Genomic DNA, 71,673 nt, shown 5'->3' on the forward strand with positions numbered 1-71,673 from the left:
AGTATTAGTACAGGGCAACCTGTGCATGCTATGTCTCACAAATTGCGTCAATTTTTCTCCGATATGCCTGCTTTGATAAGATATTTTACATTAGTACATTTGTGACCGAGCATCTGCAGACCATGTTTTCTGAAATTACACATATACGCCTATTTGTTCTCTTGGTTATGACTTGTGTACAATACTTTTCCTCCAAATACAATAATTTTAAGCCTCTGCTACGATACTTTAACATTTCCCATCTGGTAAAGCTGGACCAAATGGACCAAAATTAAAATGAATGGGCTAATGTGACCTACACCATGTTAAATCCAGAACATGTTCTATTATATTAAATTTACTTTTTTTACACAATTGGCAGAGCAAGAATCCACATTTCAGGACAGTAAATTAGAAGCAACAGCCAGCAGCGCCGTTTAGCTTAGCTTAGCACAGAACAAACACAGAACAGCTAACCTGGCTCTGCATGATCAATGGTAACAAAATCTGCCGATCAGAATCTTTAAGGTCTACGAATAAACAAATGATATCTCATTACAAAAACCAAAGCTCAAAAACTACATGTTGTGGTTTTATTGAGTGTTATTACTATTTCTCGACCAGACAAATACACTTTTTGTGAATGAATTTTAAAAAAAGAGACATGAAATGTTAGTGAAATTAGTGAGCTTCAGAGTTGCTGGGAAGGAGATTTTGTTACCTTTGGAGAGAGCCAGACCAGCTGTTCCCCTAGCTTAGTAGTAGTAGTAGTATTGATATTCTTATCTAACTCTCACTTACATGTGAAAAGGGCTAAATCTACCTACTACTTGCACAATCTTTGACTATGGTAACAACTCAGCAAATTCTGGAAAGTGGTAAAATATCTTTAAGGCATTACTTCATCCACCCTCCCTCAGCAGATTATATTGGACTCTAAAGTTGTGAATGACGAAAAGGATATTTATAATGCTTTTAATGATCATTTTATCAAATCAAGCTTTCTGTTTAATAAACTCAGTGGCATGGATGAGTCACTAGAGGCCCAAGATAATGTCTCTATCACTATTTCAGAGGAAGAGATGGCCTTATCTCCAAGAAAAGTCTCTTTTCTTTTAGACCAATTAACTGCTTTGAAGTTCTCCTTGCTTTGTGTAATCCTAAGTACATGAAAAGCTCTCTGGGCGCAGACAAGTTAGATCCCTATCTTTTAACTCTTGCTGCCCTCATCATTGCTGAGCCTTTGACACAAATTTTTAATTTAACACTCTTCTCTGGTTCAATTCCAAAAGTCTGGAAATCCTCTACATAAAGGGGGAGATTCAAATGATCTGAATAACTACATACTAATAACTACTACCTATCTCCAAACTCCCATGTCTAGCAAAGTTGTTGGAATCTTTTATAAATGAACAGGTTTTTGTCTGCAAATGCTATTTTAAGTACCTATCAATCTGATTTTAGAGCTGGCCATAGCACCATTACAGCAGCCACTGTTGTTTTAAATGACATAGTCTCTGCTCTCGATAGTAGGAAACATTGTACAGCTTTGTTTATTTATCTATCAAAGGTTTTTAACACTGTTAATAACAGACTACTTCTGCATAAAATGGTCTTGATGGGTTTTGAGGATGCATCCTTTAAATGGTTTCAGGACTACCTCTCTGATAGAGCACAGTGCTACAGGATTGAAGTCAGAGGTTTTCGGATTAAAAAATGGGGTTCCACAAGGCTCAATTTTAGGCCCATCGTTGTTTACCTTATATATTGATGATTTCTGGGCCTCAGTAGACAACTGTAAAGCACACTTTTATGGAGATTATAGTATTCTTTATTCTTATACACCATCTGTGGAACAAGCTGTGTCAAATCTTCAGTTTGTATTTGACTGTGCGTGGACATCCTTGAAAAATCTTAGATTGTTTTTAAATGAGTCCAAGACTAAATTTATGATATTTACAAGGTTAAGAAAGTATGATCACACCTACAGTATTCCTTATCTGAGTAGGGCCCAAAGTGAACATGTCACAGATTACAAATACCTGGGCATTTGGCTAGATGATAAGCTTTCATTTAAAACGCACGTACTTGAACTCACAAAGAAGGTGAGAATTAAACTGTGTGCACTGTACAGGATCCGGCCATGCTTCTCTTTAGAAAACAGAGTGGCAATTGTTCAATCAACTCTAATGTCAGTCTTAGATTATGGTGATATTGTGTATATACATGCAGCCCCATCCACACTGAAATCACTTGACGCAGTTTCCCACAGTTCACTACGTTTTATTACTGTGGATGGTTTTAGAACTCATCACCATGAATTATACCTGAATGATGGTCTTTTCTCAATGATAGAAGGGAAAGATACTGCCTCCTTTTTGTTTATAAGGATATGCTAGACAAGTTACCCTCCTACCTCACTTCTCTTTTAAAAGATCGGTCATCAAACAAGCTCACAGAAATGTATATCCTTTGAAACTCCCCAGATCAATACTGAGCTTGGCAAAATAGCTTTTAGCTTTTTTGCACCAAATAAATGGAACAAATTACAAGAGGTATTGAAATTGGACAGGTATGTGTCAGTGGATCATTTTAAGTGTTTGCTGGATGATATGGTTGTTGTACAGTGCTCCTGCTTTGGTTGATTCATAGACATGATTGCTATTTATTGTTTATTTGTCTGTTAGTTATTTGCTTCATTTGACATTTATTGACATTACTGTGGTTGTTATCATATACTGTATATCCTTCTAGCCCGTATGAATGTGAACTCAGGGCATTGCTGTAAAAGAGCTTAATGCTCAGTCAATTTTCCCTGAATAAACAATGGTTATGTTTCCCAAAATGTGAAACTATTCCTCTAACAAACTCTCCTTCTGTGTATTTTCAGAAATATTAACCCCTGTCCATTTAATCAAAGCATATTACATTAAGATTCAACATTTTCATTAGAAACAAACCAGTTTAGACATCAAATGTCTTCAGTAGGATATTTTTAAATGGCAAAGAGTCAAGGATGTTGAACAAAAATCAAGAATATTACTTCTGATGTAATTTCACATCTATAAATAACAAAAAAAGCTGAAAGATTTTTTTCTCCCACTGACTATATGATGCAAAATGTTCTACAGTATATATAAATCTTAAATTGTTGCAGGTGCTTCCAGCCAAGCAATTTGTAAATAATTTCTCATAGTGAAGCTATGGCATTAAGATGAATTGCAATCAAAGTGCATTGTATGAAAATAATTATATATTTTTGAGAAAGAACAAAAGAAATGTTATTACTTAATTCTCAACAATTGGATTTGCTTTTTATGAATGTGTTTTATTTGTGTGTGGTGTTGGTGTTTGGTTTTGTAATAATAATAAAAGAAGAGATTATATGACAAAAACAACTTGTGCAGTGTGGTGTGTACAATCTTCTTGGATCAAGTGTGAAACAGCTTCATAAAATACACTGAAAGAGAGAGACAGAGAGAGACAGAGAGAGAGAGAGAGAGAGAGAGAGAGAGAGAGAGAGAGAGAGAGAGAGAGAGAGAGAGAGAGAGAGAGAGAGAGAGTGTTAAATACCCAGGTGATACACTCAAAGGAAAGTGCCAAGAGGGCTTGTAAGTTAGCTGAAATACGAACGTCAAAATAAAGCAGAAGGATGTAGATGGAGGTGTTTTTGACAGAAGCTGTAGTGAAAAGATGCCAGCAGGTGACGAGAGGCAATGAAAGAGATGATGAGGAGGTGGTTTAAAGACCTTGAGCAAAGTATTCATCACAAGGGGATATATTCTGTAAACAGAGCCCTGAGCAAAAGAAAAAAAAAAAGCTGCTGCAATTGATGAAGAAAATCCAGCAGAACAGTTTGGATAATGAAAGACTGGTTTTGAGAGGCGAAGAAGTTTGATATGAAGGACTGATAAAGAGTGAAATTACAGTGTAGATATGGAGAATGTGGAGATCTCACAGTGATGAAGCAATGCGTTGCAGTAATTTATAATCTGTTTCAGTAGACACATTGGAAGCCTGTGAGCATATGTGCAGCAACAGATGAGAAAAACTTGGTGATATGAGGATTTGCTGTAAAAATTACTATTTGAGTTGGTGTTTGTGTGATAGAGAATGTGGTGGTGGTGTGTGTGTTAAGGTCAAACAAAGATTTCCATAATATGTGCCTGCCACGGAGAGAGGTAATTAAGGTGTATCTATAATTCAACAGCAGAGGAAACAGATTGTCGGCGAAGGGAGAGGAAGACCCCATGTGACTCTGTTAACAAGCTGTGACAGACAGAGTTGAGATCAACACAGAGATGGAGGAGAAAATCTGAAAATAACAGTGATGAAAAAAATATTCACTGACTGGATGAGTCATTGTACGGCTGACTGGTTGCCTAATTGACTGGTTGATGACTAACTGACTGACTCACGCCCTCATTCACTCACTGATGGATTGATTCTCTAATGGATCAATAGGCAGCCGACTCATAAACAAGCAGCAAAATCAGGTTAGGATTGTGCAAGGTACATTTATCACCTTCATGGCATTTTTGATGCATTTGCCAATTTCGTCGCGTCTTAATTTATTTATTCTAGTTAACCTTTAATGACTTCTTGAATGAGGTTGTTGTACAACACACACACACACACACGCACTCACACACACACACACACATACAGGCACACACACACACACACACACACACATCTGGGTTCATATGTTTGTTGAGAGGTCCAGAGGAGCTGCATCAGTGATAAAAACAGTTAATCTCTGATTACAAGACGGCAGCTGCTTCTCTTCTCGCCAAATAGAAAAAAAACAGTTGTTGCCGCTGTCAAAGCCGCTGTCAAAGCCTCATGAGAACTGCAGCTGGCAAATTCTGTAGTCGTCTAACAAAAAAGACAGATAAAACCAAACCCTGTATGAGAAAATCATTTGAATCATAGAAGCTAGTGGAAGTTTTGCTCTCTATTAAAATATGTATTTTCTCATTGCCCCTTCCGCTGTCAGAACATACAGTATATGTATGCAGGACAGGGCATGTGTGTTTGCTTTGTGGTGATTTATTGATTAATTGCAATTTCTTTCATGAATGAAATTACATAATCAACTGAAATGGAAAAGGTTCTGCATTGTTGTTTAGTTTTGAGGAATTGTACTGTAAAAAAAATCTTTGTTAATATCTTATTATATCTTATTACTTAAGTTTACAGTGTGCTCACATGGTGCATGTTACTAAATAATTTGCTTGATACAACATACATATAAGGGAGAGGTGGAGGTGGTGGGGCGTCCATAGGGCCCCTTAACTGGGTTAATCAGACCATGATATATAGGAGAAAAATATAGCTGAAGCATAAAACTAAATTAAATTGAATATTGCAAAGAGAAGAGATCCTTTGATAAGCACAAATTCTGCCAGTGTTTTGAATCAGTAAATATGTCAGATCAGACTCTTATTATAGATAATAACCAGAATCCTTTAACCTCTTCTAAATGGTTGTTTTCTTCTGGGTGTGAAGCAAGTAACACAGGGAGAAATGAGGAAACTTAAGACAGGCTGAACAAGATAACAATGACTTGATTGGTATGACTTTTAGAAAGTGATCTGAAATGATAAAAAAACTGCTTCCTTTTGATAAAAATATAATTAAAGTAATGAGTAATGTGATTACTTTATGCTTTTTTGGCAGCATGGTGGCTCAATGGTTAGCGCAGTTACCTCACAGCAAGAAGGTCCTGAGTTCAAACCCCAGCCGTCACAGGTCCTTTGTGTGTTTGCATGTTCTCCCTGTGTTTGTATGAGTATCCGCCGGGTGCTCCTGTTTCCTCCCACCATCAAAAACATGTAAGTTAGGGTAAATAATCCTCCCAGTGCCCCTGACCACGGCACTGGCAAAAGAACTGAAGTTGGTCCCCAGGTGGTGCACTGCAGCTGCCCACTGCTACTAGTGTGTGTGTATAGGATGGGTCAAATGCAGGGGATCAATTTCCCCATGGAGATCAATAAAGTACCTCAAAAAATATATGCTAATGAGTAAAGTAACTATGGTATTGCTCAGCAGCAGTGGTAGTAATGGTGATGTAATAGTGGGAGAAAAAAAAAGACTTAAATTACACTTCCAAGAAGAATGACAAAGTAGTATAATTGGTCACACAACTGAAATGATGTACCCAAAGGAAAAGAAAGGAAACCAAGCTCAAATGAGACAAACAATATTATGAAATGTTAAGCGGCATCATATCACAGTTCAGCTGAGTCAAATGCCAAGAAATGTTGTGAGTGGGCAGATCAGTAGTCACGAATCGAACTGTCTCAGTTAAAACTATGAGTAATCTATTATGTCTACATCAAAGATCAGACTTGCTGTGGTGTCTGTTGAATACTTTCCTCACCAGCTCCATATAAACACAAACACGTGTCAATTCACCTGACAGCAAAGATGCAGCTTATCTTGCATGACTACGACTAAATTAGACTAAATACCTGTCTGTGTGTGTGTCTGCATGTGTGTTAGGGTCAGCTAAGGTACTTAGTTGAGGTGTAGTCCACATGAGCTGACAGGTGTAATGAGATCTGTGAAAATTAGCCGAGCTCACACACAAACACACACACACACACACACACACACACACACACACACACACACACACACACACACATTTCATACCTAACACATGTACACAAATTGCACACCTATCTTTGATATCATTTTTGAGGTACAACTCCAGAAATGTTGTCATAACCATTTTATTATTTTTCATCCACCTATTTCACGATATCATAGAGAATCCATGAAGATGCAAATAAGGACAAGCGAAACACTGTCACAGCCTTCAACAACCAAAAGCAAGAGAGATGGAGAGAGAAATAGTGACAGAGAGAAGTAGAAGAAAGAGACATAGAAGAAGAAAACAGAAACATTTGACTCTTTTTTGGGGGGGCATTAGAGCCCAGGCAGGCACTTTACAACTGAGCATCAAATTGTAAGTGGGGCGGATGTCTTGAGGTAATAAACAAACAGGAGTACTGATGTGTACGGTATTTGAACCACAGTACACAGTACACATCACTGCACAGTCTTGAATGGGTATATTTTTAGTGTGGTTGGCCAAAGTGGGAATCAAATCCTCACCCAGCACAGTGTAGGTGCTTTCCTCTACCCCCTCTGAACATTATTCCTATGATGTCCATTTTGAACTTGCAAAATCCCAGCTGTCTTGTTGGGTACAAATATGCAAATCATGTAGCAGTTACCATCTGGGAAACACTATTATTTCACATATTACCAATTAAAAATGAAATAAGCAAACTGATCTCAGGAATCTGGATTTTGGACCTCCTCATGCAGGGAGACAACTTTTGAAATTACTTCTATTGTGGTTTTGTACTCTAGCTATCTTGCATTTATCTATTTGAGATGCCACATTCATGTCATTGTGTTAATACTGCTCAGTTTGTAGGTCCGATGCAATTGATTTACCTGCAAACTGTCTCAAATTGTCTCAAAAGCAAACAAACATACAGTAGATTGTCTGTCATTTGTTTAAGGTGACCATAATCCTAATTCAATGCTATATTGATCATGCACACTATGTTTACTCTTCTCTAGCTCAATGTCAGATTCATTCAATGTGCAACAAATTACACTCAGTTAGGAATTGGAAGTCCTAACTGTTGAAACCTTTCCTATAAAAAGAATGTGGCATTCGATCCTCTGTAACCAGAAAGGGTAAATTACTAGCAGCTGTTTTGGCCAGAGTCATTTTTATAATATAAGACTAACAAGACCGAAAATGCTTAGAGAGCGTGTTTGAGTTGGTCCTTGGGTGTTAAAGTACTAGTGTTTAAAGAACTAGTTTTTTGTTCTGATCTATGCAGAGTCAGATTCAAGTACAAAACGGTCACCATGGAATCAGTCCACTTCATACACTTCCCTCCCTATTCTGTGAGGATCTGATTTACCAAAAAGACATCTGTGTGTTTCAGAGTGTGGGGCAGTCTGGTGACACCAACACTGTAATTTACACATTTTGAGTTTCTTTTGTCAGTGACAGGAAATGTGACCTTGCTGAAAACACTTTTCTCATGCAAATACACTTACATTTCATATAGCTTACAATTGAGGGTACAACACAGTTTTACTAAACTCACTCAGGTTTGTCACAGTTTCAGCGCCTGATTGATTGGTGCTTAGTTAGACATCAAGTGTTTATTTCAGAGGTCAATTTAAGAGCGCTGTTTTGTCCAAGTTGCAAATGAAAAAACACTGCATCTTAGCTTTGCAGATCTGTAAGGTGTGTGTGAGGCTACAGCAAGGGGAGCAGACTGGCACAGAGCAACATTAGCAGAGATACATTACACAATAATACACATTTATAAGACCACTGTTTTACCAAATCATGGTTTGCAGTATACTGTATAAAACTTAAACGTACACAGACATTACTCAACAGGATCATGTACAGTTCAAAATGAACAAAACTCATTCAGTTTCTCCCATTGAGTGTTAAAATAAATATAACAGCATCTCAAAAATCAGTTTAAGCATTAAACACAACCACCTGGACACAAGATGAGGAGAGACAGAACTTTGTGTCACTTAGCTGTAAAATTAAGAAACCCTTAGATCAGTGGCATCATTAAATGTTCATTCAATAGCTACTGTATACAAATGTGTCAAAGCCCTCTGCCTGAATAACCATGTACAGTATGGTTAACTGCCCCAAAAGATTATGACCTAGAACAGAGGCATCTTATCAGAGCCAATCATCGATCTATTATGGAATGTATCCATTAGAGTCCCCTTCTTGCCAGAAGTTGATCCACCCATGCAGCCTTCACTAAGGTGATTCTGTGACCAAACTTACTGTATCTCACTGCTGAAGTTAACACATGAGCATGGACACCAACACAAAAAAACAAAACAGATACACCGCTCTTAACGATTTAGTAGCTCCATCACATTTAGCTCCATCACATCACAGCATTTCAGTCCACCAGTAAGCTTCCCTTCCCCAAACAAACAAATGCACTGTAAACCCCAATGTGATATGCCTTTAAATTTCTCCTTAATCGGCTACCAAATTGACCCTTAAAACAATTGGACCACCCCTGGCTGACTTCTCAAAGTCTCCTTTCATTGTTTGGGGCTGGATGGGTTGGATCTCTGACCAGCGTGGCACGGGTCCAAGGACTCCTTGGTGGCACCGCCGTAGACATCTACATCGAGATCGGTCCAGGGGGCGATGTTGCCAAGCACTGAGGAGCTGCAGTCAGCCAGAGCAGCCACTTCGGCAGGCTTCAACACGCGGTCCCACAGGTTGAATTGGGAGAGCTCACCGACCAGCGCCTGGGAGGCATCGAAACGCCCACCCAGTGTATCCTTGGGTAGTAAGAGATGGAAAAAACGAAGGGTTTGGTTTCAAAATACTAGCAGTAATAGAAGTGATCAACCCTTGCTGGGCTTATGTTGAACAGTCATCAATTAGCCCTTTTACACCACAAAAACCTTTCCAGGAACCTTTTTAGAATGTCAAGAACTTAACCTGCACTGACTGAAGGAAACAGGGTTTTAGTTTCAGGCCCCAAAATAGTCGCTGCTCCAGAGGTTGTACTTTCCAATGACATAAGAAACTATTAGGGCAAAGTTTTTAGTCGCTGACTGGTCAAACACAAACCTTTGTTTGCTACAACTTGTGAATAGCATTCATTCACACAGCAAGCAAGCATAGGTGCAAGTCACTAGTAGCGATATTAGGATTTCAGATTATTCCATCACCGCAGAACTCTTTAATATTCAAACATTACCATCTCAAATGAGTAAATTGCAAGGAACATGTGATCTGTTTCTGGATACATTATCTGGATAATGATAACTGATCAATCGGTCTTTGCATTAACACCTGGTATTAAAATGCATTCTCGTTTTCTCAGTTGTACCCAGATTGTGATTGGATCTCAATATGCAAATTAGCTAGGTGGAGCTGGCAGACTTGTCAATAAACATGTCACATCCCAGGTCAAGGAAACTACTGCCATGAATGGATGTAACTCATTTCTAAATCAATTTACGTGAGAGAAGACTTCTAGCTACTGCTACTACTTGTAGCTTTGCAGAGCTCGCTATAGCTGGCAGGAAGACGTGAAGCTAGGTGACCTTTCAATTTACAGGGCTGATTTTTTTCCCTATGAATGTGGTGACGGTGTACAAATTGCATCTACACCTGGCAGAGATCCAATCACTGCAAGCTTGACCACCTCCAAATGTGGTCTGGCCGATCTGATCGGATTCCAATAACAATGTGTTCTGAGTGCATTTACACCTTGCGTTAACATGAATTTTTCCATGAATTTTATCCAAATAACGTATCCAGATACAGATCACATTTTAATGCCAGGTACAGATGTAGTCTTCCAGATAATATATCCAGATACAGGTAATATGTTCATACTAGGTGTAAATGGGGCCTTTGGTCTAGACAGAAGTCCTGATAGATCTTATTGCGACAACAGAAACTCTTCCTGCTACTCCCCACTAAAATGTAGTGCAGGCGAAAGTATCTCAAGAACTTCCCAGGTATAGAAGGGAAAATAAATGGCTCACAGTTTGCTTTATTCATGTGTATTTTATGTCCCACCATGAGCATTACAAAAACTCTAAATGATCAACAAGTGAGATCAGTATATCTTCCAGGTTATTATGGATTTCTCACTTCAAAATGTGCTTCAATACTACACTTTTTTGGACTAATACCAACAGTATACTGAAATTATTATATACTTCTGATCCCCAAAACTACAACCTTCCCTAGGCGATTGGTGTACAGTAAGTCCCACTGAATGAAAATGCAGGCTGAAGCTTTATCCATACAAAGCAATATTGTGTTTTGATGAGTCCCCCTGAATAAGATTAAAAAATGTTTATCCCTCTTCAAAACACCCTCGTAAGGGGGATGTCCCTGGATTTTCCCCATAAAATCTGATCACCACATCAACATGACAGCAATTCATCATTCATGCTCAACAGAGATGATTAAAGTACTCGCTCGCTTTCTCTTAAAACTGTCTATTAAATTGAGTCTTGTTGCATCATTGAAGCATCTTGCGGAATTGAACTCACAGCTCTCACAGCTTTTTATCCATTATGCAAAGATGATGGGCTGCTGAATGAGCTTTGGGTTGGTATTTTGACACCATGGAGGGGGGATAATGTCAGCTTTCATAATGGTTATGTAATGTGTGTGTCTCGCTGATGAAGGAGTGAGGCAGCCCAGTGTGAGGATAAACACCATTAGGTTTCTGTCAGTTCATGTGTGAAAAGATGACAGTGGTCCTTGGAAACAGCAACTTGTCCATCCATTAATCTGTTCATCCATCCATCATCTATTCATGGCTCATCCATCAATATATCCAATCACCCATCCATTCATCTATCGATTCATTCATCAGTCCATCTATCCATCTATCCTTCTACCCATTAATTTATCAATCTGTCCACCATACATCCATTAATCTGTACATCGATCCACTCACGTAGACCTCCAATCCTACACCCATCCATCTGTATATCTCACCTGCTCCTGGCCCAGTATGAGGACTCCCCCGGGCTTGATGGGATGCCAGGCAGCCAGTCCTTCTCCCCTCCCCTTCATCTTTCCTCCCTGGTAGGCCTTCCACACTCCGTCCCTCAGGGTCCAGCTAACACAGATGTGTTGCCACTCATCCTGTGGGAGCGACAAAGGCAGCTGCGCCACCTACAGGTTGGAGGATAAAGTGGCTGCGGTTAGTTGACAGGTCTGATCGCGCTCCAAGATCAGATTTCCAGTCCACTGAGATTGGATTTTGGACAAGTGTTGGCAGTAATCAAGGCAGAATCTGGAACCCTGTCTCAACCTCCCTGTCATCGTAGTTGTACACCTCGCTCCTCTCTGCGATGTGAAGTATTAAAGCACTATAAAATTAAGTATTAAAGATCGAGTTAGTCATTCTGGAGAAAGATTGTTGATATTTGAACACCCAAACAAATACACCCCTCCCTTTCTTATCCTTCAGAAGCTCCTCCCCCCAAATTCATAAAGGTGCATTGCCAAGGCAATGACCAAAAGACAAATATAGCGGAATCTAGAGCAATGCATCAGCTGGAGAATCACTTCTGTTCCTCTCACACTTTTTCATGAGCAGATAAAAAATTTGTTTCATGTGAGCACAACAGTCCATCCACACTCTCCGCCTCTCTGCGGCCTCCCCACTTCTTACTTGATCTGCATTCAGTGTCTCTGTCCACAGAAATAACCGTCTGGACAGCAGCCAGACAAACTGCTTTCACCAGGCTGACTGACAGGCAGCAGAAATTTACTGAACCAAAATAGTTTGCATGTCGGCTCCACGGGAAGAAATCGACAGTATTTGTATTTATTGATTCATTGAAATGGTTAATAAGTTCAAAACATATATAAAGTGGTATATTTGTTTGATTTAAACAGCTGCTTGCTCAGATTAAACTTCACTGAACGCAAGAAAAACAGACTTGGAGCGTAAAAAACACAGGGGGTCTCTGTGAGACCGTCTCTGATTAAGTGTGGACTAATACATTTAATAAAATGGAAGCATATTTGTTCCATGAGAAAACACTTTCTATGTGAATTGGCTATGGCTTCTCTTTCCCACCATTCAACAGGTGCTAGAGACTGTCATGTTCTCACACAGACAGCTGCTCTGATGACTTCCCCCTGTCCTGTGCACGAGCACGAACACCCCCTGCTGCTGATTGGTCTGAGTAGTGTTGCAGTTTGGTTTGCTCTCAGACACTGTGTTTACATGCCCGTTCACAGAGCCAGGGCTGTGTATGGACACTAGGGGTGTGCCCGAATCCAAATACGTCATCCGGCAAAACACAAATATTTATTTCTTCCAAATATTTTTAAAATTATTTATTTTCAGGAAAAAAAAAACAAAACGTGAAATACCAGCACGCAGGTCGGTTACATCGCTATCTCAGTCTCTCTCCTCTGCTCCGCTGTTACTTCTATCAACAGGTCTCAACGAGGGGAGTCACATCCCCCTGCTGTATGACGCACATTTCCTTATATGGACATCACTATCGGAGTTGAGGGCGTTCACCAGAGATAAAACTGAGCTACTGACACAAGCGAAGTGCTTACAAGGGACTCTCCATAACCTGTTGTTCCACTTCTCTTTTCCACAAAGTTAGGTTGTAAAAAATAGGCAATAAATGAAAAGTGAAGAATCGTCTTTGAAGTTCTTCTCTACACATTACACGCTGTGCTGTCTCTGTATTATAGGTGTATAAATAAGTAGAGGTCCATCCGCACATTGGCAGTGCACTTGGTTTAGCTCAGTAGTCAGCGCAGTCATCTATGATCTGGGAGACTTGAGTTTGAGACTCAGTGTGGGGACCCTCTTCATAAGACAGTTTATAAAGTTCATAAACACTTATTTTAACACTTAAATATCCTAATATTAAAGTGTAATAAAAACAAAAAATGGATTTTTATGCCTATTTCCACTTTTACTCGAATACAAATACAAATATAAATAATTTTACTGCCTCAACAAATATAGATACATATATAAATACTGGGCTCTCTGCACATCCCTAATGGACACTGGATTTTTTTTCAGCACACACACAGAAGGGACAGCTAGCGAACCGTGAGGAGATATTCTTGGACTTCGATAAAAAGTGTATTGGATTAGAATTGCTGACTCTACCTTTAATGCTCATATATAAAACAACAGCTGCAAAAAGCGCTTATATGCTTGTCTCTTCTCCATAACATATGTTCGCTGTGGGCCATACCATTAGAAATGTGAAAAAATAAAACAAGGACACGGGGGACACCCCATATCAATTATATTCAAAGATTTGATCGTAGATTGAGAGTAATATTGCTATTTTTTTATGTTGAGGTAAACCACTGCCCTTAACATTTAGTTAGTATTCCTCTTTTTCTTATTGTTTCTTTCTTTTTTGTGTGTGTGGTTTTAAAATTTTAATGTGTTGTTCAGGGGAACCATCTGTTTAAGATCCACATCGTGTGTAGCAGAAGGAATAAATGTTTTTTTTACCAGTGACTCATTAGACTGTAAGGCTTAGACAGGGGTGAAGCAGAGTGAATCGATACACAATCTAGGCTATAGTGCATCCAGAGAACCAACCTCAAACTTAATATACTGTAATCCTCATTATAAGAACGGAAACATTAATTGCATGCACTGGCATTTTCAATGCTACTCTTTGCTCTCCTTGCAAGTCATGTAATATGGCATGAAAGGTTAGTCACTTGCAAGAATTAACATGTTTTCATGGCTAATTTTAATCAATGGATTACAGTCAGCCACCAACTAGCTTGCACTATTCAGTGGAACAGCATAACAAGCTATTAATGATTTCCTTTTCCTTGAAACCTACAGGGTACAAATATGTTAACTATTTTCACCAGAAGAAGCCATTCATTTCCAAATTAACATAATATATTTCAGTTAACTTCCTTCAACCATTGAAAATTTGTGTAACATTCTCTTGAGGTGGGGTCCAAACCCTCAGCTATGAGAAATGAAGTGAAAAAACATTCCCATGTACCTTGTCGTTGATGAGCAGCTCCACGGGGTTGTGGACTCCTTGTAGCAGCACCAGCTCATTGGGCTGCCCCGGCACTGAGTAGGAAAAGGGGGTCCCAATTCCCCCTTCTTTAGCCTTCAGCCATACACAGGCAGTGAAGGCATACATCTCAGTTATCTCTTTCCTGACCAGGCCGTACATGTAGTTGGTGCGCATGGGGAAGGAGAGGACGAAGCCATCAGGGAACGACGGCTCTGTCAGCGCTATGGAGGCACAGATGAAGATGATAAAGAGAATTAGAGATGGGAGGGTGGGAGGTGGGGGTGGGTTAGGAAGATAAATAGAGACAAATGAGGAAGAACGATGCCTTAATGGCCAATTTATACAAGGACATTGGTGTTTCTTTTCTCACTTGTCCCTGCCAGCTTGTGCACACACACACACACACACAGCGCCTGGCAAGAGCTCAAGCAGAACAGTTATAGTAATGATCAGCGTCTCTAACTTGAGGCCACAGCTTTTATGGCAGAGAAGATGTAGAGACATTCTGGGAGGTTGGGAGATTGACAGGGATAAAAAGAGAGTAGAGAAGTGCTTTTTCTTTCCTTTTAAACTCTCATCTTTGCACCTTGTGAACTCTCCATCTCTCCTCTAGACCAGTGGTCCTCAAACTTTCACATCAAGGATCCCTAAACAGACACAAACTAGACCACGGACCCTCATTTGATAAGATTTTGTCCCAGCGTCCCCGTGTTTTATTACAGAAAGTACATGAAACCAATGACCAGAATAGTCATTCTGTCATTGTTTTACTGATGGATGGAATTATAGTGAAAGTACTTTGAGAGCCACTGTTCTAGACATCCACTTCTCCCACTATGACACATCATTCTCCTCTTTCCAGTCTCTTACCTCTCTCAGTGTCAAACCTAACCTCCAGTTACCTTGACTGTTCTTGGTAAATGAAATAACACCTACGTGACATTTCCAAACCATAAAATAAGGATCTTTAATATAAATTCATACGATTACGAAGATTTACATACAAAAGCTGCAAATGATATCAGGTCATTTCCATTTATATTATTTGCAGTGTTTTTTTAATTTTCAGCTCATAGCTCTATTTGACATTTAACAACCTTCAGCACTCATTAATCATCTTATTTTAATCTACAGCTTATTCTCTACTGCTGCGATGACCCAGTTAGCCCACAGCGCTCATTAAAGTTTCATTTTAGCCTTCCCTAGCCATACTCTCATGTTCGTCAGCTTGGCGATATAGCTATTTACCTGCCTGTGTTCATCTATTCTGCCATAAATCCTTCTCTTCATCTATTTATCCACCATCTCGTGACTTTACTGCCCCTCTCCCCCACACTCACTGTGCTCCAGCTCAGTGACGCGGTGGTTGACGGTATCGATGCCCTGGTTTATCTTCTCATGCTGGCCCTGCGTCTCCTTCCTCATAGCCTGTCGCTCCTTCTCTAACATCTTTATTTTCCTCTCCAGCTCCCCCTCCAGGTCCTCCACCCTCCAGGTGCCCTTTCCGCGCCCAGGAGTGCCCTTAGATGGGGGCTTGGGGGCAGATGAAGCAGGGGAGGCGGGGCGGCGGCCCCCTGGGGTAGACACAGAAGGTGAGGAAGAAGCACCACCTGTGGGCGGAGTGGGAGCCTTGACATTGTGACCAGCTGGGCTGCTGCTACTTGCACCCATGGATGTGTCGGTGAGGTTCAAGGCGGCAGGGCCTATCTCCGCCTGCGGGAAGGGGAGAGAGAAAAGGACAGGACAGTGTTGGAGATTGAAATAGGAAACTCAAAAAGAGATGGACAAAGAGATCATAAAAGAAATGCAGTGGAGAAAAATAACAATTAATCTGTTCACAAGAGGTGTAAAATGGGAAGCAGCCTGGACAGAAAATGTATTTTAGCTTTTGTTTCAATATAGTATATAATTCAGTGAACAGCCTCACTGATTGGGATGGATTTTCAATCAATTTTGGACAGACATTCATGGTCCCCACAGGATGAATCCCACTGACTCTGGTAAAGGCCTGGCTTTTCGTCAAGTGCCACTGAAATATCTCAACAACTATTAGATGAATTATATTCAACTCAATGACCTTGGAGGATAAATTCTTATGACTTTGTTGATTCCTTGACTTTTCTTGTAGCACCATCATCAGGTCAAAATTTCTATTTGCCCAATTTGATTTATCAAAATATCAGCGAAACTGGTATTCCCATCAGCCTCTGCTATACTTTGCATTCAGTGCTAAATAGCAAATGTTAGCACGCCAACTCACTGAACTACGATGGCGCTAAACCAGATTTCACATATAAGGACAGCACTTACGAATTTAAAACATTTTTGAGAAGCTCACCCTACTCATGACACAATATTAAGATGCAATATTTAGTTTCCCTTTTGTTACTTCTGATGTGTATTATCTATTATCAGAGAAGCATCAGAGCTTCCCATGTATGTAATCTGACATACAGTTGCCTTCAAACAGCAGTCAGATCAAAGATTTGCCCTGATGAAGAGCTCAAGACCAAAAGCGTGGTTTTTTCTTTAGACTTAAGTAAAAAAATGTCTTTTGTCACAAAATTAAATTAACAGTAACCCTCAGTATGTGTCTGGTACAGTATATGGTCTGGTATCAATCATTATATTGATCAATTAGATTTTTTTAAGTTGTTTATTTTGCCTTATGTGAAAGTCTCCTAGATAATCTCTGTTGGAAAGATGGCGATGGTCCTGATTGATTATTAATGGGCAGAGTTGTCATCAACAGGGGACATCTAGTTCACACAAAGGCAGCATCTGAAACGTCTGTTTTCAAACAGACTGTTGTTATTCATTTAATAAGAGAAAAATACAAGAGGAGAATTTGGGAGTGCTTGACTTATTCTATGGATCTTTGTTTTATTTAACTTAAAGAAATTAACCATAAAGGCAATGAGCAGATCATTCATGTCTTCTTTGTAGTAGCATAAATAATGACAGTTTTTTTTTAAATTTATGTCTGTTTTAGTGGCGGTTTTAAACAGAACGGGAAGTGAAATGAAATGATAAAGCAGTAGCACGACAAGAGGCGTTAGTGATGATCCTAGTAGCGAGGCAGTAGCTGTATTAGTATTCATGGCAGAAATATAAAAAGGGTGTTGGTGAAGCAGCAGTAAAGAGAGATGTGCTGCTGTTAGTGTGGATGAGACGGCTGTGAGGGAGATATATAATATCAAGAGAATTGCTGAGGCAGGACTGGACGTCCAGGATATAAATTCACACTGACGGAGACAACCTTGCTACTGTGCTAGGGGAGCGCTGGCAGTGATGTAGCTGTGTGTGTGTGTGTGTGAGTGTGTGTGTTTGTGTGTGTGTGTGTGTATGTGTTATAAGCCTGCCTATGTCTCAATCTCAGCACACGCACAAGCTGAGAACCTGACCTCCCCTCCCTTCACCACTCTCTTTCCTGTCCAGCCAGCTTCATCTTTTATTTATGCCTGTATCCTGCTGTCGGATGCAGAGGTATAGGGTAGAGGCAGTTGTCACAGTGGGGGGGGGGGGAGCAGAAGGTTGTGAGGGCCAGGTGGAAAGATTTCCCTTGGGTCCGTGGGGAGTGTGCGCAAGACCTGCCTGTGTCAGGAGGCGTTTGTCAGAAAAGAGGAGAGGTGAAGATAAAAGAGGTAGAGAAAGATGAAGAGGGAAGGAGGGAGGGAGGGAGTTAGAGAAATATCAGGGCACCTAAGATGATGAACATTGACGCCACTGCACAGGCCTTTAAACTATTTTACTGTTGTGATTTCTGCATGCACCCATGGCTTGTGGTGCTTTTCAGAACTCATTTTTCATTTTTAGTAACAGTAAATGATCAATTCTGGGAGGATTATTTTAATCACATTCACCAGAGAGGTCTTAAACTGCTCAGTGGATAACAGCCTGTCAATGTGAAAACTGGCTGTTAAACTGACCAGACCTGGACCTAATTTAGTCAATGGATAATTTGGTTTCAGTCCAAATCTCCTGCTGTCAAACAAAACTCAAACAGGAGGGTAAACAGCAAGAGAACAACAGGTTTTGCCAAAGTTTGTCAAGCATGTTATGTTCCCCTTTACCTCCAGTTTCTCAATGCGGTCCTTCAGGTCCATGATGGCCCTGGCCAGCTCCTCCACTGCCCGCGCCGTCTGCAGCTGCGCCGCGGCGGAAGAGCTCACATCATCCCCGGCCATGACCCGGCGGTTGCCGCTCCAGACCCCGATGCTCCGCTCCGGGGTGCTCTTCTCATCCTCCAGGTCACTCTCACATTCACTCAGCTTCCCTGTGAGCTCCCGGATGGTCCTCTGGTCCATGAGAATCTGGTCGTTCTGCTGCAGGACCATCTGCCGGAGCTCCTCCGCAGTGGTCCGAAGATAAGTCCAGTCCTCATCCCCGGCTCCATATGGATCGTCCGCCTGCTGCTGCTGCTGCTGTTGCTGCTGCTGCTGCTGCTGCTCCCGCCTCTGCCTCAGATCCTTGGTCTTGCATTCTCCGACGGGAACAGGTGTGCAGATCAACCGGCTGAAGCTGAACTGTTTTGCGGACCCTCCGCCGGTCTCCTCCCCGAGGTTGAGCTCGTTCAGAGTGGGGACCTCCAGACCGATGCCACCGATCCCGTTCCCTCCATCGTAGGACTCGGCGCCGTGCAGAGCGCCCAGCGGCCCGGCGTGTGCCACCGATCCGGGCTCCAGGGGCTGGAGCAGCGACTCCGATGTCAGGGTGCTGTTGTCGCTGAGAGGCGCGGCGCGTTTACGGGGATACACACTGGCGATGATGCAGATGACCGCGCCGAGGAAGGCCAAGGTGCCCGCTCCAACAAGCACCACCATGAACTTCATTATGACTGTGGAGATCGACGCAAAAGATTACGATTCAGGGGGAAAAAACTGACATACACACAGCTGTGAAAATGTCTTCGTTTTAGTGGCTGAAACGGGCTACAGAGAGCAGCATCACAGCGTGTAGGAAGACTGCATCACCCGAATATGATCATGATCTGATTAGTCGATTATCAATCTGCCATCTCTGACAAACCGAGCCGGAAAAAAAAGGTGGCACTTACGTACAGAAGATGTTTGTCAGAGGCGCTGCTGTTTTCTCCTTGTCGCCCTCACTGTGTGTATAACTGATGGCACCGCGCTGTCTGGACCAGAGATGCTCCCTCTAACGTCTCCGTGTTGCTAAGCTGCTCTCCTCCGTGCGTTACCATGGGGACCGCGGGAGAGGAGGAGCGAGGCTGCTGTGGGCATGCGTCAGTCGGAGCAGAGGTGAACCTCTAGCAGCATGAATCAGTGTGTGTGTGTGTGTGTGTGTGTGTGTGTGTGTGTGTGTGAAAGAGAAACACGTGAAGAGAGAAAACAGAAAAGGAGGGATGAAACGTAAAAAGGGACAGTTAAGGTGTGTCATTGTTTGTGTATGTTTACTCGTTTGGCTTATTATTTTCATTGAGTGTTTTGACCTTGTAATATTAACAAAGTCATTAATTCTGGTTTTGGAAATTTGCAAATCCTAATAAAATCTACCACAAAAAAGAGAGAAAGAAATCTAGGAAAATTGGAGGAAAACAGGTTTGCAAACATAAAATACACAAAAACTGTTTATTAATATGCAGAAAAAGAATGCAAATTATAATAGTATAAAGATTAAAAGCAAAATATAAAAATATAATATAAAGTATAAGTATATTAAAATATAAAGACAGAGTTGTGGACAGTGGACCATCCATAAGTGAGTGTACAAAGACACAGTTAACAAAAATATAAGAAATGCACCCTTAAGTGCACAATACACACACACAAAACACACACATCTGCAATGACAAAATCCCAAATATTTGGAGCTGAAATAATCCAGAGCTCTAAGAGAAGCACACAGGAGCCTGAGTGCTGCATTCAGCAGCCTGCATCTATTCACAGATATGACAATACACATCTGATGGAAAAATACAAAGGTCATACATTCAAATTAGAGTGAGAGCTTAAGGACGGATGAGGACATTCTGCGAATCTGGGGTCTTGAAACACTAAAGGTTTTTGGACTGAGTGGGAAGAAGAAAATGTTTTCTTTGTGAGCCAGAGCTAACTCAACACTAACGCCAACAGAAATGATCCGACCCTGATAATACTTCTCTGTGGCATGCACTCTTGCTGGAACACTTTTCTTCAGAGGGGTAGATGAAGCACTTTTTAAAAAGTTTGTGCTTCATATTTGTCCAAATTAAATTAAGACATGCAGTGCAGGATGGATCTGATCTAAGTAAGGTGGCTCAGCAAACATCTGGGCATCTGGTGAAGTGAATTGATTAGCACAACATTAAAAGACAAACCTCGTACCCATAACTTCAGGTATGAATCGATGATACTTCAATTAATTCCAGGAGTTACTTTGTTGGTGAACAGACTTTCCATTAACCCAGCTACACTTCACTTTGTACATTTTCCAGAAAACATTTCAGCAACTTTGAGTGACAACAAAAGAGCAAACAGCTGTCTGGTTGAACAAGTCTACAGCCAAGCTACTGTAGCGTGTCTGTAAAGCTGTACTTAGCCACAGCGTGCTAACATGCTATGCTTTATACTGTTTACTATGTTCACCATCTTAGCACAGTGTGATAGCATGCTAATATTTTCTAATTAGCACCACACACAAAGTGCAGATAAGGGTGATGTGAATGTCATTGTTTTTTTCTGGTTTTTGGTCATAAACTAAAGTATTGGATTGACTTTTGACCCTTATTTTGTTGCTGAAGGTCACCAAGTTATTAAAATTCATCCAGTGTGGGAGGTGGGGAGGGGGTGTTGGGGGGCATGAATCTCTACACAAAATTAAATGACAGTCTATCCCATAGTGTTTGAGATATTTCAGTCTGGACTGACTAACCAACCGACTGACATTGTCATCTTTGGCGAACATGGCGAAAGTGAATGTAAAGCACAAGTCTTGTAAGTTGATTGCATTTTTGCCTCTTGAGGCAAAAGCGGATGAAGGAATTAGTTTCTCTGCCTCGTCTCTGACTAATTTATCCTTATGTGACGGCTGAATTTCAGTGCAAGTCTACAGGGAAGATGTTGCTCTTTGATTCTGAAGGACAGATGTTGTAGAAAGCTGACTTCTTTTTTTTCTTCTTGGCACAACCTAACTTTTTGAAACAAGATTTGATATTTCAGTATGAGACATATACACAGACTTTATGCAGGTTTTTACAGTGAAAAGATGTTTCATTTGCAAAATTGCAGGTTAAAAAGAAGTCCTTTTCATCTGTCTTCTTTTTTTTTCATTTCTCTTGCAAGGACTGTAGTATGACTGTAAAAGCAGATACACTTCTGACTTGCAACAGTTTAAGAAAGCCACAAATTATGTGTTTTCCATCCCCAAGTCAAACTCCATGGAAATGTTCGGAATGTTTGGTTTGAAATGAAGCTTAAACATCCACCACAACTGGAGGCTCAAACACCAGTCTGGTCAGGAATCCCTGCAGCGACCAGTAGCCTAGATTATGGATTAATCTCCAGAGGTGGCTGATGTGGCATGCACACACACACACACACACACACACACACACACACACACACACACACACACACACACACACACACACACACACAAGGTCACATATGCACAGATGTGGGCTACCCATATTTTTGTTTATACTTTATTTAATCAGGAAGTCACATTGAGATTGAGATCTCATTTGCAAGTGAGACCTGAGTACAGAGTAAAAAAAAATTAAAAGAACATATTATGATAATGGAAACGACATAGTAATATAAAATAGTAATAAAACTGCAGAGATTTATATATACCGTCATATAGACAACAGCATGAGAAATTATAAATAAGTGCAATTCTAAAATGTGGTTGATATAGGCATGAATAGAAATAAAAAAAAAGACAAGCATAGTATTATGTAAAACAGCTAACACCTAACATCAGTAGAACCTCTAACCAAATGTTTGAATTGCTCTATCAATATCAGTCAAGTCAAGTTTCAGTCTACTCTGTAAATTATTCCAGACGATGGGGCAAAATATCTGAAGGCTGTCTTTCCAGGATTAGTATTAACTCAGCCAGTCCTGAGAGCGGGTGTTAAAAGTAGAATGTGTTTGGCGCAGTAGTGACGATAAATAAAGTGATAATTTTTGAAGTAGTTCTTTATAAATTAATAGATAAAAGTGTTGATCTGGCCCTACAGAGAGGGAGGGCCAGCCCACCCTCTCATACAAGACACAAAGTAATAAATCTAAGAGCTGAGTGATAGACAGCATCTGATGTTTAAGATTAGAGATAGGAGCATGTCTATAAATAACATTACCATAATCCATACAGAGAGAACGGTCACTTTCACAATTGTTTTCCTACAGCATAATGGGCGATAGGACCTGTTGCTATACAAAAAAAAAAGAAGTTGTCTATCCAGATGCCTGAGTATTTATAATGAGGAACTTTCTCAATTGGTTTACCATTTAAAGTGCAGATCTGAAGACTAATTTCTTTAGTGCTTGAGAAAAACATAAACTTTGTTTAATCTGCATTTACAACAAGTTTAAGGTTAGGAAGGGCATACGGCAGGGTATTAAATGAGAGTTGCAAATTTTCAATGGTTGACTGAATAGAGTTTGCCAAACTGTATAAAATAGTATCATCTGCATAAAAATGTAAATTACATGTATTAAAGAACCTGCCAATGTTATTAATATAGATAGTGAATAATACCAGGCCCTAAGATGGAACCCTGTGGAACGCCCTTAATCATTGGAAGACACTCAGATTTAACATCGCCCACTTTTATACACTGCCGTCCGTCTGAGAGGTAGTTGCTAAACCATCTCAAAGTGTTTGAGTCCGTGTAAATATGTGATAGTCTATTTATGAGTGTAAAGTGATCAACAGTGTCAAAAGCTTTTGATAGGTCAACAAAAAGAGCTGCACAATGCATCTTATTGTCTTCAGTGGACACAATAACATTTAAGACAAGGGCAGCAGCAGAGCTTGTGCTATGTTCTGCTCTAAATCCAGGCTGATAGAGACTCAGAATGGAATATTTGGTTAAATAATATTTCAGCTGGTTATTAACCAAAGATTCAAGGATCTTTGAAAGGAAGGGCAGTTTTGAAATTGATAGATAGTTATGTAAGACAGACTTATCTCCACCTTTGTGAAGAGGCACCACATGAGCTGCTTTCCATATTTTTGGGATGACACCAGTATAAATGCTTAGGTTGAAAATATGAGTTAAGCAGTCAGTGATTAAAGGATTTTAAGCAAAAATGGGTCTAAGTGATCTTCTCCTGTTGCTTTCTTGGCATCGATTGTTTTAAACCAAACCACATATCAAACCACAATGACGATTTAAATTCCATCTGGCTTCTAAACCCAGTGGTATCCTGCCAAAGAGGGAAGATGGAGAAATAGAGGGAACACAGGCAAGAGTGAACCTCTAATTCTGTTTAACATTCTGAACAGCAGACAAATAAAACAGCCTGTGGAAAAGAATAAAGTTGTTTGATCTAGATGTATGTATTCATTATAACATCAAAACATTAAGAGATGAACACCCAGGCGTTGTGACCTCAGTATCACCCCAGCCTTCACAATTCTTTTGAAACACAAACATTAGCCCCTCTTGTACAGTCTGTTCAGGCTCCAATGATTGTAGCAAAGCAGCTCAACAGCTCCTCTCTGTGGGACATTTGAGTACTGCAGCTTGAGCAAACACAACTTGCTTTTCTAAAGGTGGGAGCAGGTACATTATGTTTTTTTTTTACATCAACAATGGATCAAATGACTATGAGTAACGTTAAAGGAGTTGCTCACAGTGACAGTTAATTATCACCTGACTGTAGTCCCCCTCCGCCTGTAGCTGGCAGCTGTTTCCAGCTGTGTGCTACCTGCTGGGCACAGTATCACAACGTCTCAACATGGCTGGATTAACCTCCTACGGGGCCCCGGGGCAAAAGTTTGTTGTTGGGACCCTGTTCACCCCACTATAGTCTACATGGTAGTAGTCTAGAACTGAAATGATCAGATGATTAATTGATTAGTCGACTGACAGAAAATCAATTGGCAACAAATTTGATTAATCAGCAACAATGCCCAAAAATCTCTGCTACCAGCTTCTAAAATGTGAATATTTGCTGGTTTGGGTTTTTGGCTGTTAGACAAAACAAGTAATTTTAATATGTTAACTTGGGCTTCAGGGAATAATACTATTTTTTTTAACTTTTTATACACTGAACAATCATTGGTTATTAAAAAAAAATGCTTGTCAGAGATACTGATAATGAAAATAATTGTTAGTTGCAGCCTTACAGTACTCCTATGATGGAATAATACTACCTTGCCCTCAGTTTTCTGTGCGCAATTAGATAAAATACAAATGTACAAAAAATTAGCTTAATATGAACTAAAACAATGAAAAAGAACTAGATTCTGACAGAGTACCTCTTCAAGACCAGAACAAGATGGAGGACCTGTCATAGATGATGTACTTCAGTGGTGCAAATTTCAAACTAATTTGCAGTTAATTGGATGAAACCTGATATGGACAAGAGTGATCAGGTGGGCAGACACAAATGAAAAATAATGTTGCTCCTGTCTGCTGGATGTATAATTAGGCAATTGTTTGCTAACAACTTCACCAGATACCGCTGTTAGACATGGAAGGAGAGAGATTTTCCTTCAGAGCTGCTGGAGCTGAAAGGAGAGGGAGGTGACTGGTACTGGGAGGAGGTGGAGTGGGTGTCCTTGGCCCATTGGGAGACATGGTAATGTGGGCAGATGACACATTAAACAAGGATCATTCTCTCCTCTCACAACAGTACTTCTGACCTGTGTAGGACGCTGTGTGAGCTTGTCAGGGATTGAAAGGTTATATCTCACATTCAAATTTCAAACACTCGAAGTGGATAAACTTGCTTGCTACTGAATAATAATTAATTGATCTATTTATCATAAAAAAAGTCAATCTTGAAAAAGTAGAAAGGAAGCAAACTGCTTTTTAGGAGCTTTTAATTAAAAGCCTTGTACAAGAAACACACAGAAAGCAACAACAGTAACAGGTAACATGACACTGAATACATAATCTGTACAATAAGGGTTTGCAAAACATGCTTCAGAAGTTCAGATACATTACAATGTCATCATTATCCTCAACCTCCTCGTCATTACAACCAATACAATGTACATAATTCATATTAGCATTAAAACCAGACAAAACTGCAGTCTTGACACATTATAATTGTCAGTTGGAGTTTGCCTTCTGATCAAACCCATATTGGACTATTAAAAAAATTGCATTCAAACAAACAGCATCACATTGACATTATGCATATTTCAAAAAAAGTATTAACGTACAGTACAAAGGGAAAAAAAAGGCTTAAAAAGCACAAATTTCAATTCATTAAGCATCTTTATCCACACATTTAAACAAGGATCCTTCCTTTTTTCCAAATTAGTGCCAAATGTAGCACTTAAAATTACATCACATATAAATGTAAAACAATAAAAAAAGGGAAAGAAAGCTTAAAAAAAAAAAAAAATCAAATAATAAAATCAAGAGCCCTATTTGGTTGAAAGATAGGCCACTAAGTTGAGTTGTGCTACCCCATATGAGAAAGAAAAAGAAGAAAAACATTGCTATCAACTGTTGGAAACATCGCCTAGCAGCCTAATACCTTACACATCTACCAACTGCAAGAGTCACTTCTATCCACCACTTAAAGATATTAAAGATATAGTAGATGAGGAAATCTATCCCAAATCACAATATATCCATTTGGAGAAGAAAATAATCCTTTAGTTCATGTGTTTAATGAAAATATAGAGGACCAAGTCTTTGTTTTCACTTTGTCAAATAAAGATTGAAGTTAAAAACTGCCCTTTTAAGAAGTATCACAATTTAAATTTCGACTTCATAAGAGTAACTGTCACTTGTTTTTCTTCATGTAATGGATGCGTAATTTTGGAATAAATCCTTCCACATGTAATCTATGAGAGTATTGAAACAGCATTGACAACAACTAGAACCATCCAGTACATGACAGGTGAGGAGGGTGACATCTTCCTCGTCGGTGTGAACGAAGACACGGAGAACGCTGCGCTCGCCTTTTTTTTTTTTACAAACAGAAGACGACAGAAGCCATTCAAGGTTTGTTTTTTTTTAGTTTTTTTTTTTTTTTTTTTACAGTTTGTGATAATGTAATCTTCATCTTTACCACGCTTCAGTTATGGCAGGTTTAAGGAAGTGTTTATTCTAGAGCCGAGTAAGACAAGGTAAAACGTCGCCTGGAGTGCAGCTGGAGGTTGAATAGAGCAGCTATAGAGCAACACATGCGGAAGATTTTCAAATACTGTAACACAAAGGCAGGTACACCAGAGTGGGAAGGTCTAGAAAGAGCAGGCAGCACCAGAGAAGGGTTTGGGTAAAGAGGGCAAGGTCTCTTTAGAAGTACTTCAGATATACTTGAAGGTTGAAAACAAGGTAAAAAAAAATCTTTCAAGATTTCCGTTATTTGGCTAGTAACAACCTGCAGTGAATAAGCTGGGCAGAGGTCCATGGTCTCAGAACACATGGTTCAATGGAGGGCAAATCAAACCTTCCTAGATCAAGCATTTGTCTGACCAACTGTCTACCTGACATGCTTTGACTGTAACGTGACGCCACTGGAAGACAGCACACCTAATGTATTTGGAGAAAACGGCTGTGCCAACATTCTTTGCTCTCTGGATACTGACTGGTCATAAATCAGGAGGTTTTTATACTTGGTGAAAAGGCGGGGTTGCAGCACAGCAGGAAACCAAATTCTTCATCCACTGGGAAATTAAGAGTTGAGCCTCTAATTGATTGCAACCCAATTAAGTGGGAACAGATTATATAAATAATAGCCATGGACAAAATTTACCCTTATCTAGAGATGGTTTCCCACTAGGGATACCGGCAGAAAGAGAGGATGTTTCATGTTTGGGCACCCTGGGGTGTAAAACCCCCCACATGCTTCCTCCGTATGTTCTCAAGACCAGTGCGTCACCACAGAGAGGAATTTACCAGGTCAAAAGGTCAGGGTCTAAAGACTCAGGGCCTTGCTGACAAGAGACTTCAGCAGGACAGATGCCTGCCAGAACAGAACTGCAATAAAGAGATGTTCTTGCTACTCTTTTGCATTTGCAGCTGGAATTAACCACAAAATGCAAGTCAAAGTGATCAACTGTCACAGCATTGCAAAAACGACGAGCAACTTTGTTTCAGGGTGGAATATGACTAGTTTGTGGCAAAACTGAAACGCATCAAAGAAATAAGAAATAGGCCACACGTTGCCAGCTGCAAGCAAAAAATGCAAGACTCAGTGGATGACTATCGAAAGGAAAAGTCATAAGGCGAAGCATGATTTCTTTTTCAAATAGTAATCAATGACAGCTAGCAGCAATTTGACTCCTGATCTGCAATATGTTTCAGATGGTTTTGAGTACAAGTTAACACATCTGCCGAGCATTTTTAGCACTGGGTAGAGTTAGAGTGACAATACTGACCAATCTATCATGAACCTCCACCTGTACTACATAAATATCAGGGGACACTGAAACCTGGCATACCTTCTGACTGAAATTAAGACATTCTTCACTACACATGATGTACAGTCCAGAGTAAAGCTGAAGTTGTGTCAACATTGTTCAGAAATATGACCTTTACAGAAACCTGTAGAAAGATACTTGCACATTTCTCAAAAATGTTGCCCCAAATTTGGACAACAACCCTCTAACTCCTGACACAGTCTTGGCCTGGTTCAGTTTCACTTGCCTAGCTAGGATAGCTGGAGGACACTGTGATCTGCGCTACATGAACCACTTGTATTGACACTAGCACTTGAGAACATAATAATAAAGCACTGTTAGCTAAACAACATCCAAAGGAGCAAAGCAGGTTGTAAAACCATTTGTTCTACCTGCCAAAATGGAAGGCAAACAGACAAACCTACCAGATACTATTGATTTTTACAAGCATGGACTGTTTGAATGCATGTACCACATTCTTCAAACACCCGTCAAGTGGCTATAACAAACTATATTGACCTGCATTTGATTGGTGGTTTTAGTTAAGTTCACAGCCCGAACTGTGTTCAGTCCATGGACCTTCTAGACCTTGACAAGTAGGGAAGTTATATGGCGCAAATGTGGTATACAGAGAAAATTTCACAAGGAACTGCAGGCCAGTTTAGAGTCTTGGTGGACTTTACAGAGTTGAGGAAAGTGGTGGGTTTGTGAGAAAACAAGGCAAGCAGGGAAAGACGGCAAGGACAGCAATAACTTAAAATCTATTGTTTTTGTATATTATTTTGCAGCTTTTAAGGTTGTGCGTGCATATAAATACTTACTCATACTGTATATATATGCATGTGCGTTCAAGAGAGCTAGAGAAAAAAAAAGGCCTTGAAAAATTGATGAACTACATAGAATAGGTTGTTTTTAGATGCAGTCAAGTGCATTGCATTTACCTCGCTGTATTGATGCAATATATGAGCGTCCAACTGTGTTAAGTGCAAAAACACATCACCTCATTTATCATTAACAGGCTGGACTTCCGATGAAACTAGGGGGCAAAAAATTGGCGTAACAGCCTTCGCAGCAGGACTTGATCAAAATAGTATTAATTTCTTTCACATGCACCAAGTGTGCTTGTCAAAATCTCACGCCACACACCAGATGGGTGAGTTTTTCACTTTTTGGACAATTTGTATCACAACAAACAAGCTAAACTCAGCAAGTCTGAAGCAAGTGAAGGAAAACAAACACAATTTCCATCCAAGTCTGCTTGAAAGAGTCAGTGCTGTGCAAGTGGACAAAATATGGCAATTTAAGTGACAAGAAGGGCTTATTAGCTGCCCCTTTTCAAATTTATACACTTCTTTTTAAAAAAAATATGCTCTTATCTTTACTATTCAATGGCTGGGCGGTGTTAAGTTACATTACATTATATTCATCGTTACACAAGTATGGACACACCTTTACGGAAAAGGTAGGAGGGGGCTGAAGTGGCAACACTGGCATGATATTCTTTTTTATCATCGATGGCAACATCTGATCTCCTATGGCTTGGGTGGGGCAGGGTCATCGGAGATGGTGCTGGGGAGAGGGGAAGAGGCGTTTTCGGGGCTAGCTGAGGGTGAGGATGGGCATGAAGCCGGGGAGGGGAACTCTTTTATGGTCACGGTGACGAGGTTGGTGGTGACGTCAGTAACCACCACATCCTTGCAGCTCGGTGCCATTTCAGGGTGCCAGTCGGGGTCCCCCTCGGCGGGCACCCTTTGGGGTTCGGCAGGGGTAGAGCTCTGGTTGCCGGGGGTGACAGAGGGAGGGGTGGCGGGTAACTGGCGTTTGGGCCGACGATTTTTCCTCATTCCCTCCTGGGGCGCAGATCGGTCCAGGGTACCCTCCTCCTCGTCATCTTCAAGGGAAGAAGAGGGTGAGGAGGGGAGGAAGGGAGATGCTGACGCTACATCTGGGGACGGGGTGGGAGCAGATGGCTTGGCACTCTGGCCCTTCTGGGTCTCTGAGTGAGGTTTACTGGATTTGGAACCCTCGCTGGAAGGTGAGGCTCCTGTGGCAGACTGGGACTGTGCACCTGTGGCGGGAGATTTTCCTTCAGAGCCACTGGAGCTGGAAGGGGAGGGAGGTGACTTGTACTGGGAGGTGGTGGAGTGGGTGTTCCTAACCCCTGAGCGTGAACCTGGGTGGGGGTGAAAAGGCACGGGACCTCCACACTGCAGGCCAAACGGCTTCCCGTACATCGGGAATCCCGGCATCTTCAGAGGAGGCTGGAAAGGTCTATAAGGAGCCTCTCCCTTCTTCCCAATGATGCGATTGCGGGAAGGAATGTTTTGGCGTCCTGCTGTAATATTCCTACTGCCCGCGGCTGTTCCGCCACGACCTGGCTTATCAATGACCTTTAGGTTGAGGATGATCCGACCTCTCTTGACCTCCCGGGGTTTGACTCTGCGGTTGAGGATGCGGACGGTCTCGGAGAAAGGGGAGACGTGCAGGCGGGAGGGGAAGCCTCCGGGGTTGGAGAAGGTGGACGCCATGGGATCTGAGCGGGGCAGAGGGCGCCTGGACATCCTGTGGCAACGATGAATGTCTTTCTTCAGCTTATGGGTGGCGGCTAGAGAATTGAGTTTCGGAGAGGGTGCCACAGTTGAGGAAGAGGAGGACGAAGATGCTAAACGATGAGGTGAAGCAGAAGAGGAAGGAGTCGCTCGGCTGGAAGTGGACGAAGAGGAGTGCGATGTATTCTGATGGGACTTTGAAGCTCGGGTGCTGGTCTCTCCTTTCCGCGCACGAACCTGAGAAAGAAGGACGAAGAATAAAAAAAAATGTTAGAGCTTCCACAGTACACACGTTTCTGATATCAGCCCCGGAGGCATGGTTTTGATCATCCGTAGGTCAAAAGATGTCTAGGTGCCATAGGATCAAACTAGGCTAAAACAGTTTCTAGACAACCAAGTAACATGTAACACCTGTCTGCCTGCACTCTTCCCGCTCCCTGCTGACTTGTAAAAATGAAAAAGGCAGTGTGAAAAAGGAAGTGGCACAACATAAATGCATCCCACGGCACCGACTTCTTTTCATGTTATTTCCTAAGAGAGACACTGTTGTTGTGTTCCCAACAGCGCTGAGAGTGATGCGTGTTGTAAATAAACTTCAAAAACAGGCAAGAAAACCTGCTTCAAGTGGGTTGACCTTATTCTTACTTTAACAGTAGAAATCACAAACAGAATATTCCACTTTGCTGTAACACGCTACAACCTGAGAGGAGCTAGATTAAATTGATAAAATTATGAGTGTAATAATGTTGTAATTACAATTACAGATTTTTTTGGTATATATTTAAGGACACTTTAAAAGATTATGCTTGTTACACCGCTGTATCACTGATACAAACTGCCAGTGGCACAGCTGTGAGTGACCTTTCAATCACTGCTCATGTGTTGCAGTGACATTCAAATACCATTTTAGATGCAATGACTCATCTCCATGCAAATGCACAAACATCAAAAACCGTACCTTCATCACAAAGTTTTTGGGTTTCGGACCCCTTTTCTTCGGCCCGTGCAATTCCCTATCCCGTTCCCTAAAAAAAAACGGAAAGAACAGTTAAAGTTTATCAACAGACGAATAGCAGATCACAAAAGATAAGCTGAGGAGTAAAGAAAAAGGAAACGATGGCAGTAAATGACACAAATGAAAAGAGAAGACAGTGACTAAAAGCTGTGGGTGTGTGAAAGTAGAGCGGTTGCGCACAGAGAGAGCGCTTGGAGCCATGTTTGAACAGAGCCAGATCCGCAGTCTTCACGTGTCCGTTTTAGTTTCCATTTGATGTATCATTTTAGTTTTGTCTGTTTTAGTTTCCTGTCCATTTCGGTTTACGATGGCTTTCAAGTGGCTTGGCAGCAGACTTAAAGAACTTCAGTTGACATGGATTTTTTTTTACAAATCAGAAGGAAAAGAGGAGGAATGGACAGACACTAACTGAGGAGTGTAAAAGCAGAAGGAAACACATGCCCTCTACAATAAGAAAGATCAGAGTTAACTTAAATAAAAGGATATATAATAATGCACAAAATTATTAAGAACTACAAACTGAAACACACTGGTAGTTTAGAAGGAGCCAAAAGATTTTGCACATTGTTACATATACTTTACTACATATACTCACTTTTGCTCAAAGCCCAGTATCAGCCTGTCATCCAAAATATTCTCCTCTGGCTCCCAAGTGCTGTGCCTAAACAAGGAAGGACCAACAGGAAGAAGAACAACAACAAAGGAAACATTTTACCACAAAAGAATTTTGCACTAAACTAGACTTTATTCAGATTTGCAGTTAATGTGAGGACATTAGAAACAGCATAACAACAACACAGACAAATACCTCACTAAAGAAAGACTGAGGGTTGCGATATTTCCATGAAAGTTGTCTTTAAAAGTAACACTTACTTCATTGCCCATCCTTTCCATTTTACTAGGTATTCAATTCTTCCCTGCAAGAAAAAGGCAGATGGTGGATTATCAAAAACAGCTCATAAATGAAAACCGGGACGAGAGATTTGTAAAAATCCTCCAAATCTGGAATGCATTTGATGCAGCATCGCTTTCGCCGTTTAGTCTTAAGTCTGACATCAATAAATAATTTTGAGTCCTTTGGATTTTGCGTCCTTTACACAAAGCACATAGCAAAATCCTGCATACTTCTCATGCAATGCATTTATTAGTTTGACCATGTTTAAATTCTGAAGACTTCTTGTGAGATTCTATATTGGCAGAGGTCGAAACTATACTTCAGCTCATTGAACACATCAGGGTGCTTGTTGTAGTTGGGGATTTCTTCACAATTGATAGAGTTCTTGTGAATGTGAGCTTGACAAACATTCTTAACAACATCTTAAAAACATTTTTACATTAAAGTATGTATCATACATTGTCTTCAACTTTTTTTTTTGCATGGGAATATGTTAAATAAAGCATGGGAAAAGTCACATGGCATACATATCTGCATTTTTCAGAAAGGATGAGTCAATTTGAACAGCATCTGTGTGAGGAGCTAATCTTAAACCTAATATGGTATTGCTGCTTTTCTGCAAGTTAACAGGCTAAACATAAATGTCTCAAGCAGACAATTCAGAAGTCACTGGAGGCCTGGTGGGCCTGCAGGTCGACTGTGTGGACCAGCCACTTTAAACCATAAAGTAGGGTACCTACTATTGTTTACAGGGTCTGTTTGGTCTAATAAAACACTAATAAAACTATCAGAAGTTCCTTATTTACCATGGCTGATGGGACTTCTTTCTCATCAGCAGTAGATGGCTGCAAGGACTAATGTTTAGAGAGCCATCTATCTCAATCTTGCAGAGGAAAGCAAAAGTCTCAGCCTTTTAATGTGAGTGCAGCATACACATGTACCACAGGCTGCAACGTTATACGTAAAATGCAGTCTGTGGCCGTATAGCTTTAGCTACCATTAGCTGGCAGGGAAATCAGGCCCCTCCATTTCATCGCACTGCTCTCATCCCATCGGCTGGGGCTGCCTTGTTCTTCTGCAGCCAGCCCCTTCTTTGTGTCGCTGTTTTTATTGCCCTGCTAATGCCTGAACATACGAGCCATGACTGGTAGCCTCGCTAGTTAGCTTTTAGCTCTGGTTAGCAAAGTAAAGGCATCCGCCAGCCACAAGGCCTCCATAGCATTGCATAGGCGTAAAGAGAGCCCCGAGCCTATGGACTGGAGCTGTGCCGTGCCGTGCAGTGTTGACCGCGGCCAACATCTGCACGTAGTCAAAATACGCGGGACGGCTCTGGCTCACCTTACGGACGCGGCGCTTCAGTATGGATTCCGCGGCGAAAACACGATCTCCCACCGCCGAGAGCTCCATCTTTCACAGCCCGAACTAAGCTACCTGTCTCTGTTTGTGTCGCTCCAGACGACACGCTCCACTGTCTGCTCGGGCCGACTACAGCCAATGTGTGTGTGTATATGTGTGTCTGTGTGTGTATGAGCGGCAGCAGACACACACACACACAGACACACACAGCAAAAGCAGCCTGATATAAGTCACGTGGGCGAGGTCAGCCCCTTTGGTCGTCCCGGCAACGATGAAGACACTCACGAGGATGCAAAGACCCGCGCGCTGCTTGAACCTTTCATCATCGTTGTCTGATGACAGGCGGCGCCATGCAAACTCCTCCCCAGCAACACCAGAGACACATGCAGACTCATCAACTTACAACGTTATTAATGCCGATGATATTATCACTAATCTCCTAGTGACAAGTGTTGGCTGCAGAGAGAAAAACAGAGTTTTAATGACAAACTCGCCTCTGTCCAGGACCGGGATTAAAAAAAAAAACAACAAACATTCAGATTATGAGTTGTCCTCTCACCCCATAACATTTTGAAAAATGACCAAAAACTTACTTTTATTTATTTTTTAATGCATTCAGTTAACTTTTTTATTGTCTATAATTGTATTTTTTAAATAATATTAGATAGATAGATACTTTATTAATCCTAAAGTAAAATTAAAATGTTGCAGCAGCCAACAATGAGATCAAAAGGGTTAAAGAAATACATGCATATGCATAAATGCATAAAGGCTAAATTATATACAATAATCTAATAGACTAACTCAAATATAAAAAATAAACAGAACATAAAGAATTGAATGGTCAGGTGGAGATTGTTATGGTATTAAGGTGCATGATTGTCCATGTATGTCAGAACTGAGTGTACTAAATATTTATACCTGAATAATCTACACAATGTATACACATAATGATAATAGCAGCATATACAGACACTACCCCAAAGATTATCAAAATATGAATCTGAAATACAACAGATGTGATGGACAATGTAATAAATAAAATTCCAGGTTATATTTTACTTCAATAAATACATTTATTTTATATTTATTGCCTTTCATCATATCCTATCTACCTTATCTACCCTGGTATATCTAGCCTTTTGCCAAATGATAGCTGGGATATTCTCCAGCTTCCCATGACCCTGCAAAGAATAGATAATGCATATTTATTTTGACCGCAGCTTCCTCACTGGTGCTTTTTTGTGCTTTCAGACAAGTTCCTCAACTGAGACAACTGGAATCCAAAAATTTTAATTGAGCTTTGTTTCTTTCCAATCTTCAACGGTGAAAAAGAAAGAAAAAGAAAAACCCAACTTTAGTGTTTAGATGAATGAATTGTACTTCCCTCTTTTAAAAAAAGTCCAAACAGTTTCAGGACTTGAAATTGTAAAACCACCGTGCAGATATCATGGACAGCTTTCGGTTCCCGTTCTGTTCCTATCAGACGATTCCCTTATTAGAATCTATGTTGACAACTTAAAAATTCCCTGCTTTACCATTTCCTGGTAAATTATGGGAAAGATAAGCCTAACCCCAACCCACATTTTGTCTAGAACACTACTGTGGGTGTAAACTCTTGGATGTACATGTATGATACATGTGCCGATGAAGATTTTAAAAAGTTTCATATTGAATGTGAAAAACAAACAGCTGGATATAGAAAACAGATAGTAGGTCATTTCAAAACATGTAAAAAGCATTCTGAGGATAGTGGCTATGATGAAAGCTTTGAATTATAGCTAAAACTCAAAAGCCAAAAGAGATTTTTACCAAGTTAGTGACATTAACAGACAGCTCAAGAATAAAGCTTATAGTGTTTGGCTGTCATGACCCTCATGACACAAGAAAAGTGTGAGTGAAGATTTAAGCTGGTGTAGAAAAAAAGATTCAAAGTATTTTAAAGAAACTTCACTTTGTTTTATGGTATACTGGGATTGACAGGTTAACTATGATGCACATAACAACCACAATAATGATTTATAGCGTATGATATAGTGATATTCTTCAGCTAATCGATATCTTCATGAATATCAGTTAACACAGATGTGGGCATGAGGGCTGACAGGGAAAGTAGATTTAATCTAGTGCTACCACATGTACTTTGCTCTAATATATCCATCCATTACAACTTAATGTGCTGCTACTCCACCACATTTCATAGGGAAATGTAATATTTGTTGCTCAGTTACATTTATATGACAGCCGGATACGACTTTGCAGATTTTAAATACTAAACATAGGATCATCTTATAAACTAGGTGGCATTATACAGTATGAACAGAATTGCTGTTTTATAAGTGAGCTAACATATCATCAACAGCAGAGCTGTTTACTTAGTTTATGTTTAATAGTGGCCAACACTCTGTTTTCTTCAATCAATCAATCAATCAATCAGTCAATCAATCAATCAATCAATCAAAGATGACAAATGCAATTCAAAGTGCTTTACAAGCAATTGACAAAACGTACAGGATGTTAAATATAGATTTAGAAACTAATGCACACCAAAATACTTAAAAAGCAAAAGAGTTCATTTTTGTATTGTATTGTATTAAAAGATAATACAATACAAGCAATAAACATAACAATCAAAACATACAATTATGAAATACTACACAAAATAAATTGATTATAATAATAACAGTAAAGTGTAGATAGAATAAAATAAAACAGAGTAAAATAAATAATGGTGATGATAATAAATAAAAGAGGTATAGAATAATAAAACGATAAAAGTATAAAACACTGCATAAAAGTAAGACTAAATAGATGGGTCTTTATTTTACTGTAAAAATATCAATATTCATTTGATTAAGAATATATAAGTTCCTAATTGTCTTTGTATGTCTTTCTTATATATATTTTTTCTTAATTTTATTTTATTCAGTGATTGAATATAGTGATATTCATGTCAAGCTCTATTACTACTAAGTTATTTATGTGTCAAAGGTCTTTTCTTTGCAGCTGGGACCTCCCAGCAGTGTCAAAAAGTCCAATTTTTGACAATATTTTCCATGTATTATGCCCCGCCCATTTTACCGAGCATTTATTTGGTCTCTGAGCTGTGATTGGATCAAAATCCCGTCAGTCGTGATTTGCAGCAAGGTTGGTTGCAGTGTCGCGGTTGTTGATGTAGCCGTCAGAAGTCAGGCGGCAGCGGCTCAGAGGACAGTTAGCAGGTGAGCATGGACGGACAGCGGCAGGCTGCTTTTATACGACTTAATGCGATTAGCTTCACTTGACAGCTGGCTTACTGAAGTAATATATCTCAGAATATGTTGGATATTAAAAAAACATGAATTAAATAGATGTTTCGCTGAAACTGTGCGCTGCCTCTGGGCTTTGACGTCGGTATCATGTCAAATTGATTCCGGACAACTAGAAACTCGTGAGCAGCATGAATGGGGCCACTTGTTCATAATGTAATTAAATGAGGACCAGCCTTATTTTTTCACAGTCTATGAGAAGGTCTTGTGCAGTGAAGTGAAATAGGAAGTGCAGAGTTGACAGCTAACATGCGTTGACAACGTATGTGGAAGTCAAGCTTGTAATAACGAATGTATTAGCTGTTATTTTGATATTTGACTGTCCCGAATTTCATAGATGTAACGTTAACCATGAGTTAGAGATTGTCAGCAGCCACAACCTATAATAATAATAATGATAATCATAATAACAATGGTAATATCTTGGATATACCTGTTGCTACTCTTGACGGTTTACATCCTGGCCTGAGGATGAAATAAATCATTCATTATTGTTGACAACAATCCTACAGGCTGGTGTAGACCAAACAGCCAAAGAGGGCAGAGCTAAACATTTCTGCATGTGCTGCCAAAACAATACAAAACACAACAAAAATGTATCAGTTATAAATCACAGAGACTATTCAGATTGTTTCATCCTCCCCTAAACACTCTGTTCTTCGTCTCAGGTAACAATGCAGTTCTTGGGCCGGCTGTTGGACACAGTCTCCTCTGTCTCAACCCTCTTCACCAACCCTTACCGGGTCAGAGATGTGCCACTGGCTGACTACGGTGGAGGAGGAAAAATCCTGCTGAAAGACGAGGGACGTATAGTTCTGTATAAAAATGCACAGTACCAGTCATGGGACTGTGTGCTAATGTGTCCTGAGACACCGAATATGGCTCTGAGGTCAGTATTGATCACATCAAGGGGAATGTTGAGTGTTGAATGTGTCATTTGTTGTGTGATGTGGCTTTAATAAAGCCACTGAACCAGGTTTGGATTTGCAGTTGTCATCTGAAATTACCCGTAGGTTTTTAAGATGCAGATTTGGTTACTACTTTCAGACTATTACATATTATTGACCTACACAATCCCCCAACAAAGCAGCTTAACTGAATCAAAGGCGTTTATCTTGAATGAATCAGCGTTGAGCCATTCAGTCATAGATCTGAAAGGCAGACGAAAACAAGTTGGGCTGAACTGAAACTAAAGGTTGAATCTGTATTGTAAGATACTGCATTAGATGTAAGAGTGGAGCTTGCCTCCAACGCATACATTGCGATCAGTGCAAACGTAACATCGGAAGTCCAAAATATAAAGGTTTTTAAGAACTTAATGTACACTAAAATGACATCTAGTAAATGGCCTGCAATTATATAGTGCCTCTCAATCAATCAATCAATCAGACTTTATTTGTATACCACTTTTCATACAAATACAATGTAACACAAAGTGCTTTACACAATTAAAAACAATACAGTTACCGTCCACCTCCATCCATGCACAAAACAATAACTGACTGTTATAAACAAAGAACTTAATAAAAATAGGAACTGAGGAAACGCTATCATAACTGTCATGAATTTGCAATGATGAAACACCAGAGGTAAAAATTCAGAATAGCAAAATAAAATAATAATACAAGAGTGAAATGTATAAAAGATAATAAAATACTTAAAAAAAGGAGAGATGTATTAACGCGAGTAAAACCAGGAATGTAAGGTAGGGTATTAAGAGGAAAACAAGCATAAAGATAGTCTAGTCTTCCGACCACTCAAAGCGCTTTAACCTACATGCCAACATTCCCATGCAAGGTGCCAACCTGCTCGTCAGGATCTTATCTAAGGCACATTCACACACATACACTCACACACCGCTAGCGCAGCCATCGAGAGCAATTTGGGGTTCAGTACTTTGCCCAATGACACTTCGACATGAACCACTCAACTTCCGATTAGTAGACGTTCTTCTGATCCACAGCCGCCCCAAAGTGGTAGTGAGAAACAAAACAGAGAACTGGCACAAATCTTTTCTACATACAGTACACTGTATAAATATATAATGTAATTTGAAAAGTCTCTTTCAATAAATAAAGGAGCTCTTTGAAATCACGAGCCACAACAGGAAATCAAATCAGAAATCAAATTCCAGCGCAATCAGGCTCAGAGCTACTAGGAATGATTTTTCCTCATAGAAAATAGTTGATGAATGCTCATGCCTATAATATTGTTATTTATCTTACATGTCCCAAAAAATATGAAAAGGTAGCACATCTCAAATTTCCAAGTCAGCATTTCACTTGTTTATTCGGCTGACATCAGAGTGTTTCGAAACACTCGGAAGAAGGCGTTTCTATTGTGATGTGAGCCAAATAAACAAGTGAATTGTTAGTATTTTGTCCTCCTTGACTCGGATATTTTTTGGAACATGCTCAATGGATTTTGGGTTTAGTACTCCACTGAGAATCCCATTGTTGAAGTGAACCCTCCTTTTCCAATCCAGTTATCTTACATATCATTCGTACCAGTGTGACCAGTTTCCCAGAGCCTTTGGCACCCATTCAGATCTCCTCTTAAGGTTCTTGTGACATTTAATGTTGTAACCATTGCGTTGACTGATTCAGGCTGTTTCAGGTGGCATCAGAGGAGGATGCCATGAACTGGTTCCCGCAGTATGCTCTCAAGCTTCGACCCTTTTATGAGACACTGCCGTTGAAGGCTGAGACCACCCAGCCTATCGTGGACTGCATCCGCAACCACCCAGACTGGAGCTCCGCCCACATCGCCGTGGACACGGGCCTGCGGGAGTGTCTCAAACACAACTATGTCCAGAGGTGAGACCGGACGTGGTGATATTGATTCAGTTGGTTTTGGTGGATCTTACAAGGACTGCAGCTATGATTATTTTCATTTTCAATTCATCTTCAATTTTTTTATTTTATCATTTAGTCTTTAAAAGTAGGGGAGGAAAGTCAAATCTTCATCTTCAAATTTGCTGTAACAACAGTCCAAAAGATCATTTTTACAATGATATAAGACAGAAAAATAGTAAGTCTTCATGTTTGAGGAGATGTGATCAGCATGGAGATGTGATCAGATGGCAGAATCAGCTAATCATTAAAGCAGTAGTTGGAGCTCAGGGCAGGTTCACCAATGGATAAATATATCTGGATATAGCTGACTGAGGAGAGGATTATAATGTGTAAGCTTATTCTACAGAGACATTAATTGTGAGGCAGTCAGTATGAGAGAGTGTCAGCTAAACGCATACAATACAAAATACTATTAACTAATTAGTTTACACTTTGTGTTTTATACTTAAAATCATTCTGGTGGTTTAGAAAATTTTAGCCCATTAATTACACCATTACATCACTTGACATTACTCCATCAACTTTCCATGCAGCACTTATATAATTTGAAAACAACAGGAAATCAGTTGAACCACCTGTATACTTTGCAAAATGTTAATTTACTGGCTAAATTGTGCAAAACCACCTGTGTGGTGCTTTAATGTGCACATTAAATGAAATCACCCTCGTCGTCTTTCTGCCTCCAGTCAGATCAATGCTCGGGACACGTCAGGTCAGACGCCGCTGCACTTGGCGTGTGAGCGCAGTGACTCTGCGTGTGTGAAGGAGCTGTTGGAGGAAAGCCAGGCTCGCACTGACATCAGAGATCGCAACGGAGAGACGCCCATGCACAGCGCCGCCAAGCAGGATTCTCCTGCCATCATTCAGGTCAGTACATGCGAAGAGGTTTTAACTTATCATGAAATCAGGTTAGGGGGCAAATGATGGATCAATCTCTCTTACTAATGTGTCGTCCATCCTCTTCTCATCCAGATCCTGTGCTCACGGTTGTGCTCCGGGGTGAATGAGCTGAACAACAACGGGGAGACGCCACTCCACGTGTCCTGCCGCTTGGGCCGAGTGGAGGCCGTCAAAGCTCTGTTGGGCGGCGGAGCCAAGTGTGATATCATCGGAGGCAGCGGCTACGCCATCCACGCTGCCATGAAGTACAACGAGAAGGGGTGAGCTGATGGAGGGATGAGGGTGATGAACATAAGAGTTGTACGGCCTGTCCTGCACTCTGTGGTGTATTTGCTTATTATTTTATTGTCCAAAATGTACATTTTCAGTTACCAGCTACAGAATCACAGGAACTGGGAGGAGTCTGTATTTTCCTCAATGACACTACAAAACACATGGTTTTGAAGTAATAGTTTCCCTGGTTACCCTGCTGCTCTTCTACCATTAAGGTAGATGAATGCTTGTACTCTTTTTTTTCTTCTCTTTTTTTGGCTGGACCGCAACAGAGGAGCCCTATAACCGCGTCTGTCCATCACTGAGTCACTGAGTCACTGAGTTACACCATTGTTTTTTTTAAATAAAGCACTTCTGTGTTCATGGTAAATAAAACAAAAGCTATATAACAAATAAATGTATGAATGCAAACTTTACACACCTGAAACACACTGTATTAGGGTCATTTACACTCAGCATTAATGAGTAACTTGACAGTTACTGTAGTAAAACTATATTTTGGGTTGTGGGTAAGTGAAATAATATATAAAACATAAAAAATAATCGTAACTCAACCCTTCTTACACCAGCACCATATAGTCTACACCTAAAATCTGGTACAATGTATTTAAGTATTTTTAATATTTTTTTATGTGTACAGCACATTGAGTTACAACTACTGCATGAAAAGTGCAATACAAATAAATAAAGTTAAAGCGATGTTCATGTCTGATGGTAACCAGGCGACGTACAAATTAAAATCCCTCTAGTGTTTCATACCCGGTCCAGCCATATACCAGGTTTTGACCTAGTCTTGTGAACAAATGCATACAGGACCAGTGTGTATTGACTTTGGTATAAGAGCAGCAAACCTATTTCATAATGCTGGAGAGAACCTCTCAGAAGCACTACATCCAATGAACATATAGGAGTGGTACTGGGTATCCGAATTATCAGAATATATGTGGTCGGAAGGGAATCTGTAGAGGTTGTTAAATGCTTTTTCCACAGAACAAGGACAGTGCTTTTAAGAAATAAAGGCTTTTTAAATAGGTCACTGAAATTGTCAGCATACAAAATAAAAACAAAGTGGATTTTTTGCAGTTTTAGAGATATTGAATGTTGTGCTTCAGCTAATGTTTTAAACTCCCAGAATACAAAGTCTATAGCTTTAAGTTAATAGTACATGTGACTAGTCTCTTTGTGTTTCTGTCAGGTGTGCGGAGGAGATCCTCAAAGCAGACCCAGGCCAGCTCCAGGCTGAGGATTCTGTATATGGTGGGACGCCTCTCCACTGGGCCAAAACTGCCGAGGTGAGGAACATCAAGTGTTTTGTGGTTAGAATTAGTAGTCTGACTCTAGAGAAACCAAAGCGTTGAAGCTTTGATAGGAGAATAATGGATCTATGACCTTTGATGACCTCTGTGAGCAAGCAGCCCAAGTTTGAACAACATTTACAAAACTAATTTCATCCTGTATGAGTTTATGTCACTGCTTCCAATCAGAAATGCTGGCCTGTCATTGAGGCGTCCCACACCAAGACATGCAAGTTAGGCTTTAGGAAGAAGTAACAGGAGAAGTCCTGTTGTTCTGTCCATTTAATAAAGTCTTCCTCTCTCTGTGCCAGATGTGTCGTTTGCTGCTGGAGCATGGCTGTATGGTGAATTATCTCAGTAAGACCGGAGAGAGCGCCCTCCACATTCTGACCAAGAAGGGCCGCTTTGAGGCAGCCATGGTGTTACTCACCCACGGAGCCAACGCCAACCTGAAGGGACAAGATGGGAACACAGCTCTGCACCTCGCTATGAAGGTGAGTGTACGAGATGTTACGTCTGCCTTGCTCTTATCTTCCAGGTGAAAACAATAATCTTACTGATAATCAAAGTGTTCATGAAAGGGAGGACAAAATGTCAAGGAGTGATTTTGCTAAGTAGTGGCAACACAGTATCGGTATGAGGGGAAAACACTAAGAGCTACAACTCAGATTACAGGAGATTTATCCTAAAAATCCCAAACAATAGGGAAATCAGGCTGCATTACACATAAGGACAAACTTCACAGATCTCCTTTTCTGTAACAGGCAGCATGCTTACACTACAAGAACATCACACATCAATGATATATATTAAAGAGAGCTGGATATTGTCATTCTGCTGTGGAAATGCAGACGTTTTTTTGAAAATAATAATAATGCAACACTTGTGTGACACTGTGCTCATTAATTAGATGGACCACATGGAGTTGATCAAAGCTCTGATTGTATTTGGTGCTGATGTGGAGATCCACAACGACTTGGGAGAAACGCCTGGATTGATCGCTGCACGCACCAGCAAAGGTAAGAGAGACAGGATGGATGGAAAGAGAGATATCAACTGTAAGGTATACAGAAGTTGAATCAGGAAAATAAGGAACAGAGTAGGAATTCTGAGTTAGGACAGTGAAAAGCTGTGTTATATTTATAGAACTTAATGTGACTGACCTAACACGCCTGTTTGTTCTAGTTTAATCAGATTATAACATGTTAACCCATAGTCTCATTTAACAGCATGTATTCCAATGTAGATGGTAAAGCCGATGCATGAAAATGGTTGTTATGATATAATGAAACAATCTTTAGTGCCTTGTCTCTAAATATAAAGACCAGTTGTACCACTCTTGCTACTAATTCATTGTTTTGTGACTATTTAGAAGCAGCATGGTTACAAAGCTTCTTTTTAAAGGTGCATCATGCAACTTTACCGTGGATGATGTAAAAACACCACACACTCCATTGTACATTTGCAGCATATGTATAAAGCTTTGATTTGATCATTTCCAGCTACTCAGTGATTTCAGAGCTCGCTCTCTGATCTGTAAGGGGATTTTGTGGAAAACTTCTCAGTTGATGTAGCTCCAGTCTCCTTCTCCATCTGCACATGTTCTACCTGTTCAACAGCAGAGGGCAGCACTTACAAAACATTTCAGTTGCCAAAGCTGAAAACATTTGCTCTTACATCAGTGCCACGATTAAGATATTTGTATCAGGCTTTCAGCACATATTTCTGATTTCTGCTCGCGTAAGAACAGCATCCCAAATGTACTATTTATTACATGAGTGCTGTATTGGATTACATTTTAGTGCACTGAGTGTTTTCTAATAAATTCAGTGTATTATGAGCATAGAATATAAGGATATAAAGCAAAAAGTAAAGGCCTAAAGTTGTGGATGTGGAAAGTCAGAACTCTGTTGAGCTGTTCTCGATATGTTGACTTTTTAGTCTAAAAAAAAAAAAATTTCAACCTCTTCGGCAACATTTAATGTCTACCATAGCAACATTTACATTGCCATGCAAAAGGCAAAATAATTTGACATTTCAGTGATTTCTAATAAAGGTCTGTGCATTGTTTCTACTGGATCTGTCTGTCTATTGAAACAAGATGATTATATGAGCATATTTGTTGTTTTCACATGGAGACAAATGTGTATGAAACCCCATACTCGATGCTCTGAAGCAGAAATGATGGTAAATGGAGTTTGCTGTCATTAATTGATTTTTGTAAATGCATGATAATTGCTAACATCCTGCTTACATTCTTGCTTTCTCTCTCTGTCTCTTATCTATCACCCTCTATCTCTTCTCCTCTGCTTTTTGTGGTGTTTGTGCATGTCTAACTCCATTTGCGTGCATGTGTGTGTGTGTTTTTTTCGTTAAAACGAAAGGTCCGAATAGAAAGATACTGCTGGACATGCTGTGTAGTGTAGGGGTCCAGCGGTGCCTCCCCCCCTCCCCTGCCAGTCCTCCCCCCATCTCCAACAAGGCCCCACCTCCAGGCATAGGTAACAACCAACGTCCCATCCTCTGCCTCCCCTTCACTGCACTCTGTTTCAATGTTTCTCTCATCTACAGAATATGTCTCTGTTTGAGCTCTTTTACATTTTCTGTAACTTTTTACATTTAGTTTGCTGATTAGTGAAAAAAATGTTGTGTGTGCAACTTTCGAATAATCCTTAATCCTGAAAATACCAAATAACAAAAAGAAGGAATGTGTGGAAAGTAGTTAACAGAAAGAGGTTATTTTTTTAGTGCTAGATTTGAATTATGACTTGAGTACACAAGTGACTCAACAAGAAATCTGAGCTGAGGAATGTGACAGTATGAGAGTGAGAAGCTCTTGTAAATTAAATAAGATAAAGCAAGTATCCTTACATGAAAGCAACATGCACGCATATCTACTTGACATTCTTGGTATAACTCCCCTGTGGCTTGTAGAAAACCCAGTGACCCCTTTCCTTTTCCATCCTTTGTGCATGAATTTGATCAATACTGTTGCCATGTGTTGGTCCCACACCAATAGCTGTTATGATTGGCTCACAGGGTTTGAGGACATCATGTTCGTGGGGGCTGCAGTCACTGCAATGAGCAGAGGCACATCTGAAGTGGACGGGCCCAAAACGGGGAAAAGGAAGTGAGTATGTTTGTAATTCCACAGTTTCTCGTCTGTTTTTCATGGTTAAAGCAAGACTATGTAACTTCTGCTGAGCAGCAGCAACAGCAGCCTCTGCTGCCACAAGTGGTAATTAAAAGACACTGATGCATTTAATTCTGTTGATATCTGAGCAGTGAGGATACCGCACTACTGTAACATGAGGGAACACTATTTGAAGGGGAACAGACTTCAACACTTGCTGTATCTAGACTGCAAGTGTGGCATGAGCAGCATGTTTAGCAGAGCAGCAGCAGCAGTGAGTGCTCCGTCTGTGTGTCTACACAGAATGTCTCCTGTGTAGACACACAGACGGAGCACTCGCTGCTACACTTGCGGTCTAGACACGGGGTTACTGTTGTGACATCCCTCGCTGTGCCTCTGGCTGATCTTATTTCTATGATTGTCTGAACCCGCAGCACCTGTGTGCTAAAATGTAACTACTAACAGCTAGCGTTATACTGACCGACTTATGCTGCGATCCACATCATCTTCACACACCACGGAAAATACAGTCTGGTGGCCGCTAGTATGTAACTTAATTCTATTGATACTAATATAGCTACATATTGGTGAGATAACACGTGATTATAATTTACCAAAGGGCTCATCAGGCACACCAGCTGTCGCTTATTAGCTGAACACCCACCTGCCAGTACTCATAGAACTGGAGTTACGTCCAGGTAACTACTATTTCTTGTGAAGGATCGTACCTGCTCAACCCAAGTTACATAGTGCAAGAACAGGTGTTCAGGGAGCGGAGTGGGAATGAAAGAGGCGCCTTTCTCTCTATTACAAGTCAGTGTACCATCAAAATGATTATGAAGCTGTTATTTTAAGGTAAATAGTTGTATAATGTTGCTTCAAAGTAAAGTTTGTTATTTGTATGTGTTTCTGTCTTAGATGAGACAAAAAGTTCTAGTGTAAAAAAAGTGATATCTCCTCTCCTCTGCAGGATGGAAAGACTGCTGTGTCTGGATGGTGGAGGTATAAAAGGCCTGGTGCTGATCCAGATGCTGATCGCTCTGGAGAGAGAGGCCGGTCGGCCCACCAGAGAGCTCTTCGACTGGGTGGCTGGCACAAGCACTGGGGGGATTCTGGCCCTCGCTATAATCCACGGTGAGTGTGTTTTTCTTTCTGCTTCCAAGAGTTTTCATACCCTAGCATCAAAACAATAATGGTGTCTCTTCAATGTGTAGGAAAGTCCATGGAGTACCTTCGCTGCCTGTACTTCAGGATGAAAGAGCAGGTGTTCAAAGGGTCACGACCCTATGAATCAGCACCACTGGAGGATTTCCTGAAGAAAGAATTCGGAGAGAACACCAAGATGACAGATGTCCAATACCCCAGGTAACTGTTCATGTCAAACTTATTGAAGTCCTTTCATCCTAGAAGAAATATGTTTTTGTCGTTGTTACTTCACTTGAATGTTTGAGCTTCACTTAACAGAATGATGTATGTGCAGAGTTTGACACTAGAAGACTGTTGTCACATTCAACTGCTGAAGCTGGAAAGTTTCTGTGTTAAATGAAAAGTTGTGTACGTATGAGCATAATTTGTGACATCACAACTAGTTTGCTAATTCTGGTCCAGTATGAAACTTACACAAGTGTGATGAGGAGATTTGAAACCTTCAGTGCACATACACTGAGAATGGACTTTTCAGTGAAGTAGGAGACATCTTGAAATAAAAAATATTTGCATATTCATAGAGTCTGGATTTTTCAGTGAGGTAGAAAGAGTAGATGTCATTTTAAGAATTTCTAACCACATCAGACACATTTTTATGTCTTAACACAAGTTTGAAGGGGATTTTAGGGTTAAATGTGTCCACTAGGCAATAGGCAGAAAAGTGTAAAAAGGCAGTAGAGACACTAGACATTTCACTAAATGTCAACCTCATAGTGGCGCTGGAGTAAAAGTCAGGCGATCACCAGAGTCAGTAGGATGCGTCCTCTGGGGACAATGGAGATCTGTTCAAAATGTCATGCCAATCTGTTCAGTAGTTATTGAGATATTTCATTCTGGACCAAAGTGGAGAGAAAGAAAGAATGAGTGACAGACCTCACCACCCCTTGAACAATGCTGCTAGCATGGCTAAAAACTAGTAGTAGAGGATCCAGAATCTGTAAATGAGCAAATTTTGGTGTCAAAATGCTGGTTTTTCAGGTTTTGATCAGAATGTTTTGTCAAACACTTTTATGATGAACAAAAGCTGAGATATCTGACTAAAATTCACCTTTTTATGTTAAACTCACATCTACTCTATTATCTTCTCACTCATACATTTGTTCTTGTACAGGGTGATGGTGACCAGTGTTCTGGCTGACAGACATCCAGGAGAACTGCACATCTTCAGGAACTATGACCCTCCCTCCGTCCACAGAGAGCCCCCGTATGCCACCACGGCCACGTTCCAGCCTCTCACTGTCCCACAAGGTACTAGACCTACTGCACTAGTGCTCAGATGTTTTATGAATGGTGGGTGGTGGTGTGTGTTGCTGTCTGCCACAGTTTCCGTCATGTTGCCACCAGATGGTGACATATTAAAGTATTTTCTAACTCTACATATGGTGGTAAATTATACTCACTTCATTCAGGATTATATATTTATTTAGAAAACGAAGCCTGAGAAGTCCATTTGTGTTGTGTTGTTTGAGTGGCAACCATGTTGTTGTTACAGGATGGGAGGATGAGGATGTGTTGATAGTAGGATACACAGTGGAGCCAACCAGAAAGCGTAGGAAGGTGACAGCTGAAGGTGTGTTTGTGAGTGAGAAACAAAGGAACAGGTTCACAAAGAACTTAACTTGGTCGGTCACAAAATTACCTCACAAACTCCCATTTGTTCACGTATAAATATTATCCAGAATACATGCTTTTGAATACTTTAAATAGCAAAGCAGCAAAAAACATGTTTCAGCCCCACACCCTTTTCAACATGGATGAATGTGTTCACTTCTTCACTGTTTAAAACTCGGTTATTGATACACAGTGACATTTTGGCACATTTCACTTTGTACTTAAGCTTGCACCCAGAATGATAAACTAGTCGATTAGATTGATTGTTTCATGCCTTTTTAAAATCTTAATATCAGAACAACTTGTGTGGCGAGCTGCCCGCTCCAGTGGTGCTGCCCCCACCTACTTCCGACCGATGGGCCGCTTTCTGGACGGAGGGCTATTGGCCAACAACCCGACACTAGACGCCATGTCAGAAATCCATCAGTACAACAAAGCCTTAAAAGCAGAGGTAGGTAACCTAACACCTTACTTATCTAGTCCTCCTTTTAAAAAAATCAAATAATCTATCATCTCTCTTTTTAACTCTTCTCTCTCAGGGCCATGGGACGGAGGTCAAGAAGCTGGGTATAGTGGTCTCCCTTGGAACTGGTAAGCCACACAGTTTTGTCTGCAATGGCAAATAATGTAATTCACACTAACTTTTCTACATGCAAAACCAATGGCCACTTAGTTTAGTTAGCTTAGTTTATGTCTTACCCCATCTTCACTATTCAACATGAGTCTATTAAAGTATAAGGCTGGTGGTTTTCTATATTTTTATTATTGTAAACAAATCTAATGTGCAGAGTCAAACCAACAATGAACCTATCCTACTTACAAGTATTGTCTGTGTATCCAAAGCCTAATACATCATATTCCTCTCTGCCATAGACCTCTGTTGTTGTCCAAAAACTATTAAAAACATGTCGATGAGCCACACCGCTGTGAGTGACATGTTCCTTCCCCCCGAAGGCAATAGTTACTGTAGTTTGTTTAGAAACGGCTCCAAAGATTAATAACAGCAGTAACATTGTCAGTCTCAGGAGAGACGTTCCTTGTAATGCAGGTCCTACTGAGCGTGATGCATGCTAATGCATTGTGCTAAGGTGGCTTCACCAGCTTGTTGTGCTAGATGTCACAACCTCTTGACTTTCAGTGCAAAGTCAAGAGATGATGATACGTCAAGATGAAAGGTCAATATGACGTGTTTTTAATGACAACAGGGGAGCTCAGAGGAATAAGATGTATCAGGCTTTGGATAAACTCACAACACTTGTAAGTAGGATCAGTTCATTGTTGGTTCGGCTCTGCACATGAGATTTGTTGACAATAAGAAAACTATTGATTATTATTATTATTGCATAGATTAAAGGATGTTTTCAATTGCTGTTGGGGGGGGAAGGAAGAAACATGTCCTTACAAAGAGATATTAGAAATCTGACGCCTAATAAGAGTGATTTACATCCCTAACTCCTACTATGTTTGTACCTTGCTTTGACCACTGAAATAAACAATAAACATTAACACAACTCATTGTGAGTAACAAAATTTAGAAACTCCTCCTGCTCCTCCAGCTGTACAGTATCTGTGCTCCTGTGTGTCTCCAGGTAAACCTCCTCAGGTGGTGGTGAGCTCTGTGGATGTTTTCCGGCCTTCTAACCCTCTGGAGCTGGCCAAGAGCTTTGTAGGAGCCAAAGAGCTGGGCAAGATGCTGGTGGACTGTGTGAGTATAGTTTGAGCACCTGCTTTTAAATTTACCTTGCTCCTCGTGTAAATCAATGAGTGCTGGATGCTCATCATCCTCAGCTGAAACTATATGTTTTTTCATATTAATTCATCCTGTCAGAGTTGTGTTTTCCACTTTTTGTGAAGCCTTTTAATATTCCTGATATTTTGGACATGACAACCAGTATCAATAACATTTCAGAAAGTGTCTCTTATTCTAATATTTCCTCTCTCTCTGACTGGACAGTGTACAGATTCTGATGGCTGTGCAGTTGACAGAGCAAGAGCCTGGTGTGAAATGATCGACACCATCTACCACAGGTCAGCTGACCATAAATCTGCAGCACTTCCGTTTTTTATTTACTGCTGTCTCTGCTCTCTGTTTTAACTCCAGCTGGTAAAGAGTAAATGATTATCTGCTATGTTCCTGGCCTAAACTAGACATCACTGCAGCTCTATAACATCATAGACAGTATAACTTTACCAACCAACACCATCTGGCTTGAAGCTCGGGTGAAGCTCAGCTTGAGTGACCCACATCGTTACAGCCTGAGATGCATGTTAATCAAATTTGTTTCTGTTTGTGTTTGTCAAATGGGCATTTATAGTATTCATGGTTGGTCTATTATCTCTAATGTACTTCAAAACGATGTAAAATTCACTATTTATTTATTGTCTTTTGTACAGATTGAGCCCCCAGCTGTCTCAGGAGGTGATGTTGGATGAAGTGAGTGACGCAGTCCTGGTGGACATGCTGTGGGAAACCCAAATGTACCTTTATGAGAAGAGAGAAGTCCTCCAATCCCTGGCAAAAGTGCTAATGGACAACTGAAAGCACAAGAAAATCATGAGGAAAGGCTATGAAGATGGGGCTATAAGAGCAGAAAGGAATGTGAAAGCAAAATGGAGAAAAGGAGAGCAAAGGAGAGTCTTTTGAGTGGAGTCAAAGACAAGAGTGATTGGATGACGCACAAAGATTAGTGAGCCACGTGTTTGAATCGAAACTATGATGTCTGTGGCGGTGTGCTCTTTCTTTAAGACAAACCCCTTGAGCCGATGTGACCACAGTGACTTTCATATTTACACTTAAATGTCAGTACACGATAGCAAATGTATAAAACATGGCAGAGACTGAAATCTAACAGGAAAACAACTGACAGGATGTCGCCTATTGGAAGACAAGTTATGTAGCATCTTATGACCTTATCACTGACCTTATCAAGTTTAATGTGTTTGTATATAAACCACTGAATTAGAGTGTGGAGTTTCCCTCCTTTGGTATGTGAATACAGGGGAACTGTAGGAGGAAGTGGTTCCAACTAAATCATACTAAGATCAGTATACACTGTGACTGTGATAGTGTCAGTTTACTGTCACCCTCTCCCTCTCTATAGTGTTGCGTGAGAAGTTTTTGAATCCAGTTCTCATTGGTTGTGATAAAACCATAACGCCCTTCGTCATTCTTCATTTTGTTGTTCCTCTTTCTTTTTTTTTTTACCCAAGTAGCTGCAAAGACAATGTACAGACATATTACTTAAGGCCATATCAGAAGGACCCTACAGTAGCACAACAAAATCTGCAATATACTGTAACACAGCTTGGACGATGGTGATGATGAACCAGATCTGCCTTATGTGTCTGGGGCCCAAATTTGTACTGTTTTCTTTCATTCACATCACACTGTCATGCCTTTTTATAGGTTATTTAGACTGACTTTAAACATAACCTCACTCCCATTGCTAACTTGCTTGCACACTGTACACTTGTTACAACCTTTCATAAAGGTATCTTGAACAAATATTTAACATGTACTTGTACAACTGGAATTATACACTTGAATTATAAACTTACTTGAAAGACAAAGAAACAATACTGCACTGGTGTTTGTACAACCTAAACTAGAAGTAACAAATTATTTACATATGTTTTTTTTTGTATATGGATTAATTACTGAAGTGTATACTGGTATGGTAATAAAATATATTAATATGGACTTCAGTTGTGTCCATGACTGTTTTGTTTCTTTGTTGTGCACTTGATTTTCAGCCGACATGTTATTTAACTCAGCACGGGTAAGATTAGATCCCTGTTTTATTAATTAAATGCTGTGTGACCATTGAAGAATTCAGAGCATCAGTTAAAGTAAGTCAACTTTATTTAAAGGTACAATCCATAGTAAAGAAAAGGGTCATCCCACCATCAAAACTCAAAACATATAATTGCATTCAACTTTTGCATTCAACTTAGTTGAAAGACCCTTTAAGAAAAGCATTAAAGACAACTGCTAAAAAGCTTTAATTATTCTCTGATGCTTTGTAAGAGAAAGTAAAACCATTTTTTAATTGTAATGTCACATTGTGTTAAACAAAGAAATTCTGATTCATTTTCATCTTTAATGGAAACCTGTAATTATGAATTATTAACCATTTCATGGTTAGTCCAATATCCTTTTTTATAATCACGTGTTTTAGCAATTATACAATAGTACTTCGACCAAAATGTTGCAAGACACTAACATTACCTTTCAATCAATAATGTGACCATTTCAAAATTTCTGCTATCACCATGGCAACTGCTGTAACGTTATGCCCGAAAAATATATACCTTTAGCTGCTCTTAACGAAAGAAACAAACAAGAGAACACAAAACAAAAACTGACATACAAAATATGACCACTAAGGCTAATGTTAGTTAAGTTTGCTAATTAGCATGACTCATTGGCAATAAAGGTATCAACGCAGACAAATAATGTTGGATGAGTTTTTTTTTCATGAGCCATACATGAGCATATTAAATACAGTATTGTTACCCATATAAGTTTTAACACAAACTAATAGCACAAGAAAGCTAATTTAAAGTAATTTACAGGAAAAAGTAGCTAATTTGCTTTAGCACCACAAAGAAGGCTGTAGCTTGTCAGTGTGTTGGTTTTAACTAGCATAGCTACTGCAAGCTAGCAATATAAAATAACTTACAGTTAGTTATTTAATACAATGGCTCTCTAATAATGGCTACCAGTGAATCTTGCTCTTCAAATTTTTCCATTTTGTGAATAAATTTGAAAGGTAGGAGAGGCAAAAAAAATTTGAGAAACTTTTTTGTTGTGTGTTGATGTGTTTTTTGGTAATTTTCAAGATATTTACCAGGTATGATTGTGTTCTACTGGGCTGCACTGATTGAAATATTTTCATAACTTTACAAAACTGTGTCCTTATTATGTTTTACAGAAGTGGTTGAAAGGTTTTTTTTCTGTGTATTGAAGAGCATTAGGTAGTCCTACTCTTGTATGTTGACACTATGAAAGTCTGCTCAACATTTCATGGCAATAGTGAAATTACTGTATTGAGTTAAAATGGTTTAACAGGATGGCTTGTAAAAGGTCCTTGTTTCTATGGATGTCCATCACTGCCAGTGTGCTCCTGAGGTGCTCGCTCATGTAACACCAGAAACATATCCCTTCGTACATCATGAAGGAAGGTTACATTCATTCTCTTTAAGTTTTTGTTTTCTGTATAATTTTAGGGATCCACCACCTGGCCATTATACCTGAAAAAAAAGAAAAGAATGTACTGTGTAAGTGTAATGTGGGTTAATTATGTTTCAAAGTAGGCTGTTTAAAAATATATAAGAAAAACAATTTTTACATCTCAAAATCTTTAACTACTTAAAAGGTATGTATGTACTTTAAGGTACACACATACCTTTTAAGCAAGTTTCATGAAAATCTGATCATTGGTGTGTTCAGTGATTATCAATGTAGATTTTAAACACCACAGTGAAAGAACTTAACCCACAAGTTTTATCAAAACAGTACCAGTAGGGTCTGAGATATCATATAGTCCAACCTATAATAAGCTACGTAATTCTTATTTCCCTCAAATATAATCAGTTGTAATGAAGAGATGCTTACTCAGGGGTTGTATTGGATCTAAAGTGGACAACAGCATAGGGGACATGCTCCTGTTCTTGGGGCTGATGTGGCTGGACGGTGGTGTAGAGCGGATCTGTCTGGTTCTTAGAGAAGTTGATTCTGCTGTAGTAAAGGTCATCCTGCTCTGTTGCTTGAGCTGAGATGTCTTCATACACAGGACCAGGGTTTAGCTGATAAAGAAACAAAATAATATTACTTTACAGTACATTGTATTTAAAGTTTTGGCTGATCCTCCAAAACAAAGAAATATGCAACAATTCTGAGTAGAGCACAACTGATAATGGTTTTGGAAGAGATATTAAATGATTGTTACAACAGATGTTTGGTATCTTTATGTTCCAGTTTCATGAATAACAATAAAAATATTTTTCCCCATTTAGGGTTTCTCCAAGAGAATTATCAACACTGAAAATAATGATAAAACAGTGTTTAGTAAAGTAATAATCTGCGAGAAAAACATTTAAAGAGGGTTGTGGTCAGTAATGTTTATTTTACCTGCTCCATATTGTCTGATGTTTCAAGTCTAGGAGAACGGCTGGAGGACCTCTTTCTTCTGTTTAGTGAAATGAGTGAATATAAAAATGAAAAGATGATGTCAGATTAGTGTGTAAATGTCATGACTCTGCAACAAAGCTCATTGTTTCTCACCTAATCCAGAAGAAGACAGTGAGTGGTATTATAACCAGGAGAGCAGCAACAACTCCTGCAACTGCTGGAGTTGTTGCTGTAACAACTCCAACAGTTGCAGGAGTTTTTGCCGTAACAACTCCAACTGCTGCTGTTGATGTTCCTGTGGTACTTTGGACAGTGAGAGTCTTTTCACCAGAGTTGATGTTTTGGTGGGTTTTGACAGCACATGAGTAGTTTCCTGCATGTTGAATGCTGACTGAGTCTAGAACCAGGTGTTTGTTTTGGCTCTCTGGCACTGTCAGAGGTCGACTGTTCAAGTACCAAATGTAGTTTGTGTTGTCAGTCAGAGGACAGCTGGTACTGCAGGTCAGTGTGACTCTCTGGCCCTCTGTCACCACAGCAGGATGCAACTTAACTTCCAAGCCTGAAAGATGATTAGATTAGTCAGTAAATGTAAAAGAGACGTATCATCTCAAAAGTCTTCATACCTAAATTACAAACTAGGTTTGTCACTGTCCTTCAAAACAACTCAGATGACATGATGATAAAAAAACAACTCATATACAGTAAGTGTTTTCTAATCTGCCACTCCTATGTTTAAGGTACAGACAGGTTTAGGTAACTAAAACTACTGTACTTAGTTAAAATCACCATCATGGTTAAAAAAATGCTTTGTAGAAGATGAGACATGAAGCACAGACTCCTGTGTCAGAGTCACAGCCTTTGTAGGCTCATCCATCCATTCTGATCTCCTCTCTAACTATGGTGGCTGAGAGAGCTCAATGCACTGCAACTTATTAAAACACAAACAAATGAAGATCTTCGTCTTTTTGACACATATGTGACATGAAGAAATACACTGCAAATAAATAAACAATGCAAACTGTACAGAGTAGTAAATAGGCTTGTAGGCTACACACAAAATCAAATTTGAAACTAAAACAAACATTGTTAGCTCAATTTTGAACACCAGACAGCAAGTCCTGACCTCAGTTTTTCATGTCTCCCAGACACTTCTTTATTTTTGTAACTTCCCTTTTATCTGCTTGTGTTTCCTATATTAGAAGCACATTTCTTTATACTGTGTGTCACAGTGGTGAACATGTTTTCTTAATTTGCCTGTTAACATGCATTTTTTTAAGTTGCAGCATGTTGAACTCTCTCTCTCCTACACTGTTTTAGTGGAGATACAACTTCTACAATGATTTGACACATTTAAATGTGCATGATGTTTTAATTAGACCACTGAGACAGTAGACAGAATGCAGGCTCCTAATTTAGTTAAAGTTGTGAAATTAAGATTTATCTGTTAAAGTTCTTAAAACGGTGAATAATTGGACCATGGCTTCACTGTGAATGATTTATTGTGTGATATTTAAGAAATCACTGGTCTGATTTTGACAAAACACAGATGCATCTTTACACTTTGTTGTTATGAATTTCAGGTGGTGCACGACCCTGCATACAGCTTATTGTGTGCACTTAATTTAGCTACAGTTACATAATTTTGACTGTCTTTTGTTAGTGTTATCATATTAAGCATGAACCAGCCTTTAGTCCTCTTGTAGGCATTAAAGAATAAAGTCTTCTGACTGCTGTTAGTACATGGTGAGGGAGCAGCACAGTCTCTATTGAAAAGTATACAGACAGGAATTACCTGAGACAATCAGAGTCACTCCAGGTGGATTACCCTTCCGTACTTCATCATCTTTTAGGAGTCTGAATGTGTATTCTGCTGAGTCAGTCTTCTTCAGGTTTTTGATTCTCAGGATGTGCTGGTTGTTCATGTTGTCATGATACTGCACGTGAACTGGATCCTCAGTCGGCTCCACAGCTTCCTCCTCACCACTTCTCTTCATTTTATACCAAACTTTAGACACAGGCTGCTGGTTGTCAGGATGCAAATATTCACTTGAAATGTTCACTGAAGAGCCTTCCAGGGCACAGATTCTCCTACTGATGTAATTTACACTCCAGCAGTTCTCATCATCAACACCTGAAATATAGATGAAAGACTTAAAATAGGGTCACTCTAAATAACTGCTAAAGTAGCCTTGCCTAATGCTTAAATAAAAAAAATCTGTGGTAGAAGTTCAGGTGTTTTTTATAAATCATGTTTTCTGCAAATCAGGAAATATCACATAATGTGAAAGCAGCGAAAGCACCTCTTTAAACACCTCATATTAGTTTTTTGCAAAAAATGTAACACATTGTTTGGATTTATACTGAAGCTTGCATTTAATTTTTCTTTATGGCACAATCTCTAAAATGAAATGGTTAAGTATCTTTAAATTTCTAATGTGTAATTATTGTGTAATTATTATGTGTTGTCGTTATACAGACTGTGATTAACAGCTTCACAAGCGAGTCATATCAACTCAAACACCAATCAGCAGTTCATGTTGTCTTTAATAAGACACACTGGTTACCAGCAGATCACCTCCATCACTGACTAAATCATAAGTCAGATAATGGATTAATAACACTACAAAGAAAATGAAAAGCAGGTTGAGTCGACACCTCTGAAATATATTTCATGTTGCCCAATAAGCATGCAAACTAAAGACAAATGTGCCATCCTATAATATAACAGTAATAACAGACTGTAAGTTGGTTTATACTCACAGACTTCAGCAGAGTGCAGATCCTCGTGGTCTTTGACAGCACAGGAGAAGATATCAGGAGAGGAGTTGGGAACTAAAAGCTTCTCAGACATTAAGAGTCTGTTATTGTACCATCTATAGGCAGTTTGGTTGTCAGCCAGTGGACAGCTGGTGTTACAGGTCAGTCTAGTATGATTCACCTCTGCAGGAGTCCTTTGTAGACCTACTTCTGTTAAGCGATGTTAAAAACATTTTTCAACAGTTTATGTGTGTCATGTTGAATTAAATAAAAATAATATATTGATTACAAAATTAGTGCAGAAAAGAAGAATGTGTAGAATTGTAGTAAACATGTCAGTAACATAGTAAAATTAGAAAAGAAAGAAAGCAAAGATATGACAATTAGATGTCTGTTCTTAAAATATTGTTTTAAAGGTGTTCTAGGTGTGGGTGGTGGGAGTGGTGTTTGTGTAAATGTTTGTGGATGTTTGGAGAAAGTTAACCTCTGGGATATGTGATGGAGCAGGACCCATCCACTGATGTCTGCTTTTTAGAACACATTCTTCCTTTAGCGTAGGTCACAGTAAAGCAGGTCGATGTGACAGAATCTGAACAAAAACAATTAACATTTAGTAATTTAACTGGTAAACACTTAGTTACAGTATTTCATAGGCTTTATAATTTAAGGCAAAGCTTAAATAGTAAAAATATTCTTGAAAGTGTTTAACGTGAAGTTTTGTAACATGAAAAGGAGCCAAATGATGTCACTCACCCACTGAGACTTCAGGAGCTCTGAGATGCTTGTAGTCTTTGATAGCACAGGAGTATCTGACTGCTTCCTCACTGCTGACCAGCTGTTGGTACCAGGGAGACCAGTCCTGATAGAGAAACTCTCCGTTCTTGTACCAGATGTAGGCTGCAGGGTTTTCAGTCAGAGGACAACTGGAGCTACAAATCAGTGATACTGTCTGTCCCTCTGTGGCAGGAATCACCTTCACCTGCAGGTCTGAGATGATGGTGAATAATGTAAGAATTCATATTCTGATTTCATTCTTAAAGTAATACATTAGTGAAAACCACCGTACCTGCAACATGGAGGAAGATTGTACTTTGCCTGCAGTCTTGTGGGTTTTCTGCACTCTCTCTACAGCAGTAAGACGTTGCATCATTGTCTGTCAGATCTTTGATTGTTAGAGTTGGATGACTCTCTTCAGACATGTTGTACGTTACACGATTTCCATCTGTAAACAGCTCATTGAGAACAGGCTTGGAGCCATCCTGGTATACAGTGAACCATTTCCTGCTTGAAGTGGGTTGTTCAGCTGAGCAGGGCAGATCCACTGATGAACCTTTTAAGGCACAGATGCTTTTGGCTTGTCCCTGAACCCCTTGAACAGAAGCATTGATTCATAATTATAACATTCTTCTCGTACTAATCACTAAATATTGATAGTATGAAATATTGTAAATGAAGGACATTTGATGTATAATCTGCAATTTTCTTCAAGTTGTGCACACTTTAACTCCTATAATCAAGTAAATCATTATTCTTTTTACAGATTACAGTTAATAATCTCATATTGTATATATCATGTTAACAGTCATTATATAAGAAGAAATAAACAATAATTCATACCTGAGATGCACAGAATGAAAGCCATAAACACACAGCCAGCTTCTGCCAACAACATGGCTGTTGTAGTCCCTCCGCTTCTAAACACAAAGTTGATCATATTAATTTTTTAATGGCCTTACCACACCTGCTGTGTTTATGAAAGTTCATAAAACATCAAAACTATAAAGAAATGGTCAAAATCAACAGCCGTCCTCTTACAGAGTAAAGACTTAAGAGGACAGAATGGACTGTTGGTCATTGTGAGAGTTGCGGGCAGATGTACAGCATGAAGCTCTGACACCTAAAATTCACTTCCTTCTTGCTTCTTCCTCTAGTACAGAATCTACCTCACATAGTTCAGTATTTATTTGACGTCATATTCTGACAAGGAAAACGTTGATTTTAACTTGGAGGGCCATTATTTTTCTTACTCTGTATCTCATCACAATTATTACTGTTATTTTCTGTTTTTATAGTGTATTGGTTCTTCATGCCAGATATTTTAGTGTTGAACTGCATTATATTTTCATTGAAAAGCTGTAAAAACTGCTGAAGTGAGAACAGAGAGATGTGAAGCTGTCTATTGACAGTGATGGTGGTTTCTGTGGTGGAAACTGCAGAAGTTTATGGTAACTTAAAACACTGCAGAGCATGCAGAATATGACTAATAATAGTATAATATGTTGTACATGAAGGACATCTGAAGAAAGCTTGAGAGCATTTTTGTTTTTTTATTCTTCCTTTCTGTTTTCTGTATCAATCTGCAATTTTCTACAAATTGTTCACACTATAACTCTTAAACTCCATTAAACATGTTATGTGTAAGTCTTACAGTTAACAGTAAATGATCATTACATCAGAGAGGATAAACATTTATATGTGAGATGTTGGGGCTGAAACCAGTAAACACACATCCAACTTCTGCCAACAACATGGTTGTTTTAGTCCCTCGCTTCTAATCAGTGGACCTTTTTCACAGCAAACACTTTGACTTTTTCAAGCAGGAAAAGTACAGGTGTAAATAATAACATTAATGTTGCCACCAATACTGGGTCTATAAGTTGATTATAACAGTGTTTATATCTGCTGCTGACATTACTGAAGAGTCTAAATTAAGAGCAGGTTTATAGAGAAATGACTGAAGCCAGAATGGTCTGTTGGTCAGTGTGAGGGCGGCTAGCAGACATGCTGCATGTAGCTCTGATACCAAAAATAAACCTCCTTCCTCATTATAATTCTTAGTAAAACCACAGATAAACAATCTATGTAGTGCAGCAGTTGTTTAGTTATTTGATGTCATATTTTGACATGGAGAACCTTCATATTTACTTTAAGGTGTCATTGTTTCTTATTTTTAAGTAATGTATCGGCTCATCATGCAACATGCAGCAGTGTTAAGCTGCATCAAGTTATCATAAAAGGTGTCAAAGTTGTCAACGTTGGTCAGAGAGGTGTGAGACTGTCTGTGTTTGTTTCATGGTGAAAAAAAAAACACTTGTGAAGAGGAAGCTGCAGACATAGTTTTTATGATCACATCATACACTACAGAACATACAGAGCAAAATGAGTTTTACAAAAGCATTTTTACAGTTATAGCTGCTAATCAAACAGAAAGCACAGTAATACAACATGAAGCACACCATAGCACACTACTATAAGTATTCTGTTCTCAATGATGCAACATGTCCGTCAACAATCCACAACAAATCTCATTCTCAGTTCACATAGTGTTGGTTATGTCCTCTTAGTGATTAAAGACATCAGTCCATTTACAATATTCAGTATTTGGGAGGACCCATCATGCTGTGAAGTTTGTATTTCACTCAGAAACTGGAAACTAGAAAGCTGGACTAACTAGCTTCCACTCAGAAAGTGAGAGCTATGTAAACTAGCTTGTTAATGTTAGCACTGATTCCCACAAGACGTCATTTTTGTTCACGTTATTTCAACTCCTGCTGAGTCATTCTGCACACTCAGTGCTGTGTTTGTCCCACATTATTAAAAGGAGGAGGTCTAGTTAGCATTAGCTGTCTCTCTTTCACAGGTCCAAATACAGTATGATGATGGAAAATGATCAGACTGTCAAAACTATAAGTTGAAACTAACAGCAATGGGTCCTTTAATGTCAGCAGCCCCCCATGAATTTAATCAGGACACTGAGTAACATGCTGTAAACAGTGTTCAAATCACAGATGGGACCAAGTAACAGCTAACAATGACTAGCAAGAACTAACAATGTATGAACCATTTGGATGAGTTGACTGTTGTTCAGTGTGAAGGTGGTTGCATGTGGATCTGACATCAAAATTTCAGACAGACCTCACCATCTCTTGAACAATGCTGCTAGCATGGCTAAAAATCAGTAGCAGAGAATCCAGAATCTGTAAATGAGCTAATTTTGATGTCAAAGTGCTGGTTTTTCAGGTTTTGATCAGAATGTGTTGTCAAACACTTTTAATATGAACTAAAGCTCACATTTACTCTATTATCTTTTGAGTCATACATTTGTTCTTGTACAGGGTGATGGTGACCAGTGTTCTGGCTGACTGACATCCAGGAGAACTGCACATCTTCAGGAACTATGACCCTCCCTCCGTCCACAGAGAGCCCCCGTATGCCACCACGGCCACGTTCCAGCCTCTTACTGTCCCACAAGGTACTAGACCTACTGCACGAGTGCTCAAATGTTTTATGAATGGTGGGTGGTGGTGTGTGTTGCTGTCTGCCACAGTGTCCTTAATGTTGCCACCAGATGGTGACATAGTAAAGTCACCATTTTTAACTCCTGCAGTGTTTACTGACACAGAGCAGCCAGATATGGCTGTCAAAGAGTAAATGATTAGGTGCTATAGCTGACATTTTTCTCAGTTGATGCAGTCTCATCATACGTCTCACAATCTTTAACTACATTCTAGTAACCTTTTAAGCAAGATTCCTGAAAATCTGATCATTGGTGTGTTCAATGATTATCAATGTAGATTTTAAACACCACAGTGAAAGAACCCACAAGTTTTATCAAAACAGTACCAGTGGAGTCTGAGATATCATAAAGCCCAGCCTGTAATAAGCTACATAATTCTTATTTCCCTCAAATATAATCAGTTATAATGAAGAGATGCTTACTCAGGGGTTCTGTTGGATCTAAAGCGGACAACAGCATAGAGGACATGCGTCTGTTCTGTCTGGTTCTTAGAGAAGTTGATTCTGCTATAGTAAAGGTCATCCTGCTCTGTTGCCTGAGCTGAGATGTCTTCATACACAGGACCAGGGTTTAGCTGATAAAGAAACAAAATAATATTACTTTACATTACATTGTATTTAAAGTTTTGGCTCCGAGTAGAGCACAACTGATAATGGTTTTGGAAGGTATATTAAATGATTGTAACAACAGACATTTGGTATCTTTATGTTCCAGTTTCATGAATAACAATAAAAATATTTTTTCCCATTTAAGGTTTCTCCAAGAGAATTATCGACACTGCAAATAATGATAAAACAGTGTTTAGTAAAGTAATAATCTGCAAGAAAAGCATTTAAACAGGGTTGTTGTCAGTAATGTTATGTAATGTAGCAGAATTGTTTAAATTATTTTATTTTACCTGCTCCATATTGTCTGATGTTTCAAGTCTAGGAGAACGGCTGGAGGACCTCTTTCTCCTGTTTAGTTAAATGAGTGAATATAAAAATGAATAGATGATGTCAGGTTAGTGTGTAAATGTCATGACTCTGAAACAAAGCTCATTGTTTCTCACCTAATCCAGAAGAAGACAGTGAGTGGTATTATAACCAGGAGAGCAGCAACAACTCCAACAGTTGCAGGAGTTGTTGCCGTAACAACTCCAACAGTTGCAGGAGTTGTTGCCGTAACAACTTCAACAGTTGCAGGAGTTGTTGCCGTAACAACTTCAACAGTTGCAGGAGTTGTTGCTGTAACAACTCCAACTGCTGCTGTTGATGTTCCTGTGGTACTTTGGACAGTGAGAGTCTTTTCACCAGAGTTGATGTTTTGGTGGGTTTTGACAGCACATGCATAGTTTCCTGCATGCTGAATGCTGACTGGGTCTAGAACCAGGTGTTTGTTTTGGTTCTCTGGCACCATCAGAGATTGACTGTTCAAATACCAAATGTAGTTTGTGTTGTCAGTCAGAGGACAGCTGGTACTGCAGGTCAGTGTGACTCTCTGGCCCTCTGTCACCACAGCAGGATGCAACTTAACTTCCAAGCCTGAAAGATGATTAGATTAGTCAGTTAATGTAAAAGAGATGTATCATCTCAAAAGTCCTCATACCTAAATTACAAACTAGGTTTGTCACTGTCCTTCAAAACAACCCAGATGACATGATGATAAAAAAACAACAACTCATATACAGTAAGTGTTTTCTAATCTGCCACTCCAATGTTTAAGGTACAGACAGGTTTAGGCAACTAAAACTACCGTACTTAGTTAAAATCACCATCATGGTTTAAAAAAATGCTTTGTAGAAGATGAGACATGAAGCACAGACTCCTGTGTCAGAGTCACAGCCTTTGTAGGCTCATCCATCCATTCTGATCTCCTCTCTAACTATGGTGGCTGATAGAGCTCAATGCACTGCAACTTATTAAAACACAAACAAATGAAGACCTTCATCTTTTTGACACATATGTGACATAAAGAAACACACTGCAAATAAATAAACAATGCAAACTGTACAGAGTAGTAAATAGGCTTGTAGGTTACACACAAAATCAAATTCGAAACTGAAACAAACATTGTTAGCTCATTTTTGAACACTAAAAAGCAAATCCTGACATCAATTTTTCATGTCCCCCAGACACTTCTTTATTTTTGTAACTTTCCTTTTATCTGCTTGTGTTTCCTATTTTTGAAGCACATTTCTTTATACTGTGTGTCAAAGTGGTGAAAATGTTTTCTTCATTTGCCTGTTTACATGCTTTTTTTTTAAGTTGTAGCATGTTGAACTCTCTCTCTCTCCTACACTGTTTTAGTGGAGATACAACTTCTACAATGATTTGACACATTTAAATATGCATGATGTTTTAATGAGACCATTGAGACAGTAGACAGAATGCAGGCTCCTAATTTAGCCAAAGTTGCGATATTAAGATTTATCTGTTAAAGTTCTTAAAACGGTGAATAATTGGACCATGGCTTCACTGTGAATGATTTATTGTGTGATATTTAAGAAATCACTGTTCTGATTTTGACAAAACACAGATACATCTTTACACTTTGTTGTTATGAATTTCAGGTGGTGCACGACCCTGCATACAGGTTATTGTGTGCACTTAATTTAGCTACAGTTATATCGTTTTGACTTTCTACTCTTTTGTTAGTGTTCTCATATTAAGCATGAACCAGCCTTTAGTCTTCTTGTAGGCATTAAAGAGTAAAGTCTGCTGACTGCTGTTAGTACATGGTGAGGGAACAGCACAGTCTCTATTGAAAAGTATACAGACAGGAATTACCTGAGACAATCAGAGTCACTCCAGGTGGATCACCCTTCAGTCTCCGTCTATCTTTTTGGAGTCTGAATATGTATTCTGCTGAGTCAGTCTTCTTCAGGTTTTTGATTCTCAGGATGTGCTGGTTGTTCATGTTGTCAAGATACTGCACGCGAACTGCATCCTCAGTCGTCTCCACAGCTTCCTCCTCACCACTTCTCTTCATTTTATACCAAACTTTAGACTCAGGCTGCTGGTTGTCAGGATACAAATATTCACTTGAAATGTTCACTGAAGAGCCTTCCAGGGCACAGATTCTCCTTCTGATGTAATTTACACTCCAGCAGTTCTTATAATCAACACCTGAAATATAGATTAAAGACTTAAAATAGGGTCACTCTAAATAACTGCTAAAGTAGCCTTGCCTAATACTTAAATAAAAAAATCTGTGGGAGAAGTTCAGGTGTTTTTTATAAATCATGTTTTCTGTAAATCAGGAAATATCACATAATGTGAAAGCAGCTAAAGTGCCTTTTTAAACACCTCATATTAGTTTTTTGCAAAAAATGTAAAACATTGTTTGGATTTATACTGAAGCTTGCATTTAATTTTTCTTTATGGCACAATCTCTACAATGAAATGGTTAAGTATTTTTAAATTTCTAATGTGTGATTATTGTGTAATTATTATGTGTTGTCATTATACAGACTGTGATTTACAGCTTCACAAGCGAGTCATATCAACTCAAACACTAATCAGCAGTTCATGTTGTCTTTAATAAGACACACTGGTTACCAGCAGATCACCTCCATCACTGACTAAATCATAAGTCAGATAATGGATTAATAACACTACACAGAAAATGAAAATCAGGTTGAATCAACAACTCTGAAATATATTTCATGTTGCCCAATAAGCATACAAACTAAAGACAAATGTGCCATCCTATAATATAACAGTAATAACAGACTGTAAGTTGGTTTATACTCACAGACTTCAGCAGAGTGCAGATCCTCGTGGTCTTTGACAGCACAGGAGAAGACATCAGCAGAGGAGTTGAGAACTGAAAGCTGCTGTTTCTTCTCATACATTAAGTGTCTGTTCTTGTACCATCTATAGGCAGTTTGGATGTCAGTCAGTGGACAGTTGGTGTTACAGGTCAGTCTAACATGATTCACCTCTGCAGGGGTCCTTTGTAGACCTACTTCTGTTAGGAGATGTTAAAAACATTTTTCAACAGTTAATGTGTGTCATGTTGAATTAAATAAAAATAATATATTGATTACAAAAGTTATTAAAGTGTGATTAGTGCAGAAAAGAAGAATGTGTAGAATTGTAGTAAACATGTCAGTAACAGTAAAATTAGAAAAGAAAGAAAGCAAATATATGACAATTAGATGTCTGTTCTTAAAATATTGTTTTAAAGGTGTTCTAGGTGTGGGGGGTGGGAGTGGTGTTTGTGTAAATGTTTGTGGATGTTTGGAGAAAGTTAACCTCTGGGATATGTGATGGAGCAGGACTCATCCACTGATGTCTGCTTATAAGAACACATTCTTCCTTCAGTGTAGGTCACAGTAAAGCAGGTCGATGTGACAGAATCTGAACAAAAACAAATGGCCTTTCTTAATTTAACTGGTAAACACTTAGTTACAGTATTTCATAGGCTTTATAATTTAAGGCAAAGCTTAAATAGTAAAAATATTATTGAAAGTGTTTAACTTGAAGTTTTGTAACATGAAAAGGAGCCAAATGTTGTCACTCACCCACTGAGACTTCAGGAGCTCTGAGATGCTCGTAATCTTTGATAGCACAGGAGTATCTGACTGCTTCCTCACTGCTGACCAGCTGTTGGTACCAGGGAGACCAGTCCTGATAGAGAAACTCTCTGTTCTTGTACCAGATGTAGGCTGCAGGGTTTTCAGTCAGAGGACAACTGGTTTTGCATATCAGTGATACTGTCTGTCCCTCTGTGGCAGGAATCACCTTCACCTGCAGGTCTGAGATGATGGTGAATAATGTAAGAATTCATATTCTGATTTCATTCTTAAAGTAATACATTAGTGAAAACCACCATACCTGCAACACGGAGCTTAGTTCTGTTGTGCCAGCAGAGTTCTGGTGTCTCTGTAGTGTTGATGCAGCAGTAAAACTTTGCATCACTGTCTCTTAGACCATTTATTGTTAGATTTGGGTGACTCTCTTCAGACATGTTGTACGTTACGCGATTTCCATCTGCAGAGAGCTCAGTCTGAATATAGGTGAAGCCAGCCTGGTATACAGTGAACCATTTCATGCTTGAAGTGGGATGTTGAGCTGAGCAGGGCAGATCCACTGATGAACCTTTTAAGGCACAGATGCTGTTTGCTCGTCCCTGAACCCCTTTAACAGAAGCAAACATCTGGATCAAGCCATAATATATTCTTATAAAATTAGTCACTCTAAATAACTGCTAAAGTAGCCTTGCCTAATACTTCAATAAAAAAATCTGTGGTAGAAGTTCAGGTGTTTTTTATAAATCATGTTTTCTGCAAATCAGGAAATATCACACAATGTGAAAGCAGCTAGCAAGCAAGCAGTGAAAGTGTCTCTTTAAATACTTTATATGGCTCCTTTACAAAAAATGTAAAACATTGTTTGGATTTATACTGAAGCTTGAATTTATTTTGATAAAATAATTATTCTAAATAAAGGACATTTGCTGTATAATCTGCAGTTTTCTTAAAGTTGTGCAACTCCTATAATCAAGTAAAACATTTTTTTGTTGTTTACATGTTTACAGCCATTATATAAGAAGAAATTAACAATAATTCATACCTGAGATGCACAGAATGAAAGCCATAAACACACAGCCAGCTTCTGCCAACAACATGGCTGTTGTAGTCCCTCCGCTTCTAAGTTGATTATATTAATTGTTTAATGGCCTTACCACACCTGCTGTGTTTATGAAAGCTCATAAAACATCAAATCTATAAATAAATGGTCAAAATCAACAGCCGTCCTCTTACACAGTAAAGACTCAAGAGGACAGAATGGACTGTTGGTCATTGTGAGAGTTGCGGGCAGACGTACCGCATGAAGCTCTGACACCTAAAATTCATTTCCTTCTTGCTTCTTCCTCTAGTACAGAATCTACCTTACATAGTTCAGTATTTATTTGATGTCATATTCTGACAAGGAAAACTCTGACTTTAACTTGAGGGTGTCATCATTTTTCTTACTCTGTATCTCATCACAATTATTACTGTTATTTTCAGTTTTTATAGTGTATTGGTTCTTCATGCCAGATATTTTAGTGATAAACTGCATTATATTTTCATTGAAAAGTTTTAAAAACTGCTGACGTGAGAACAGAGAGATGTGAAGCTGTCTATGGACGGTGATGGTGGTTTCTGTGGTGGAGGTACAGAAGTTTATGGTAACTTAAAACACTGCAGAGCATGCAGAATAGGACTAATAATAGTATAATATGTTGTACATGAAGGACATCTGAAGAAAGCTTGAGAGCATTTTTGTTTTTTTATTCTTCCTTTCTGTTTTCTGTATCAATCTGCAATTTTCTTCAAATTGTCCACACTATAACTCTCAAACTACATTAAAAATGTTATGTGTATGTCTTACAGTTTACAGTAAATGATCATTACATCAGAGAGTATACACATTTATACGTGAGATGCTCGGGCTGAAACCAGTAAACACACATCCAACTTCTGCCAACAACATGGTTTTTTTAGTCCCTCGCTTCTAATCAGTGGACCTTTTTCACAGCAAACACTTTGACTTGTTCAAGCAGAAAAAATACAGGTGTAAATAACAGTGTTTGTATCTGCTACATCATAACTGCTGACCTTACTGAAGAGTCTAAATTAAGAGCAGGTTTATAGACAAATGACTGAAGCCAGAATGGACTGTTGGTCAGTGTGAGGGCGGCTAGCAGACATGCTGCATGTAGCTCTGATACCAAAAATAAACCTCCTCCCTCATTATAATTCTTAGCAAAACCACAGATAAACAATCTATGTAGTGCAGCAGTTGTTTAGTTATTTGATGTCATATTTTGACATGGAAAACCTTCATATTTACTTTAAGGTGTCAATGTTTCTCATTTTTAAGTAATGTATTGGCTCATCATGCAACATGCAGCAGTGTTAAACCGCCTCAAATCTTCATCATAAAAAGGTGTCAAAGTTGCCAGCGTTGGTCAGAGAGGTGTGAGGCTGTCTGTGTTTGTTTCATGGTGAAAAAAAACACTTGTGAAGAGGAAGCTGCAGACATAGTTTTGATAATCATATCATACAGTACAGAACATGCAGAGTAGAACATGTTTCTGAGAGCAAAATAAGTTTGACAAAAGCATTTTTACAGTTATACCTGCAAATCAAACAGAAAGCACAGTAATACAACATGAAGCACACCAGAAAAAAACACAAAATGCAAAGCTTACCTGGCATTGCATTGTGGTCTGGCAATGCCAGTGGTTAATCTACTATAAGTATTCTGTACAGTTAGATGAGGAGTGATCAGTCTGTTCAATCATCCCTTGAGATGCTGCTTCATCTGCCTCTACAGGAGCTTTCAAACAGTCTGATTCAGCAGTGAAACGGTCAATGAGGAAGATAAATCTGTGGCCTTATAACCTCTAAATCATAGATTTTTTTCTCCAAATTTTCTTAGGGATTTTCAAGCAGTGTTGCATACTGAGCTGCACTCGCTTTTAGGTAATTGTGTTCTTGAATCTAACACATGGAAATTCGTGATATCTCCTTCTTGAGGATGTCTCCTAAAGAGCTTGACTTTGTTGACAAATATAAAGGTCCACCAAAATTTTCATCTTCCTCTGTTGATCCAAGTTAAGTCTGTCTCAATGATGCAACATGTCCGTCAACAATCCACAACAAATCTAAAAATCTACCCAAAGCGAGAAAGCATGTGAAAATGTGGTCCAAATATAAAAAAAATCGGTAGATGATGCAGTGAAAAGTCCAAAAGTCTGGAAGTCAGGAGACAGGAACTTCACCTACTTCCAAGGTGCACGGAGAAGAGGAAAAAGTCTGAAGAGGTCGAAGCTCCAGCAGCACTTGTATTTTAAAGAACGACTTTATTGCGAGACCAATGTGTTTTGGCTGGTTTCACCCATATCCATCATTAAGCACACCCCTTATCTCTCTGCTAGTTTAGAAATATGACTAATCTGAAACCATATGACCATACCAATCCCATCTATGTGTGAGTAACCCACTGGCTTTTTGTTTCGTACATATCATACCTCATCTCATTTAAATGTTCTTTGTGTTCCACTGATGAGGGACACAAGCCAAAACACATGGGTTTCACGATAAAGTTGTTATCTATACTACAAGTATTTTCTTTTTTCTAGCAAATGTGAAAAAGTTTTCAGATACACTCGATCTGCTGTTTCAAAGTGTTCAGTACTTTTGGGTAACTGCTGGTGAACATGGAGTGGAGTGTAATGGTGCCAGAGATTAGAAACCTTGAAATGTGACATTGAAGTCTGGCATATATCAGACAGAAAGGTTGATGGTTGATCACTTTGGGGTCCTGTTGGGTCTAAAGTTGACAACAGCATTAGCAACATTGTTCTGGTCTTTAGGCTGGTGTGGCTGGATGTGGGAGTAGAGAGGATGTGTCTGGGTCTTAGAGAAGTAGACTCTGCTATAGTGAAGATCATCCTGCTGTGTTGGTTGGGCTGAGATGTTTTCATTCACACGACCAGGGTTTAACTGATGAGAAGACAAGACAAATAACATTAGTTTACATTGTGGGGCACTAAACTGCTGACCTCACAGCCTTAGAAGGATAATTAGTTTGTCCAAAATATGTTTATTCTCTTTTACAGATAGTTTTTAGGTCAGAGTAATCTTCATGATATCAATGATGAATGATTAATGAATGAATGAATGAATGATTGATCCATATCAAATGATTTACAAATGGCTGATTTGTGTTGGGAGACTAATGTAGCTGTGTAATGTGGACTGCAGTAGAAGAAATTTTAGCTCTACAGCACATCTACGTTGCAAAATTTGGACCCATAAAACTAATGGTACTGTACAATGTAGTTCTGTGTTGTTTTGTGTCACTTGAAGGATCATCTCATCTGAGGGGAAACAGGACAGATGAAGGTGATGTTTTTCCAATGCAGCAGAATTTAAAATATTCTGTTCTTATAGAAGGAACCGCAAATCCTGCACACTCAGGTAAAAAATCCTACTTTCTTACTTGAAAGTCTATGAAGGCCCGAAGTGTTTTTAATTAATTAAGTAAAATTGACCTACAATGTGAGTTTTAAATCTTAGTGACCTGTCATTAAAGTCAAACTGAAATTTGAATTCTCTCCATATTTTGTGAAAGGAAATATAAACAATCATGAAACTGCAGATATTGTGCACAATTCTTAGTGTTTCAAAAGAAGATCAAACCGTTTTTGGACATATTTGCAGAAATAATCTCAGCGTCAGGCCTGTGGGTGGGTGTTTCCCTTTGTAGCAATTGACTGACATTTGAATGCTGTCGTTGTAAGGAGACACGCTGTCAGCTCGCTGCTGCTCAACTGACTAGAGCACGTCATACTCTGTATAGCCTCTGATGTTGCTGATAAAGGGAAAAAACTGATCCTGTGTATCAGGACGTTTTTTCCCCTTATCAACAAGTTCACATAGTGTTGGTTATGTCCTCTTAGTGATTAAAGACATCTGTCTATTTACAATATTCAGTATTTGGGAGGACCCATCATGCTGTGAAGTTTGCATTTCACTCAGAAACTGGAAACTAGAAAGCTGGACTAACTAGCTTCCACTCAGAAAGTGAGAGCTATGTAAACTAGCTTGTTAATGTTAGCACTGATTCCCACAAGACGTCATTTTTGTTCACGTTATTCAACTCCTGCTGAGTCATTCTGCACACTCAGTGCTGTGTTTGTCCCACATTATTAAAAGGAGGAGGTCTAGTTAGCGTTAGATGTCTCTTTTTCACAGGTCCATATACAGTATGGTGATGGAAAATGACCAGACTGTCAAAACTATAAGTTGAAACTAACAGCAATGGGTCCTTTAATATCAGCAGCCCCCCATGAATTTAATCAGTGAGTAACGTACTGTAAGCAGTGTTCAAATCACAAATGGGACCAAGCAACAGCTAACAATGACTAGCAAGGACTAACAATTAATGAACCATTTTAGTGGCTGCTCACACTGA

The 71,673-nt window shown here is 39.4% G+C and overlaps 4 protein-coding genes and 1 long non-coding RNA gene across 10 annotated transcripts; 1 reads left to right on the plus strand and 4 right to left on the minus strand.

The window, feature by feature from the left end:
• Positions 1-7,849: 7,849 nt before the first annotated feature.
• On the minus strand, positions 7,850-34,249 carry LOC121883525. Its single transcript, XM_042391827.1, has 11 exons — positions 33,932-34,249; positions 32,572-32,615; positions 32,294-32,359; positions 31,642-31,708; positions 29,674-30,920; positions 19,656-19,750; positions 18,669-19,432; positions 15,936-16,308; positions 14,575-14,816; positions 11,546-11,725; positions 7,850-9,354 (listed from the first exon to the last, which is right to left on the minus strand). The coding sequence occupies exons 1-11, from the start codon at positions 33,998-34,000 to the stop codon at positions 9,109-9,111; spliced, it is 3,393 nt and encodes a 1,130-aa protein (XP_042247761.1). The 5' UTR covers positions 34,001-34,249; the 3' UTR covers positions 7,850-9,108.
• Positions 34,250-36,967: 2,718 nt separating this feature from the next.
• Positions 36,968-52,235, plus strand: pla2g6 (phospholipase A2, group VI (cytosolic, calcium-independent)). 6 transcript variants are annotated; one of them, XM_042391162.1, is made up of 19 exons: positions 36,968-37,170; positions 37,926-38,146; positions 39,864-40,073; positions 40,799-40,979; positions 41,085-41,272; positions 42,481-42,577; positions 42,892-43,074; positions 43,491-43,599; positions 44,965-45,081; positions 45,620-45,710; positions 46,684-46,847; positions 46,928-47,078; positions 48,031-48,167; positions 48,412-48,489; positions 48,827-48,981; positions 49,070-49,121; positions 50,120-50,235; positions 50,485-50,558; positions 50,925-52,235. In XM_042391162.1, the coding sequence occupies exons 2-19, from the start codon at positions 37,932-37,934 to the stop codon at positions 51,067-51,069; spliced, it is 2,463 nt and encodes an 820-aa protein (XP_042247096.1). In that variant the 5' UTR covers positions 36,968-37,170; positions 37,926-37,931; the 3' UTR covers positions 51,070-52,235. The 6 variants fall into 6 exon arrangements, with proteins under 6 accessions (XP_042247096.1, XP_042247077.1, XP_042247118.1 ...); XM_042391143.1 differs by lacking the exon at positions 36,968-37,170 and adding an exon at positions 37,186-37,249; XM_042391169.1 differs by lacking the exon at positions 36,968-37,170 and adding an exon at positions 37,286-37,379.
• Positions 52,236-56,426: 4,191 nt separating this feature from the next.
• On the minus strand, positions 56,427-58,619 carry LOC121883560. Its single transcript, XM_042391872.1, has 5 exons — positions 58,487-58,619; positions 58,174-58,407; positions 57,905-58,009; positions 57,424-57,630; positions 56,427-56,794 (listed from the first exon to the last, which is right to left on the minus strand). Exons 1-5 carry the CDS (start codon positions 58,617-58,619, stop codon positions 56,427-56,429), a joined length of 1,047 nt encoding a protein of 348 aa, XP_042247806.1.
• Positions 58,620-62,175: 3,556 nt separating this feature from the next.
• Positions 62,176-62,831, minus strand: LOC121882755. Its single transcript, XR_006092157.1, has 3 exons — positions 62,769-62,831; positions 62,616-62,673; positions 62,176-62,291 (listed from the first exon to the last, which is right to left on the minus strand). It is a non-coding gene; the product is annotated as an uncharacterized LOC121882755 (long non-coding RNA).
• A 90-nt stretch (positions 62,832-62,921) lies between these two features.
• Positions 62,922-66,754, minus strand: LOC121883594. Its single transcript, XM_042391933.1, has 6 exons — positions 66,538-66,754; positions 66,225-66,458; positions 65,956-66,060; positions 64,486-64,824; positions 63,074-63,240; positions 62,922-62,984 (listed from the first exon to the last, which is right to left on the minus strand). The coding sequence occupies exons 1-6, from the start codon at positions 66,752-66,754 to the stop codon at positions 62,922-62,924; spliced, it is 1,125 nt and encodes a 374-aa protein (XP_042247867.1).
• Positions 66,755-71,673: the final 4,919 nt, after the last annotated feature.

This window comes from Thunnus maccoyii, chromosome 2, assembly GCF_910596095.1.
Source record: "Thunnus maccoyii chromosome 2, fThuMac1.1, whole genome shotgun sequence".
Classification (NCBI taxonomy): Eukaryota; Metazoa; Chordata; class Actinopteri; order Scombriformes; family Scombridae; genus Thunnus; species Thunnus maccoyii.

Excerpts from the sequence above, each read along its gene's own strand:
- LOC121883525 (XM_042391827.1), bottom strand. The coding sequence starts at position 34,000 with ATGGAGCTCTCGGCGGTGGGAGATCGTGTTTTCGCCGCGGAATCCATA. Across the intron at positions 14,817-15,935 it reads CGTCACTGAGCTGGAGCACA|CGCTGACAGAGCCGTCGTTC; the intron begins GTGAGTGTGGGG and ends GTGCCTCCATAG. Across the intron at positions 11,726-14,574 it reads AGCTGCTCATCAACGACAAG|GTGGCGCAGCTGCCTTTGTC; the intron begins GTACATGGGAAT and ends TCCAACCTGTAG.
- pla2g6 (XM_042391143.1), top strand. The coding sequence starts at position 37,214 with ATGCGATTAGCTTCACTTGACAGCTGGCTTACTGAA. Across the intron at positions 41,273-42,480 it reads ATGAAGTACAACGAGAAGGG|GTGTGCGGAGGAGATCCTCA; the intron begins GTGAGCTGATGG and ends TGTTTCTGTCAG. Across the intron at positions 43,075-43,490 it reads CTCTGCACCTCGCTATGAAG|ATGGACCACATGGAGTTGAT; the intron begins GTGAGTGTACGA and ends CTCATTAATTAG.
- LOC121883560 (XM_042391872.1), bottom strand. The coding sequence starts at position 58,619 with ATGTCTGAAGAGAGTCATCCAACTCTAACAATCAAAGATCTGACAGAC. Across the intron at positions 58,408-58,486 it reads AATCTTCCTCCATGTTGCAG|ACCTGCAGGTGAAGGTGATT; the intron begins GTACGGTGGTTT and ends CCATCATCTCAG. Across the intron at positions 57,631-57,904 it reads CTCCATCACATATCCCAGAG|AAGTAGGTCTACAAAGGACT; the intron begins GTTAACTTTCTC and ends ATCGCTTAACAG.
- LOC121883594 (XM_042391933.1), bottom strand. The coding sequence starts at position 66,754 with ATGAAATGGTTCACTGTATACCAGGCTGGCTTCACCTATATTCAGACT. Across the intron at positions 64,825-65,955 it reads CTCCATCACATATCCCAGAG|GTGTTGATTATAAGAACTGC; the intron begins GTTAACTTTCTC and ends TCTATATTTCAG. Across the intron at positions 63,241-64,485 it reads AGTGACTCTGATTGTCTCAG|GCTTGGAAGTTAAGTTGCAT; the intron begins GTAATTCCTGTC and ends ATCATCTTTCAG.